The sequence below is a fragment of the Chrysochloris asiatica genome, unplaced genomic scaffold (assembly GCF_000296735.1).
Source record: "Chrysochloris asiatica unplaced genomic scaffold, ChrAsi1.0 scaffold00039, whole genome shotgun sequence".
Taxonomy (NCBI): Eukaryota; Metazoa; Chordata; class Mammalia; order Afrosoricida; family Chrysochloridae; genus Chrysochloris; species Chrysochloris asiatica.
In genome coordinates, this window is record NW_006408557.1 from 17,378,240 (window position 1) to 17,441,902 (window position 63,663).

At 48.6% G+C, this 63,663-nt stretch overlaps 5 protein-coding genes across 5 annotated transcripts in view; 3 read left to right on the top strand and 2 right to left on the bottom strand.

Annotated features, from left to right (window-relative positions):
* PXMP4 (peroxisomal membrane protein 4, 24kDa) overlaps positions 1 to 5,567 on the top strand; it is a 24,131-nt gene extending 18,564 nt beyond the window's left edge. The window contains exon 4 of the mRNA XM_006860679.1: positions 5,304 to 5,567. Within this exon, the coding sequence (XP_006860741.1) occupies positions 5,304 to 5,567 (264 nt within the window). The remainder of the gene's footprint in view (positions 1 to 5,303) is intronic.
* Positions 5,568 to 28,185: 22,618 nt separating this feature from the next.
* On the top strand, positions 28,186 to 37,798 carry E2F1 (E2F transcription factor 1). The gene is made up of 7 exons (XM_006860680.1): positions 28,186 to 28,548; positions 34,731 to 34,821; positions 35,159 to 35,378; positions 36,021 to 36,173; positions 37,015 to 37,129; positions 37,221 to 37,446; positions 37,554 to 37,798. The coding sequence occupies exons 1-7, from the start codon at positions 28,303 to 28,305 to the stop codon at positions 37,796 to 37,798; spliced, it is 1,296 nt and encodes a 431-aa protein (XP_006860742.1). The 5' UTR covers positions 28,186 to 28,302.
* Positions 37,799 to 40,699: 2,901 nt separating this feature from the next.
* On the top strand, positions 40,700 to 57,491 carry NECAB3 (N-terminal EF-hand calcium binding protein 3). Its single transcript, XM_006860761.1, has 13 exons — positions 40,700 to 40,816; positions 42,570 to 42,594; positions 45,307 to 45,415; positions 46,379 to 46,404; positions 46,614 to 46,711; positions 54,826 to 54,962; positions 55,172 to 55,287; positions 55,420 to 55,499; positions 55,587 to 55,640; positions 56,310 to 56,422; positions 56,507 to 56,584; positions 57,260 to 57,351; positions 57,460 to 57,491. Exons 1-13 carry the CDS (start codon positions 40,700 to 40,702, stop codon positions 57,489 to 57,491), a joined length of 1,077 nt encoding a protein of 358 aa, XP_006860823.1.
* On the bottom strand, positions 47,902 to 49,011 carry ACTL10 (actin-like 10). Its single transcript, XM_006860740.1, has one exon. The coding sequence runs from the start codon at positions 49,009 to 49,011 to the stop codon at positions 47,902 to 47,904; it is 1,110 nt and encodes a 369-aa protein (XP_006860802.1).
* On the bottom strand, positions 52,174 to 53,276 carry LOC102825586 (chromosome unknown open reading frame, human C20orf144). The gene is made up of 3 exons (XM_006860741.1): positions 53,148 to 53,276; positions 52,814 to 52,840; positions 52,174 to 52,587 (listed from the first exon to the last, which is right to left on the bottom strand). Exons 1-3 carry the CDS (start codon positions 53,274 to 53,276, stop codon positions 52,174 to 52,176), a joined length of 570 nt encoding a protein of 189 aa, XP_006860803.1.
* Positions 57,492 to 63,663: the final 6,172 nt, after the last annotated feature.

Here is a 63,663-nt window from a genome sequence, read left to right on the forward strand (position 1 = left end):
TAAGAGAAAGAAAACCAAAAACAAAACATGCCCCAGAAGAAGGTTTCAAGAAAGAAAACTACACACAAAGAATGATCTCTTACTGTATAACCTGGCCTTCTCCCTCCTACCCACCCATGCTTTTGGTTTCTGGAATAGCATCAATTTTTTAATGAAACTAAATACTAGTTGCTTCTGTTTTTGTTTTTTTTTTTTTTAATCTTTCTGGTATGAAATGAAAAGTTTTCAGCTCCTTTTATTTGTCTCATTCAAATTTCTTAAAATATTTTGAAACTATAGAAAGACCACACATTGACTGAAAAGTATTGTGGACTAAACACCTCCTGTGTGCCTGGCTGTTTGAGATGCATCAGGATACAGTTGGAAAATAAATAAGAAAGCTCATCCAATCTAGTGGCGCCTCCACCTTCCACACCCACCGGAGCAGCCCCTATTCACTATGTCTGGTGGAGCCTCTCAGAAATTGTCTATGCTTACATCAGTCTAGGTATTATGGCTTTTCCACCAATAAAATCACAATTACACTTTTTTCCTGGTGTAATGCTGTAGGATTAGCACTGCACTGCTAACCACAAGGTTGGCGGCTCAAACCTACCAGGCTCCTCAGAAACCCTATGCAAGGTTGGAACTGACCCGACAGCACTTAATATCAACAGCATACTTTCTTCCATATAGCAGTATATTTTGGAGGCCTTTTTCTATCGGTCACTCATCCTTTTTTTTTTTTAATTATGGTGAAAGTATATATAAGAAAGCATACAAAATCTCAATTATCTCAATCTGTGTGGACAGTTCAGTACCATTGATGACATTCTTCAAGTTGTTCATCCATTCTCACTGTCCTTTTTCAAATCATTCCACCACCGTTAACATAAACTCAGTGCCCTCTAAGCAAAAACTCTCTCCCACCTCTGGTAGTCACTGATAATCTTTGGTTTCTGGATATTTGCTTATTTCATATAAATGAGATCACACTCTGTTGGTCCTTTGGCAACTGACATATTTGGTTCAGTGTGGTGTTTTTAAGGTTCATCCACGTTGTAGCGTGTATGAGAACTTCACGTCTCTTGGGATGAGTAGTATTCCGTTGTAGGTATGGACCACGTTTTGGTTACCCATTCTTCTGTTGGTGGACATTTCATTTGTTTCCACCCTCATCCACTTTTAAAAAATGTTTTATTAATTTTTTTTTGCTATTTTTTGTATTAGTAACATATATATGAATCCCTGGATGGTACTAAAGACTAATTGTTCTAGCCCACCCAGCGGCACCTTGGGAGACAGGTGTGACTATTTGCTTCCAAAAGGAAAATGCTGTGAGTAGTTCTTCTGTGCATATGGTGTTGCCATGAGTCACAATCGACTCTACAGCCATCAGTAAGAACAAAATATGCAGAGCAAAACTTTTGCCATTTTAACCATACAGTTCATTAACATTAATTGCATTCGTCATCACCACTGTTCATTTCCCAGTGTAGCACTTGTTTTGTCAGTTTGTCATTGTGGTGGCTTGTGTGTTGCCATGATGCAGGAAGCTATGCCACCAGGATTGTAAATACCAAGAGCACATCCATGGTGGATAGGTTTCAGTAGAGCTTCCAGTGATGATGGAATTGAAGAATTCTACCAACTTCTTCAGTCTGAAATTGATAAAACATGCAATCAAGATGTATTGATCATTACTGGTGATTAGACTGCAAAGCTTGGAAACAAAGAGGAAGTAAAGTAGTTGGAAAATATAGCATTGGTGCTAGAAATGATGCTGGAGATTGCATGATAGAATTTTGCAAGACCAATGACTTGTTCACTGCAAACATGTTTTTTAGAAAGCATAAAAGACAACTATATACATGGACCTAACCATATGGCATACACAGAAATCAACTTGACTACATCTGTGAAAAGAAATATTGGGAAAACTCTCTATTATCAGCCAAAACAAGGCCAGAGGCAGACTATGGAACAAACCATTAATTGTTCATATGCAAGTTCAGAATGAAGTGGAAGAAAATGAAAACAAGTCTGCAAGAGCCAAAATTTGTTGTTGAATGTATCCCACCTGAATTTATAAATCATTTCAAGAACAGATTTGATGTACTAGACACTAATGACTGAAGACTAGAAGAGTTGTGGGAGGACATCAAGAACATATACAGGAAGAAAGCAAAAATCATTAAGAATATAAGGAAAAGACAAAAATGGATGTCAAAAGAGACTCTAAAACTTGCTCTTCAGCATAGAGATGCTAAAGCAAATGGAAGAAATGAGGAAATAAGAGAGCTGGACAGCTCAAGAAGACAAAGTCAACTATTATAATCAAATGTTCAAAGACCTTGAATTAGAAAACCAAAGGGAAGAACACGCTCAGCATTTTTCAAGCTGAAAAAAACTGAAGAAAAACAAATCAAGCCTCGACTTGCAATAATGAAGGATTTTATGGGCAAAATATTGATTGATACCAGAAGTATCGAAAGAAGATGGAAGGAATACACAGAGTCACTGTATCAAAAAGAAATGGTCGATGCTTAACCATTTCAAGAAGTAACATATGATCAAGAGCCAATGGTTACTGAAGGAAGAAGTCCAAGGTGCACTGAAGTCTTTGCAAAGAACAAGACTCCAGGAATTGATGGAATACAAATTGAAGTTTTTCAGCAAACTGATGTAGCACTTGAGACACTCACTGATCTATGCCAAGAAATTTGGAAGACAGCTACCTGGCCAACTGATTGGAAGAGATCAATATTTGTGCCCATTTCAGAGGTAACCCACTTTACTGCGGAAGTCATTGGCTAATATCATTAATATCACATGCAAGTAAATTTTTGTTAAAGATCATTTAAAAACAGCTGCAGTAGTACATTGACAGGGAACTACCAGAGGTTCTAGATAGATTCTGAAGAGGACATGGGATGAGGGCTATCATTGCTGATGTCAGCTGGATCTTGGCTGAAAGCAGAGAATACCAGAAATATGTTTACCTGTGCTTTATTAACTATGCAAAGGCTTTTGACTCTGTGGATCTTGACAAGCTATGGACAACATTGTGGAGAATTAATTTTCTGGACCACTTAACTGTGTTCATGAGGAACCTGTACATAGACCAAGAGGTAGTTGTTCAAATAGAACAAGGGGAAACTAAATGCTTTAAAATTAGGAAAAGTGTGTGCTACTGTTGTATTCTTTCACCATACTTACTCAGTCTGTATGCTGAGCAAATAATCCATGAAGCTGAATTTTATGAAGAAGAATGGCATCAGGATTGGAGGAACAACCTGCAATACACAGATGATACAGTCTTGCTTTCTGAAAGTGAAAAGGACTAAAAATGCTTACTGATGAAGATCAGAGACAACAGCCTTCAGTATGGGTTGCAGCTCAATGTAAAGAAAACAAAAATCCTCACCATTGGACCAATAAATAACTTCTTTTTTTTAAGGTTTTTATAGTGGATTGAGTGAAAGTTTACAGGGCACATCATCAGTTTCACATTCAACCATTCATATGACTTGTTTCATTACATTGATTATAATCCCCTCCATACATCATCAATTAACAGTGTTTCTCTGTATCCTCTTTAGCTTTTTGGGGGGGGTGGGGGTGGGAGAAACTTTGCCTTTTTGGAATTTACAGTCTCGGCTTTTAGGGAAGGTTTTTACATTTATCTGTGGATATCCAGGGCTCATGTATGCAATTACTAACAAGCATAACTGAATACTCAGATGAGGGACAATAAATAACTTCTTGATAAATGGAGAAAAGAGTGACGTTGTCAAAGACTTCGTTTTGCTTAGATCCACAGTCAACACTTACTGCAGCTGCAAGTCAAGAAATCAAACGGTGTGTATTGCATTACGCAAATGTGGTGCACAAGACCTCTTTAAAGGGCAAAAATGTCATTGTGAGGACTAAGGTGTGCCTGACCCAAGCCATGGTATTTTCAATAGCTTTTGAAAGTAGGAACAGTGAATAAGGAAGACAGTAGAAGAACTGATGTATTTGAGTTACTGTGTTAGAGAAGAATATTAAAAGTACCATGGATTGCTACAAAAAACAAACAAATCTGTGTTGGGAGAAGTACAGCCAGAATGCACCTTAGAAACCAGGATGTCATTACTTTGAATCTCATACTTTGGACATATTATAAGGAGGGACCGGTCTGTGGAGAAGAACATCATACGAGGTAAAGTGGAGAGTCAGCAAAAAAGAGGAAACCCCCTAACAAGGTGGATTGGTACAGTGACAGCAGCATTTAGCTCAAGCTTACTAATTGTGAGGATGGCGCTAGACCAGGCAGTGTTTTGTTCTGTTGTGCATAGGATCACTATGAGTCAGAACCAACTTGATGGTACCTAACAATATAATAATTGCATGGTTAGTCTTTGTTAGAAACTGCCCAGCAGTTATCCAAAGTGGCTGTACGTTCCCACCAGCATCTATAAGTGATCCATTTTCTCCAATCCTAACCAAAAATTGGCTTATCATATGTTTTATTTTAGCCATTCTGATAGGTGCGTAGTGATGTTTCATTATGCTTTTGATTTGCATTTCCCAGGTGACTGATATTGAACATCTTTCCATGTGCTTATTTGCCATCTGTATGTCCTCTTTGGAGAAATGTCTGTTCATGTCTTTTGCCCATTTTGTCTTTGATTTTTTTTTTTTTTTAACTATTGAAAGTTGTTTCTATATTCAAGATACAAGCCCTTTGATGGATATATATAGGCTGCAATGTTCTCTCTCACTTTGAAGCTTGTCTTTTCTTTCTCTTCACACGGGTTATCACAGAATAAAAGTTTTTAATCTGGATGCGATCCAATGGATCAGTTGTTCCTTTTATGGAATACTATTTTTAATGTATCAAGTTATTTTTGGTTTTAAACCATCTAAATGTATTCGTATTTTAAAAATCAATGAGATAACTAATAAATTATGATTTACCTTAAAAAAAAAGTCAATGAGAAAGAATGCTCTATAAAAGGTATAAATAGTAATATATTAAAATGCTCATTACATACCACTTCAAAATATCTTGCACACCAGTTTTGAGAAACATTGACCTAGTGATGCTATAGGTTAGATGTTTGGCTGCAGTTCAAACCCAACAGCCACGCCACAGGAGAAAGATGAAGCTACCTACTCCTGTAACAATTTACAGTCTCGGAAACTCTATATAGGTCACTATGAGTCAGAATCAACTTGATGGCAGTTGGTGGGTGCCTTGTAGGTGGCCCAAGGCGTGGGGAGAGGGGTTTTGTCATTGGCGCTGCCCCCAGTAACGTCCTGTCATTTCCTCCCTGCAGATCAACATGTACATCACCTCACGTGTCCTGTCTGCCTTGTGCCGCCTGGGTGTTGAGAAGGGCTACATACCTGAGCCAAGATGGGAACCATTCCCGATGGTCACCGCCGTAATGTGGGGGCTGGTGCTATGGCTCTTCGAGTACCACCGGCACACGCTGCAGCCCTCACTACAATCCTCCATGACCTACCTGTATGATGACAGCAACGTGTGGCACGACATCTCAGACTTCCTCATCTACAACAAGAGCCGCCCCACAAAGTGATACGGCCCCAGGGTCTCCTAGGAGCTTCCACCCCCAAGCAGACTCCAAGTGGTGTCCAGCTGGGACTCGATGGTTAGCCATATCAGCAAACCCTACCAGAGGATCCTGTCTTCTCATGATCATGGACTTCAGTCTCCAGCTTGTCTTTTCCCAGGGTTCATTTGCCGAAGTAAATGCACTGCTTCTCAAACCCCATCTAGGTCCTGTTGTGTGGTAGAACAAGGGCCCACCTCCAGCTGGGTTTGGTTCCAGCTGTGCAGCTGACTGCTTTGTGACCAGGGTAATCACACTTCTCTAGGGTTCAAGGGTCAGCCAGCTTTGGAGGAGAGGGCCCTGAGGGCTCTTTCTATGTACTTGGACTGTTCTTCATAATCCATAAACCAGTGCCTTGCTGGTGGGCAGTGGGTTTCAGATACTTAAAAAAAAAGTATTACGTTCCTTCCCTCAGGTATTGCTCTATTGGAGAAGGTGGAGAGTCACTCTGACAATAGAAACACAGTGTGAGTTGTTATGCAATTAAAATTTTTCTAGTAGCCACTTTAAAAACAAAGGTGAAAAGAAGCAGGTGAAATTAATTTTAATAATATATTTTAACCCTATATTTCTAGAATATTATTAATTCATCTTGTAATTAATATAAATAATTTATGAGATATTTGTACATGCTTTTTTTTTTTGTACAAAGTCTTCAAAATTTGGGTGTTCTTTTTAACATTTGCAGTATCTCCAAACATGGACTTGCCGCATTTGAAGTGTTCTGTAGCCTAGGGGGCCACCATATTGGACAGCACCAATTGATCACAGAAAGTTTTAGTGAATAGTGCAGCTCTAGAGCAAGACAACGTGGGTTTGATTCCCCACTCCACCCGAGTGTAGCCTTGCGGGAGGTTCTTAATCTCACAGAGCCTCAGTTTCCTCAGTAAAAATGAGGATAATCCTAATGATCAGTTTCCATATTGGGCTTGACAACTACAACTGCTGCTTCTACTGCCCTAAGAGTTATACCTATTTAGTTAGTTCCTATTTCCTGTTGGGTGCTTTGCACATATTATTTCTAATCCCAACTGTAATCTTGCAAGCTATGTGTTTTGATCCTCTTTTTACAGATGTGTAAACTTGAGGGTCAGAAAAGAGAAGATAACTTATTCAAGGTCACATAAAAAGTATGATGGTAGAGGCAGCATTTGAACCTAGATTTGATTCCAAAGCCTGTGCTTTTTTTGGTTTTGTTTTTCTTTAGTGCCTTGCTTTTTAAATTTGGAAACCTAAGCCTTGCTAGTTATAGGATCTGGGTGGGGGTGGGGTGCAAAGTCAACTGACTACAGGGGTCTGGCAAATGGCATAAATGAACATGTTATTGGTGTAATACAGACAGGAGTGATGGGGACTTGATGAACTGGATCAAAGTTGTTAAAGCCATAATGCTGGAGAAATCAAATAGATCTCTAGGAAGATTGGTCCATGGGCCACTAATTTGAAAGCCTTGGTCTACTAATGTACTTACTCATCAGCATCTCTCTTTATATTGTAGAAGTTGCTAGTAAAAATGTGCACAGGAGTCACTGAGAAATGTATTAAAATGCAGGTTCAGATGCAGTGGGTCCTGGGCAGGGCCTGAGGTTCTGCATTTCTAACAGGGTCCAAGGGAAGATGATGCCACTGGTCCATGGACCCTACTTTGAATAACAAAGTAGTCAAGAATGATATGGGGCCAGATACCATTATCCCATGTGACAGATGAGCAAATGGAGTCACAGCGTTATTGAGAGAATTAAGGTGGATTATGGTAGTGTAAATTTGGATTATATCAGAAAGATGTTTAGCTATGCTTTATTGACTACACAAAGACTTTCGATTGTGTGGATCATGACAAGCTATGGACAACATTGAGAAGTATGAGTATTCCAGAATACTTCATTGTACTTCTGAGAAATCTGTACCTAGACCAACAAGCAGTTGTTCAAACAGAGCATGGGAACACTGAATGTTTTAAAATTGGGAAAGGTGTGCGACAAGGTTGTGTTCTTTCACCATACTTATTCAACCTGTATGCTGAGCAAATAATACGAGAAGCTGGGTCTATGAAGAAAAATGTGGCATCAGGATTGGAGGAAGACTCATTAACAACCTGCGATATGCAGATGATACAACCTTGCTTGCTGAAAGTGAAGAGGACTTGAAACATTTAGTGATGAAGATCAAAGAACACAGCCTTCGGTATGGATTGCATCTCAATATCAAGAAAACAAAAATCCTCACCACTGGACCAATAAACAACATTCTTATCAATGGAGAAAAGATTGAAGTTGTCAAGGACTTCATTCTTCTTGGATCAACTATCAACACGTATGGAAGCAGCAGTCAAGAGATCAGACGACATATTGCATTGGGCAAATCTGCTGCACAGGAACTTTATAAAGTGTTGAAGAGCAAGGATGTCACCTTGAGGACTAAGGTGTGCCTGACCCAAGCCATGGTATTTTCAATAACCTCATGTGGATACGAAAGCTGGACAGTGAATAAGGAAGATCGTAGAAGAATTGATGCCTTTGAATTGTGGTGTTGGAGGAGAATACTAAAAGTGCCATGGATTGTCAAAAGAACCAATAGATCTGTTTTGGAAGAAGTGCAGCCAGAGTGCTCCTTGGAGGCCAAGATGGCTAAACTTTGTCTCTCATACTTTGGACATATTGTCAGGAGGGAACAGTCGCTGGAGAAGGATGTCATGCTGGATAAGATGGAGGGTCAGAGAAAAAGAGGAAGACTCCCAACGAGATGGATTGGTCAGGTAGCATCATTGATGGTATCAAGTGTGGCAGCGGTAGTGAGGTTAGCCCAGGATTGGACATTGTTTCATTCTGCTGTGCATGGGGTCGCTATGGGTCGGTTCTGACTCAATGGCACCTGACAACAACAATGGTAGTGTAGTGGTTACGAGTTGGGATGCTAACCTCAAGGTTAGCAGTTCGAAACTACCAGCTGTTCTGTGGGAGAAAGATGAGGCTTTCTGCTCCCATAAAGATTTATAGCCTCAGAACCCCTGTACAGGGTCGCTATGAGTCAGACCAACTCCCCAGCACTCTACCACCACCATCACCATCACCATACAACGTTGCTGTGAATTGAAACCAACTTGACGCACATAACAACAATGTCTGACTCTCAAACCACTATGTTTAACCCCAACATTATACTGCAATCTTGGAGTAGGTGATTTTGAAGGTCCCTTAATTTAGTCTTGGAGGCTGAACAAGATCTTGAGGTTATAGGGGTGCCCTGCCCATATCACCTCTGATTACCTCTTCAGAGGACACCAGGCAACTTTTCCAACTACACCTGTATCTTTTTGCCTGAGGAACTCCCTTGACACCTGAGCTTGTTATGCCATCTGTGACAGGCCCAAAGTGCTGGGGCATTAACACATCCTGGTAGCAGCTCTCGGTCAGTGACAGAGAAGGGAGGCACAAATATCCTTGGGTGGGATAACTCAGAGGTTCCTCCTAGCTTAGTCTTCATTTCCAGAAGGGGGTTGAGTTCCAGTTGCCCATAGCAACTCACTTGCTGACAGCTTTTCCAATCTCACTTTCTCATGCCTCTACCAGTGCCTCCTTGGACTGCTTTCCAGATAAATCACTTGAGGCAGATCCTTGTTTTAGGGTCTGCTACTGGGCAAACCCCAACTAACAATGGCCTATACAGCAGGTATGGAGGCAGGATAGCATAGATTGTCTAAGCTAAAGCCCTGGCCCTGCTGTTTTCTCTGCTGAGTGGTTTAACCATTCTGTACCTTTGTATCCTCGTACAGGCATTGTAATAGCATACAGTTCATAGGGTGGTCTTGAGGATTAAATGATACAGTACATACAAATGAGCACCCAGTACATGTTTGCTGTGAGTTTAAGTCTAGCCTCCCAAAAAGTAGAAGGAAGCATAGTCGTGAGCACTCATGAAACCCTGTTTTGGCCCATCCCACACTCAGCTGAAGGTAAAGCCTTGGCTGCTTGCCCTCCCTGTTCCCCCACTGTGCTGGGGGCTGGCTGGCTCCCCTACCGACCATCTCTGCTCTCTAAGAATAGGCTTCCCTCACAGATGGCATCTCTGAATCCTGCCAGAGCATCTGGTGCCTCCAACTGCACAGGGAGGAAGGCGGTGTGGTCCTGGCGGAGACACCGGCTCTGGCTTCCAGCAGACCTGGAAGGAGCTCCCTCGGCTTCCTCCTAGCTGAGCCCCCATTTCCTAATATCTGTAAAATGAGGATCACCTCAGGGCCCTCCGCATCTAGTAAGCACACCATAAATATCAAGCACCTGCTACATTCCTGGTAAGACTTGTAAAAAATAATCCAAACGTCAATAATACATGCAAGTTCGGAACTCAAACAAACAGTACAAAACATGTATAAGCCCCCAGCGCCAGCCCCACTCCCTTGCCAGGGGCACCCACTTACAGCACTTTCTGGTACAGCCTTCCTGAGGTAGTCTATGCACCTTTCTTTGCCTTAGAAGAAAACTTTTGCATTACAGTATCATCTCCACCCTGATTTTCCATTTGGTTTCTCTTTGGTCAGTGACGTCTTTGAGCAGCTGCTTTCCCCCTACTCCCCCACCCCACCCCATGCTCTCCAGCTCAGCTCAGGCAAGTCCTGAGCCTTACCCTAGAGGATGCCCAACTTACAAATGAAAGAGGAGGGACCAAAATGATGTAAATTTGGGAGCCTGCTGCTACTCTAGTGAAGTCCAAGTGTAGCGCTGCTGTAGGATAAGCACTGGACTGCTAACCACAAGGCTGGCAGTTCAAACCTAACAGCTGGTCCTTGGAAACCCTTTACAGGGCCACTGTGAATCAGAACTGACTCTACATCACTTAACAAGCTGCTGCCCTAAAGGAGAGTGTATAGTGTCGAAGGCTAAGCAGTGGGCTTAGATCCTCAGGAGAATGATGAGGCTGTCTGCACCCATAAAGATTCACAATCTCAGAAACTATACAGGGTCACTAGGAGTTGGAATGGACTTGGCAGTTGTGGCTCCACAGAATAAACACTCAAACTCAAGGTCAGTTTGAATCGCAAGGTGGGCAGTTCAAACTCACCAGCCACTCCTCAGAAACCCTATACGGGGTCACTAAGAATCGGAACCAACTCAATGGCACTTAACAACAAAAACAAAAATACAAAAAAGCAGACCTGGTGGTGTAGTGGTCAGAGCATCTGACGGCTAATTAAAAGGTCAGTGGTTCAGACCCACCAGTCACTTTGTGGGAAAAAGATGAGCCTATCTGCTATCTGCTCTGGTAGCGTAGTGGTTACGAGTTGGGCTGCGAACCACACAGTCAGCAGTTCGAAACAACCAGCTGCTCTGCGGGAGAAAGATGAGGCTTTCTGCTCCCGTAAAGATATACAGCCTCGGAAACCCTGTACAGGGTCACTGTTAGTCCAAACTGACTCCACGGCACATAACAACATCTGCTTCTGTAAATGTTTACAGCCTTAGCAACCCAATGGAGCTTTTCTACCTTCCTGTAAAGTCTCTATGAGTGGGAATAGACTGGTGGCCATGGGTTTGGGTTTTGGGTTCTGCTGCTCTACTCCCAAATTAGAGCTTGTTAAGTGAACCCATGTGAGGATGATGATTCACAGGCTGTGAGAAGCCAAGAAACTGCCTTCTGTGATGCTCACAGACCGGCCCTTTGCCTCGCAGATGCCAGAGGATTCATGGAGACGGCCTTCATCACAGTGTTCCTCTCTCCCACTCCCAAGAGTGCATTTGGGGTGTATTAGAATTGGGTCTTCAACCTGACACACCTTCCTAGAGCTGGATGCTGTGCTCCACCTCCCAGAATAAATTCCTTGCACCAACACTGTGATTTCCCAGATGTGGCTTGCTCTGACGAAGTAGAGGGGATTTATAAAAAGCAATGTTATTTTTTTGTCCTGCCTTGTCTTGTTTCAGATTCATAGGGAAAGAGCATGCCTTACTTCAGCCTTGAAAGACATTTTGGGTGAGAGGGTTTTCATTTTTAGCAGAGGGCCACCTCGGGATTCACCATGCCGTCCTAAGTGTCACACTAGCTGAGGCAGCATGACATCAGGGAGAACTGAGTGCTCTTCTGAGTATTGTTTACCAGTGAGTCCTAATGGAGGGCCCAGCCTTTTGTTCCGACTCATAACGGCCCTGTGTATGGTTTCCAAGGAGTGGCTGGTGGGTGTGAACTGCTGACTTTGTGCTTAGCAGTCCAGTCTTATCCTATAGTGTCTGCTACAGATGTCATGATTTCATAAACGAGACAGAAACCAGGCCAAATCGAAATGCTGGTCTCAGAGTCTCTGTCAGGAACTTTGTTCTCACTGCTTTTCAAGGACGTTCTGGCCAGACTCTCCACTCCAGTTCTTTGAAGACACTTCAGAGTCTTTATTTTTAATGTGTGTCATGGCCCTTTTTAGGCATCTGTTTATGTACTCTTCTCAAAATGCTGTTTTTAAAACCCATAACATCAGATTACAAAAGAGACCAATTCTATTAAAAGAGTTATGGAAGTATTTTTAACTCTGTGGTTTGATAATAGGTTCTTTTTAAATACAGTTGTTCATGAGATCTAGCAGTGGGTCTAATAGCTACCACAATTTCAAAAGTATGATGAACATAAACAATATTTCAAGATAGCTTTAGCCACTGAGATATAATATGGAAATATCTATGGTTTCCAGAGGTGACCAAGTCCCAGGGGCTAATATTCCTCTGGTTTATTACCTACATTGAAAATGAAAGGAAATGCTAAATTTCAGTTAAAAGTGAGTGAAATAAAGATGTCACTGTTTCCTGTTCATTAACTCACAGAACCCTTGAATTTTGTTCTTGTGGAGGGCAGGGTAAGAGAGGAGAGTCCATGGACCCCAGATTTAGAGCCCCCACATGAGAATAACCTCAGGCTGATCACACAGTAACTGCCATGGTTGCTCAAACCTTGAGCCTGGAACAATAAAAATAGCTCATATTGGCCAAACCATTACAAAGGCCAGGTGATGTTGGAGGCTAGGATTCAGCAAAGAGTGAAGCCAGCTATGAACGCTGCCCTCCTGGAGCTTGCAGGTTAGGGAGGGAAGACTGACAAATGAATATGCAACTAAGATCTTGTTTGTATATGGGTGGCACACACCATGAAGGAGATAATAAGGAGATAATAGGGTGATTTGGGATGGGGGGTAACCAACCAAAACCAAACCAGTTGGTATCAAGTTGATTCCGACTTCAACTCATGCCTTCCCCTTGTGTGCAGAGTAGAACTTCTTAGGAAACTGATTGCCAGACTTTTCTTCTGAGCCTTTCAGTTAGTAGTCAATCGCGTAGCTGTTGACAGCGCTGCACCCCAGGTTTATTCTCCAGGGAAGGCCCCTCTGAGGAGAAGGTTTGAGCTGAGACCTGAATAATGAGGGAGATGTGCAAGAATGCACATGTGTTCCAGGTCGAGGAACCTGGAAGTGCAAAAACCAGGGGATGGAAGGAGTCCAGCACAGCTGAGGCCAGCCGAGTGCAGGGGTGGAGTTTCCTTGGAGCATTCAAGACAAAATCGGAGAGTCTGGCTGGGCCCAGCAGACAGGCTTCGTGGGCCAGGGTTAGGGGTTGAGTTTTCTTCTAAGTGTCCTGGCAGCCATTGGCAGGTTTAAGCAGGGGAGTGATGTGATGTAATTTACATTTGGAAAGATCCTCCTGGCTGCCTGTGGAGGAGAGAATAAGGGCAGGCTGGCGGCAAGCATCCCAGTGAGGAAGCTATGGCTCCAGGTGCTCTAGGATGGGGAAACAGCTTTAGGTGTCAGTTGGAGAAAGACAGCAAACCTGGCACAAAGCTTTTGAGGTGGGGGCCAGTAGTGAGTAACTCATGATCCCCCTCCTTAGGCCTTGCCCCAGTCAAGGAACAGGCCCTGGCCTTGTCCACCTCCTAACTCCTCAGCCATCCATGACTGCTCTAGGGTCAGCCATCCACTCACCAGGCCCCTGGCATGGCTGGCTTTCGAGGTGGGGGCCAGTAGTGAATGATCCACATGATCCCCCTCCTTAGACCTTGCCCTAGTCAAGGAACGGGCTCTGACCTTGCCCCTGTCCTGCCTTCTCAGCCCCCCCTTCGCCGCCCACAACCCCTTCAGGGCCAGCCACCCGCCCACCGGGCCCCTGGCATGCCTGGCTTTCCAGCTGGCCCCAATTGTTGCTGCTCCCCAGGGAGTCATGGGAACACACTCCCCGGGGCCCCCCTCAGCCCTCTCTTCCCAGACAGAGCCAGCCCCAAACAATACCCCCTCAGCCAGCCAGTGGCCTCCATACAATGCCCCTGTTTCGGTTCATTGCCAGCGCCAGGAGGCCCAGCTGAGTTTCCTGGCCTGTTTGGCATATATAGGACTCTGGCTTCCAGCAGGGATTTTATTGTTGTTATTGCTAAAAAAAAAAAGAAAGAAAGAAAGAAAAAACTCTGGCTCCTCCTCTTTGAATATCTTAATATATTACAACAAGTTCCTCTGAACTACCCCCATTCCTGTGACCACATTTGCTTGTGCCTGTCAAGCTGAGACCGAATGCAAGTCAGCAGGTGTCAGCGAGGAAAGGAAGAAAAAAGAATGAAAACTTGTTTGCCCCATGTCCAATCTTGAATGTGCTGGTGATGCTGAGGAACATGAGAATCATCGGAGGGCTTGCGACATGGCAGGTACTGTGGCCAACACCTTCTGTACACCATGTTTGACCATATGAGACACCGTTGAAGATGAGATACACCATTGTTTTGAGCTCCGAAGAAAGGAAAGCGCTGCCAGTTCAAAATAGACATGCCATTGATTACATGATGTATCTTAATTTCAGAGATATTAAAATGGAAGGGGGGAATCTTAGAATCGGTAGACTACGGTATTATCTACATCCTTCATTGCCCTCCAAACATACATTTTTCTCCTTGTGTCTCTGTCTTCCTATGTGTCAGAATTTAGGAGGCAGTGAGAGATTGCTTCGCAAAAACAGTTCTGCATCCTAACAAGAATAGTTTTTCTCTTCTCCTCTGGCACACTCAAGATGATATTAGGTGAGATGCTTCAGAGATTGTCTCTCTCGTCTTTTTTCCATCCTTCAATCTCTCTTTCTTCTCTCCCATCATTTTTAATAACATTATTGAGTGATCTTTCCCTGTTCCAGACACTGTTCTAGGCAGTTGAATGACTCATTTAATTGCCACACCTACCCTGGCAGGTAAGCACTATTATTATTACTATCCCCATTTTATAGATGAAGAAACATAGGTCTCGGGAGTTTGAGTAGTACACGGGGAGGAACTGGCGAAACTACAGAGCCTGTGGTTTAACCTTGACTCTAGGGGTCTCTCTGTCTCACTGCAAATCAGGACAGACACAGCCAACATGTCTGGTCTTCCTCTTTCTCCTTGGTAAGCATAATCTCTCCTCAGAGGTCTAAATGATACAGAGAAAAGAGGATCCATTGGTTAAGCCTCAGAGAGAAGCAGAGCATGAGCTTAGGGAGCAGTGGGGAGGGAGGACTCCCTTATAGAACTAAGACCTATCCAAATTAATTTCATCTTGTACTCTCTGATCCAAACCCTACCAAACATGTGGGCAGACTGATGGCCAAGCCCACACAGGCCGCTGTTCCCTGGCACGTAACCCTATCTTTCCTGTTTCACCATTAATGCCCACATTCCTTACTCTACTATGCTCATGTCTTCCCTTAAATTGCCTGGCAAAGCAGAGGGTTGCACTGGGTACAAGTTGGTTCTTGGCAGTAATGATACTACTTCACATATATGGGGTTTACATCTGGGACTGCAAACTCATATATGTGGAAAGACAGGGCAAATGAGGTAACTGAGTGAGGTGAGCTAGAAAGGCGGTGTGATGACATGGCTCTGGCCGAATGGGAGACCATACATAACACACTATAGTATTGTCAGATATTTAAATTCTTATCTGTTGTTGTTGTGTTATTAAGCTCTGTTAAGTTGGTTCTGACTCATAGCGTCCCTGTAAAGGTTTCCAAGGAGCAGCTAATGAGTGTAAACTGCCAACCTTGGAGTTCAAACCAACCTTGTGGTCCAGTGCATTATCCTGCAGCATTATACCAGGACACCAAATTATTCTATAACTATTCCCAATTTCAAATTCTCAAAGCTAATTCATAATTTAAACAAGAAAATACCATGTGGGCTAAATAAATCACATTGGTTAGGCCAGTTTGCATCTTCTGTTGTGTTTTGTTTTCCTATTTAACCTTTACATTATCCTATAAAGGAAGTATTATTCCTTGTTCTATAGATGAAGCAATTGAAGCTCTTGGAGAGGGTAAGTGACGTATCCAAGGGCACACAGGAAGCCACAGAGGTGAGACCTGCCTGACTCCAAAGGTTTGCTGAATGCACTGGGTTAGACTGCCACTCTGATGGGAAAGAGGCCTGTGTTCAGACACAGCCAGAATTGACATGATGACAGAACAGCTCTCCAGGGACAGTAAGCCAACCAGTAAGTCAAGCAGAGAATTCAGTGTAATGAGAGATCATTCAAGAAAGTTCAAGAAATGTGCAGACACAGAACTCCCTACCTCCCTCTGCCAGATTCAACAACAGACATCTCTGTGCCCCTAATTAAGTCATGATGGAATCATTTCTCCCAATTATGCACTCTTTACAATGATGGGATATTTATGTTTGGTGATATTTGGGGGGGGGGGGCTAAAGTGTATCTTTTGAGGGGTATAGTGTATGTTGAATAAATGACCCTAAATTGTTTGTGTTGCTTGTCACACTTCTTAATGAGCACATTACGCAGGTACATAGACGTAATTCTGACTCTCCCTAGACTGTGCGCTCCAGGTGTCAGAGATGGGTCTGTTTTATTTACAGGTACTTCCCAGGAAACGATCCCTGGTGGCACAGGAGGTTAAGCATTAGGCTGCTAACCAAAAGTAAGTGTTTTGAGCCCACCAGCCACTCTATGGGAGAAAGGGTAGTCGGCTTTGGTAAAGATTCACAGCCTTGGCTGTAGAACCTGTAGAACCATTCTCCTCTATCCTGTAGGGTCACCACGGGTTGAAATCAACTCGATGGTACTTGTGGTACCATCTCCCAGGATGTTGCGCAGTGTCTGACACATTGCTTTGTGTTGTCAAGTCAGCTCCAACTCAGTGTGACCCTGTGCACAACCAAATGAAACATTGCCATCCTCACATTAGTTGTTAACTTTGAGTCTGTTGTTGCTACCACTGTACCATTCTATTTCATTGGGGGAGGTCTTCCTCTCTTTTGCTGATCCTCCACTTTACCAAGCATGATATCCTTCTCCAGGGACTGGTCCCTCCCGACAACATGTCCAATGTGTGAGAGACAAAGTCTCATTATCCTGACTTCTAAGAAGCATTCTGGCTGCGCTTCTTCCAACACAGATTCATTTGTTCTTTTGGCAGTCCATAACTCTTAATATTCTTCTCTAACACTATAACTCAAATGCATCAATTCTTCTACAGCCTTCTTTAGTAATTGTTCAACTTTCACATGCATATGAGACTACAGAAAATACCATGGTTTGGGTCAGGAGTACTTTAGTCCTTAAAGTGACATCTTTGCTCTTGAATACTTTAAAGAGGTCTTGTGCAGCAGATTTGCTTAATTTAAGACGTTATGTGATTTCTTGGCTGCTACTTCCATGAGTGTTGCTTGTGGATCCTAGCAAAATGAAGTCTTTGACAACTTCGATCTTTTCTCCATTTGTTATTTGTTGGTCCTGTGATGAGGATTTTTGTATCCTTTACACTGAAGTGCAATCCATACCAAAGGCTGTGGCCTTTGATCTTCATCAGTGTTTTAAGTTCTCTTCACTTTCAACAAGCAAGGTTGTATCATCTTCGTATTACAGGTTGTTAATGAGTCTTTCTCCAAAGCTGATGTCACATTCTTCTTCATACAATCCAGTGTCTCAGATTATTTGCTCTGCATACAGATTGAGTAAGTAAGGTGAAAGGATACAACCAAGGTTCACACCTTCCCTGATTTTAAGCCATTCAGTATCCCCTTCTGAATCAAGACTTCCTTCTGATCTATGTATACATAGGTTCTTCAAGAGCACAATGAAGTATTCTGAAAGACCCGTTCTTCACAGTGTTATCCATTGTCATATCCACATAGTCGAAAACCTTTGGATAGTCAATAAAGCACAAGCAAACATCTTTCTGGTATTCTCTGCTTTCAGCCAAGATCCATCTGACATCAGCAGTGATTGATATCCCTTATTCAACGTCCTCTTCTGAATCCAGCTTAGCACATCGTGGGTATTTAATATCTGTGGGTTGAATAAGCAAGGCTCAGAAGAGGTGAATTAGCTTGTCCATGGTCACACAGTCCAAAATTCCCATTGACAGCCACCTGATTTAGAAGCCCTTGCTGTCACCTCTACACCATCTGTACGATGGAAAGAACTGAGGGAAAGATGTCTCCAGGCAGAGAACCACGGGTGCAAGAGCATCCACCCATCTGGACTCTTCTAGAATGAAGGCTTGGTGGAGGTAATGATGGAGGTTGTTGTTGTTAAGTGCCGTCGAGTTCATTCCAACCCATAGCAACCCTATATAGGGTTTCTAAGGAGCAGCTGGTGAGCTTGAACCACCGACCTTGCAGTTCAAATGACTTTGCAGTCTGACACATAAGCCCACAGTGCCACACCAGGACTCCAATGATGGAGGTTAGCATCTACTAATTAAACCACTAAAGCCTGTTGCTGTTGACTCAGCCTCAGGGCAATCCCAGGTGGTATAGAGTACATTTCTACTGAAGCAGATCACCAGACCTTTCTCCCATTGTGCTGCTGAGTGGGTTCAAACCACCAACCTTTAGGCTAGCAGTCAACCATTTGCAATACTCATAGACCTCACCCACTATTCATAACACTTTTTATCGGGTGTACATTATAACCTTGGCAGTCCTGAGCCTGGCTCTGGGTATTTTCAGAAGGTGGCAGGATATGAAGGGCAGACTCTGGGTTTTGAGGTGAAAGGGCTAGGTTTCCATCACAGTTCTGCTGTGATTATGTACTGTGACGGCTCTTTTCTGAGCCTCCTTCCTTCTGCACCATGTGGATAAACAAGCTTCATTTAGGGGATTATTGGGTTGAAAGGAGATCATAAGGCAAGTGTCACCCCGTAATCACAGATTTGCTTGGAAGTCTACTAGCCTGAGGAGAGCTGTTGACATTGGAAACAGCCTTATCGGGGTCCACCAGACTCGGGCCAAGGGCCCCCAGCTATCAGGCCTTTTCTGCTTTCAAGTGGATATTAATAGATATAGAAGACCTTATCTTTCTTTGATTTCACACTGGGAAATCTGGCCTTCTCTTGGCCTCTTCTATCCAGCTGCCGGCTGACTGGGGTAGACGGGAGGATTTGTGATGGGAAGGGAAGTGCCTGCTTCTGTCTGGGAGGTTGTGTACTTGAACACATGGATGAGAGCAGGACCTTTGGGAGGAGGGAAGGGCTGTGGAGAAACCTTGACCTTGGCCTCACCAAGACTTTTCATTGCCTAGGTGAGCTCAAGCCCTCGATTTTCTCATAGTAAATAGAGTAATACAAAGAGTATCTGCCTTCTCTTTCCATCAGCCAGCACAGTACTTGGCACATGATAGGTGTTCAATGTGTTTCTTTGCTGAATGACTATTGGGGATGAGAGGATTTTACAAAAGTGAGTTATTATTACTGTTATTGGGAACCTTCTAGAAGGTATGGTTGTGATTCCCATCAGGGGAAAGGAATGGGAATATTATCTGTTCTTCTCACCTCCTGCCAGGCAGGACCTGGGTTGATTATTTAAAAGAACTACCCCTCAGCTTCTCAATCTGAGGAGAAAGAGGGAATCGGCAGTAAGGGGATCTGACCTATACTGAGACCCCAGTACAGATCAGATTCTATCCCTGGCTGGCTTTACAGGACCCTGCCTGTGAATGAGCCTCAGTTCTCCTATCTCTGTGGTCTCTTCCAGCTCGGATACATTCTAAGATTTTCAGTGAGTAATTTCACAAACTGCTCATTAGAGGAGGGATGACACTTCCATTTCATTGCTAAACCACTTCAGATTTGATAAAACACTTTCAGATTCTTTGTGTCTTTCATCCTCTTGTTGTTGTTAAGTGCCGTCGAGTCGGTTCCAACCCATAGCGACCCTGTACAGGGTTTCTGAGACTGTAAATCTTTACGGGAGCAGAAAGCCTCATCTTTCTCCCATGGAGCGGCTGGTAGTTTCGAACTGCTGACCTTAAGGTTCACAGGATTTATCCTCTTAGCAACCCTAAAAGGACCTGGGCAAGGTCTATGTGCCCATTTTACAGATGAAGAAACAGAGACCAAGATGTTTCCTCAAAGGGCTGTGACTTGAGGCTGCATTACACATTTTAGTTATACAGTTATATCAATGTGTTCTTAAGGAGCTCTGGTAGCTTTGTGGTTATGGTCAGGCTACTAACCTCAAGGTCAGCAGTTCAAAGCTACCAGCTGTTCCGCGGGAGAAAGATGAGGCTTTCTGCTCCAGTAAAGATTTACAGCCATGGAAACCCTGTATAGGGTCACTATGAGTTAGAATCAACTCAATGGCACACCACCACCACCATCAAAGTGTTCTTAAATGTTAGCATGCATAAAAATCACCTGGAAAAGTGGGAAAGGGTACTTGTTAAAAATGCAGAATCTTGAGTACCTAGCGATTCTAAACTGGCAGGGTTGCAGTGGGGCCCAAAATTAAGAAGTGGCCTGAGGATCACTCTTTGTTTTTTAAGAACTGAAGATTTTATTTGTACATTTGTCAGTGGGCTTACCATTTATAGTTATTCTCACTGATAATTCATCCTATTGTATTATATTTCATGGCAATGATTACAATCCCCTCCATGCATCATCAAATAACTAAAGGATACACCCCACAGACCCGCCCCCTCTGGCTGTCAGCAAACAGCTCTGAGGACCACTCTTGGAGAACCAGACCTCTTTGTTGCATTCTGGGAGCCTCCAGCATTAACCTATTTCTTTCATAATCCTCCTAAGTGGCTGCCCTGGGCCAGGCCAGTGTGGGGAGGAGGCACCGCTGGAGCTCCGGAGCTGACAGGGGAGACAGCTGGAGAAACTGAGTGTGTGTGGTCAGTTCAGGAACAGGCATCCTTAGTGCAGTGCAGTGAATTCTTCCATATGGCTTTTCTATCTCTGGTGGGCCTGGGTAAGGGAAGACAGGAGAAGATGCTGAAAGTATTTTTTAACAATCTTTAAATTGTGAATGATTGTTAACAGGGCTAATTGTGATTGTAAAAACTTGGAGATCCAATGAGAGGATTGGTCAGTTTTGACACCCTGGGTAGCTTACTGTGCTATCCAATTGATTCCTACTCATAGTGACCCTGTATAAGGTTTCCAAGGCTGTAAATCTTTATGGGAACAGAAAACCTCCTTTTTCTCCTGCAGAGTGCTTGGCAGATTTGAACTGCTGACCTTGTGGTTAGCAGCCCAACATGTAACCCACTAAGTCATCAGGGGTCATTTTTGACATCCTTCTGAATTTTAAATTAATCATCTCAGAAGCAGGAGGAGAATCTATCATCAAGGAAGAAGAGGGCAGTGTGTTCTTTGGACTCTGAGCTCCTGCACATTGAACCTCCTCAACCAGGAGACAGCTGTGACGCCAAAGGAGTGGTACCGGCAGAACCAAGAGCCAGTACACAAGACAGAGCAGTGGGCTTCCTGGTCCATGGAGCAAGTAAAAGCTGAGTGCCTTGCAGGTGATTCACTTCCAGACACATAAATGGGGAACTAGGTTTGCTGACTTCCAGAGCTAAAGCTGAGCACCTGCAAGCTGAGGTTTATAACAAAATGGAGTGCCCTTTGGGGATTTATCAGCAGTGTAAAAAGGGCTTTGTAGTCACATCCAAGGACCAAAGCGAGGCCTGTCTGTGATCATGCAGCCTGGAAAGAGGCTGCAAGAACGGTTCCCTGAACATTTCTAACCCTGAATTGTAACCTTTTAAATTTCTAATAACTGTGAGCCTGGTGTCCAATTTTTATGTGGCTATTGCAATGAATTATCAAACCCAGCTAAATAGAGAGTGCTTTGGGAAGGATAGTTGGTGTCAGATTTGGTAGAGAAGCTTGGAAGGTAGAGGCATGTCTAACCTCAGCCTTATAGAAATCAACCTTGGCTGATGCTGATGGGGATTCTCCTCTTACCCACTTGTAAAGTCAGAGGAGATCAGACCCTACCTTCATGTCCTTTTTGTAGTTGGTGTCAGAAGTGGAATTTGTTGCAAGGGCTCCAGACTCACAGAAGCATGAGCTTAAGAGAAAGAAGGTAGGGACATGGGAAGTTAAACTGGATCCTTAGATGGTTACTTAGATGGCTGAAGGAATGTAAGAAATATAATGCTGCAACTGAGGAGAGGAAAATTGCTACTGGAGTTCTTACCAGACTCAATTTCCCTAGTTTAAGATGTGGGAACTCAATGGGAATTTCCACCCATCAATGGATTAAGAATAACACCAAAGCAGATCATTGGGCAGTAACAAGATTTTATTACTTGTAAAAATAAGGAGACAAGGAGATCACGCTCAAAAGGCTAGTTCCCACCTTATCCAGACAGAGATGGAGACATGGAGAGGGGGAGCAGCTGGATTCATCGGAAGAGAAGGAATGAGTGCTGGCAGTCAGGAGGCAGACTTGCAGAATGTGCCCTTTGGTGGTATAAATTATATATATATGCCTGAGTGTTTAAAAAAAAAGAGCTAAAGTGAATAGAGAGAAATACTGTTAACTGATGGTACATGGAGGGGATTATAATCACTGTAATGAAACAAGGCATATGATTTGTTGAATGTACAATTGATGATCTGCCCTGTAAACTTTCACTCAATCCACAATAAAAACCTTAAAAAAAAAAAAAAAGGCTAGCTCCCTGGCCAAAGGATTCAGGGAGTTTTTAAGCTTTAGATAACATGCATTATTCAAGAGAGGTAGAGTTAGGACCTGCAAGTTACTGTCAGACTCCTCACTTCTAAAGTGGGTTGAAGTGACTTGACTCTAATGATGTAGTGCTGGTGAACTTTTGTTCCTTGGCTTGAGTTTTAATGTTCTGGGGTCCTTGTGACACATGATCTCTAATCAGGCTGGAACTGACTCCGGGGATATGACTTGAGGAGTGTCTGTGACAGGAAGGCTAACAGGGAAAACAGGGCAGGGTCTTCCCTTATCAGTTAGCTGTTACTACAGTCTTTGGACCCAGTAACAGTCTGGAATGTTGAGAGACCTCTTTTCAAGGAGAAACGCCAAGGGGCCTCTATTGGGAGGAACAGGCTTGTTTATGTGGACCTTATTTTCTTTATGTGTAATTTTCTTATATAGCTTCACGCAAGGCGCCCTTAAGTCTGGGTACCTAGCTTCAGAGTCACCTGAAGCAAAAACCAGGATGGTTAAACAAGATGACTGATAGAGGGGCTAGGGTCTACTTGATCCACCCTTCCAGCAAGAGGTCCAAAGCCAGATATATATATGAATTAGGGCTAGTCTAGGGATGGGTTATGTGTTTATCTGACTATACTATGAGTACTGGTTTCTCCAACCTGCTGCTAGTGGTGGTGGTTCTGACTCACAGCGACCCTGCATAGGGTTTCTGAGGCTGTAAATCTTTATGGGAGCAGAAAGCCTCGTCTTTCTCCCATGTAACAGCTGGTAGTTTCGAATTGCTGACCATGAGATTAGCAGCCCTATTGGTAACCACTACGCTATCAGAGTTCCTTTTTCTACAACCTAGTATTGTAAAATAGGCATATATATGTGATTAAATCAGAACTTGTAAGCCTGCCTTCAGCCTATACTTAATTGTCTTGTTGTTAAGTGCCACAGATACTTGATTAGATAAGCTTAAAATGGGAATACGAGTTGCCCTGAAAGAACAAGTTCTATTTAAAGCCAGTAGCCTGTGTATAGGGGGGTGGGGGTGGTCATCAAGTCCAGTCAGTTCTAATAGCGACTCTTCACAGGCTTTCCCAGGCTGTACATCTTTACAGGAGCAGAAAGCCTCATCTTTCTCCCATGGAATGACTGGTAGTTTCGAACTGCTGACCTTGAAGTTAACAGCCCAGTTTGTAACCACTAATCTACCAGAGCTCCTTGTGTATAGACTATTGGAGCATAAGTAGAAAACCTGAAAAGATATGCAGACACACTAAGAACTGCTGAGTAAACAGGAAATCTACCTTTAAAGGAAAGACCTGCGGTGTGTGGGGGGGGTGATTGTTTTTAAAAAATCATGATTTATTATTTTGAGCTTTTGAGCTTTCATTGAAGCAGAAAAGTCTGTGCCCATCAGAGAAAAGCTTATTCTAGGACTGAAGGTTAAAGGGACCCAGTGAGCAGACAGTCTGCTCTGCTCATTGGTGCCATTTGCTATGAATAGATGTGGGGGAAATGCAGAGAGAGGAGAGGAAGGGCTGATTGGACTGAAGTTTAGTGAGCTGTGTGGCCTCCTGAGCCTGTGGGTACCAACCTAGCCCATGGAGGCTAGGGCTGAGAGAGAACAAGAGCGAAAGGGGACCAGCTTGTCTGAAGTGCAGGGAAGTGTGTGTGGACTCCCAAGTTTGCAGCTGGTACCCATTCTACCTAATTAGATGGCTAGGGCTGAATTGATCAGAACCTGACTAAATGAAAAGAGTGATGTTTGATTTTGTGGAATGGACTTTGATTGTGGATACAGGTGCTCAAAGTTCCAACCAGAAGGAAGATTCTTCACATAAGAGAACATGCTTGTTTCCTCAGAGTACTGAGTTAATCTCTTGTTGTTAAGTGCCCCTGAGTCGGTTCCAATTCATAGCAACCCTGTATAGGGTTTCCAAGGAGTGGCTGATGAGTTTGAACTACCAATCTTTTGGTTAGTAGTCCAGTGCTTATCCTACAGCACCATACCAGGACTCCACTGGGTTGATAGGGATGGGCAATTTAGAAATTGGATATCTAACTCAGGAGTGTAGATAAAGGCATGAAGGACTTCTGTATAAGCTTTCATGAATGTACTTGTTGTTTTGGTGTGGACTCATAGCGATCCTATGCACAACAGAACAAAACACTGTCTGGTCCTGGGCCAACCTTTCAATTGTTGCCACGCTTGAGTCCATTGATGCTGCCACTTTGGCAATCCATCTCACTGAGGGTCTTCCTCTTTTTCTCTGACCCTCCACCTTACCAAACATGATACTTTATTCAGTGACTGGTCCCTCTTGACAATATGTCAGAAGTATGAGAGACAAAGTCTGGCCATCCTGGCCTCCAAGGAGCACTCTGGCAGCACTTCTTCCAATATGGATCTGTTTGTTCTTTTGGCAGCCCATGGTACTTTCAATATTCTCCTCCAACACCATAATTCATATGCACCCATTCTTCTTCTACTATCCTCTTTATTTACTGTCCAACTTTTGCATGCATATGAGGTTATCGAGAATACCATGGCTTGGGTCAGGAGCACCTTAGTCCTCAAGCTGACATCTTTGCTCTTCAACACTTTCAAAAGGTCTTGTGCAGCAGATTTGCCTAATGCAGTACATCGTCTGATTTCTTGACTGCTGCTTTCGTGAGTGTTGATAGTTGATCCAAGAAGAATGAAGTCCTTGACAACTTCAATCTTTTCTCCGTTGATAAGAATGTTGTTTTATTGGTACAGTGGTGAGGATTGCTTAGTTAAAATTATTTGGGAAAGTTAATCCTTCAAGTATGAAAAGCCCAGTGGCTAGCCGAGCTAGGTGGTGCCCTGCAGTGAATAATTTCATATGGTTTCTCTACCCATAGTCTTCATAACTCCCACCAAACAACTTTTCTTTTTTTTTTTTCCTTGATGGGTATAGATAAAAGAAAATGGGAGAAGATACTGATAGGATGATATGATTCAGTTGTGAATAATTGTTAACAGGGCTAATTATGATTGTAAAAACTTGGAAATCCAATGATGTGATTGTTCAATTTAGCTGTCCTGCTGGTTTTTAAATTAATCATCTCAGGAAGGAGGAATCTCACTACCTTCAAAGAAGAAGCTCCAAGAGTGGAGAGTGTTCTTTGGGCATGGAGATCCCTTAACATTGAACTTCCTGGACCCTGGAGACAGCTGAGGACCCAGATGAGTGGTACCAGCAGAAACAAGATCCAGAGCATAAGACAGAGCAGTGGGCTTCGTGGCCCAAGGAACAAATAAACCTGAGTGCCTCTGAGCAGCAGACTCACTTGTGGAGTGGGGTGCCTCCAGGCATATAACTGGGGTGCTACGTTTGTTGACTTCCAGATTTAGAGCTATACACCTTCAAGCTGAGGCTTATAGTAGAGTGGAGTTTCCTTTTGGAGAAACTTTTCAGTCATGCTAAAAGAGCTTAAGGAGCTCTGGTAGCGTAGTGGTTACAAATCGGACTGCGAACCACAAGGTCAGCCGTTCGAGAAACTACCAGCTGTTCCACAGGAGACAGATGAGGCTTTCTGCTCCCATAAAGATTTACAGCCTTGGAAATCCTGTACAGGGTCGCTATGAGTTGGAACCGACTCCACGGCACATCACCAACACCACCACCAAAAGAGCTTGGTATAGTTGCTGGAGCAGGGCAGAGGTCTAGGGGCTGGTGGCTGAGAGATCAAGGACCAGAGAGAAGCCTGCCTGTGAGCCTAGCTGGGCAGAGGCTGTCCTGACTGAATCAACTATGCCCTGAACATTTCTAATCCTGAATTGTAACCTGTTAACTTCTCTCATAAATCCCCTAACTGTAAGTATAGTTGGCTGAGTTCTGTGTGGCAATTGCAATGCATTCTCAAGCCCAGTTGAGTAGAGTCCTTTTGAAAGGATGGTTGATATCAGATTTGGTGAAGATTGGAGGGTGGAGGCAGGTAAGAGGAGATCCAACAGCAGCCCCATGCCCATTACAATCGTGTAATAGAGGAAGTGAGTAACTCCAACTCTGAAGGGTTTCCTAGAGAAAGTAATGATTTAGAGTAAGTTCAGGATCTTGTTTATGTCTAAGCTGCTTTATTATTGTGGGTCACCCCCATCCAAAGCACACAAATTTGTGGCTGTTAACAGGTCTCATGTGGGTTAATGCACCAGACTGCAAAGCCATTTGAACTGCAAGGTCTGCGGTTCTAGCTCACCAGCTGCTCCTCGGAAACCCTATACAGAGTAGCTATGGGCCAGAAACCACTTGACCCATACTTAACAACAACAGGTCTTGCACATGTCTATCCTAAGTACTGGCACAGTTGTTGTTGTTACGTGCCATGGAGTCGGTTCCGACTCATAGTGATCCTGCACAGGGTTTCCAAGGCTGTTAATCTTTACGGGTGCAGAAAGCCTCATCTTTCTCCCGCGGAACAGCTGGTAGTTTCCAACTGCTGACTGTGAGGTCAGCAGCCCGATTCGTAACCACTACGCTACCAGAGCTCGGGAGGAGAGGGCAATGTTGGTCAAATCAGCTGGTCTGAGCAATGAAGCGCTGTCAAGGTCTCAGAATTAAACCTCTTTTCATGCTCAGTCTGTTTCTCCTTCCCCACCCCCTCTTCCTTCCACTGGTGAGGTCTAAGGTGGAGTTTGACCTTTTACATGGGAGACTGGGGTTTGATTACCAGCCACTGCAGTTCACTCACAGCCTCTAGCCGTTTGCCAGTGGAAACGCGTGTTGCTACGATGTTGGACAGATTTCAGTAGCGCTTACAGATTAAGACTGACTAGGAAGAAGGGCCTAGCAATTGACTTCTGAAAATCAGTCAATGAAAACCTTATGGATCACAACAATATGATCTCCAGCAGATTATGGAGACGGCACAGGACCCACAGTCTTCCAATTTAACGGCAGCTAACAACAACGCAACAATAGCGGAACTACTTTAATGCTGGAAATTCCTAATCGTAAACATTTGTTGCCTCTCTGTTCCGCTCCTCCTGGAGGCGAGGTCTGACCTAGAGATGGACACAGAACAGGCTCTCAAAACATTTGTTGAATAAGTGAGTGAATGAATGAGTTCAAGCATAAGGGATTCCAGTTGAATTAGGCCAAACATCCCTTCTGCTGGTCGTCTAAGTGAGAGGAGTGGGATTTGAAAGTAACTGGCACGCTGACAGTCAGATGTGGCTGGGGTTTAGGAGGTTGGCCTGAGGATTCAGAAAGGACAGTTTCTGGTGGCCTGGTCTGTGGGTCTGAGGTCTTGTAGGGGCTGCAGACCTGGAGATTTGGGTAAGTGACCTTAGAAGGGAGACTCAGATGTAAAGGTCTTATGGAGACATCTCCAGGATGGGGTGTGTGGAACGGGGGTGGGGCTATCACTTCTAGGACTGTGCCTGTCTGGCCTGGGGGCGGGGAGTGTGCACACTCTTGGCACCGCCCTGACAAAGCCTGCGCGCGCCCCATCCTGCAATTGGCTGCGCTGCACCACACTGCCTCCCCGTCCCGCCCCCCGCCACCGGTCCGGCGCACCGCAGCCAATGGATGTTGTTGTTTCCTCTTCCGTCACAACCCAGACAGCCAATGGTGACGGTGCTGTGCGGCTCGTGGCTCTTTCGCGGCAAAAAGGATTTGGCGCGTAAAAGTGGCTGGGACTTTGCAGGCAGCGGCGGCCGGGGGCGGAGTGGGATCCGGAGACGGATCGAGCCCTCACCACGGCCCGCCACCATGGGCCCGCGCCGCCGCCTGCCACCCGGGCCGCACGGGCCGTGAGCGCCATGGCCGTGGCTCCCGCGGGCGGCCCATGCGCGCCGGCGCTGGAGGCCCTGCTCGGGGCGGGCGCGCTGCGGCTGCTCGACTCCTCGCAGATCGTCATCATCTCCACAGCGCAGGACGCCAGCGCCCCGCCAGCCCCTGCTGCGCCCTCCACTGGACCCAATGATGCCGACCTGCTGCTCTTCGCTACACCGCAGGCGCCCCGACCCTCACCCAGCGCTCCGCGCCCAGCGCTCGGCCGTCCTCCGGTACTGACCCCAGGGACACCGGGCCCAGCGCATTGCCTGGTCTCCCCGCACCGACACGGGCGGGGCTCAATGTTGGGTCCGGCGGCTGGGAGGCCCCGGGGAGGGGTGGATTGAGGCGCCCGCTCTGGGCGGTACAGAGCCTGGGTTGGGCCTCCAGGCCCCTCCCCGGGGTGCTGGGTGACCCTGGGCCAGCCCTTGTGTGCTCCTTTAGGCTCCGGGCCTCCGCTTCCTCGCCATAGCCACTTGGGTCAGCCACCAGGTTGGACTCTGGGATAATAGTGGCCCACGTGGATTCAACCGGCACTTTGGCTGAGCCCTTGGCCCACTTCAAGCGCAACTCACAATCACTTTGTGAGCTTCGTGTTGTCACTGTGCCCATCTAACAGAAGAGGAACTGAGGCCCAAAGAGGGGAAGGGACTTGTCTCTGGTCATTGAAGGGCTGGGATTTGAACCACGGCCTGCTGGCTCCCGACTGGAATTTGGGGCTGTGTAGGGGTTGGTGGTGGAGATGGTCCTGAGCCCTGGACTGTTGGAAAGCTATTGAAGAGACCCTATTTCCTGCCTGCACGCTGTACTGCCAGGTGCAGGCCTGGCCCTCCAGGCCCCTGGGGACAGGCCGCCTGGCTGGGAGGCCTTCTCTGCAGGGGTGGGGCAAGATGCCTGGGCCAGCTGCTGATCCCCTCCCTCTGCCTGTCCTTCCATCTGCCACCCTCCCGGGCCTTGGTTGCCATAGAATCTCATTAATCAGGCAGGCCCCTGTGGAAGACCTGGGTGGGCTGGGCTTCTGGGAGCTGGAGGCAAGACCCCCAGTGCCAGGGGAGAGAAAACATCTCAGGGAGATCATCTGATAAGGGCTTCCTGAGCCTGAGCAACTGAGGGTCAAGACCAGTTCAGACTGAGGGCCCAGAGGCTACAGCTTAATTATAGTGGGAGAGAAGAGTGGAGGCCTAAAGGATTGGCTGTAGGCCTCGGGACAAGGCGTGGAGACCAGTTTAACTGGCACAGCCTGTAGGTGAAGATGGGACACAGGCAGGCAGGGGTCTCCGTTGGGGGCATAGAGCAAGCGGGAGGGGTGAGGCAGGGCCTTGGGCAAGAAGGTGGAAGCTGCCCAACTGCCAGTGGGAACGTGGGTGGCAGCTGGTCGTCCCTGCAGCATCCCCAGAAAGCTCCCCAACCCCCTTGGCCCTATGCCCAGTGCTGCCTTCCTTCCGGAATCACCAAGATGCTAATAATAATAACAATAGCAGCCACTATTGTTGGGAGAGTGTTTTGTGTATAGGGCACTGTGCCAAGCCCTTTATCCAAATTAACCCATTTAACCCTCTCAACAATCGCCCCCTTTTACAGATGGGGAAATTGAGGTACAGAGATGATAGCTAGTATAAGTGGTGAGAAGGTGGACTCTCCAGTTCAAGCTGGGATGTCTTGGAAATGTTAATAGAGGTTGACTAAAGCCTTGGGAGCTATTAAGGACCCTGCCTCCTGCTGAGTGAATGGGAGGGGTGATTGCTGGCCAGGATTGGTCTGACTGTGAGGGAACCAGCTTAGGGCCTGGACAATGGGTTTTCCATGTAGCTGACAAGCACTCAGCAGGCCCAGGGCTCCAGAGACAGAGCAGAGGTTGGGGGCTTCAGGGCCCTGAGTAACTGCTAAGGACTGGGAGAAGGACAGATACTCACCTTCCCATTAGAGGGTCTGAGTAGTCCATTCATTCAACAGCTGGTGAGTTAGTGAGCATCCATGAGATGCTAGGTGCAGGCAAGTAAGGAACCCCTGCCCTTGGGTGCTTAAGGGCCAGTGGGCATTTTTGTAATGGGGTTGGAGTTGGCACCATTCTGAAACCGAAGTGGAGAAATGGAGGTCCAGCTGTTGCCCTCCAGCATCCTCGCCTCATACACTGATGGGCACATGTGCCCTCACCTACCCTCTGCACTGGCATTTATTGGGGCAGTCCCTGAATCAAGCTCACCTTCTGCACTCATATTTATTGAGCACCTGTTGTACATAAGGAGTCCTGGTGTGGCACTGTGGGCTAATGCATCAGACTGCAAAGCCATTTGAACTGCAAGGTCGGTGGTTCAAATTCACTTGGAAACTCTATACAGGGTCGCTATGGGTCGGAATTGACTCAACGGCACTTAATAATTGCATAAAAACCCACTACTCTTGAGCACTGCAACTCATAGCAACCCTGTATAGGATTTGTTGTTGTTGTTATGTGCCGTGGAGTTGGTTCCGACTCATAGCGACTCTGTACAGGGTTTCCGAGGCTGTAAATCTTTCCGGGAGCAGAAAGCTTCATCTTTCTCCCGTGGAACAGCTGGTAGTTTCAAACTGCTGACCTTTAAGGTTTGCAGCCCGATTCGTAACCACTATGCTCCCAGAGTTACAAGTTTGTAAATCTTTAAGAAAGCAGATAGCCTCAGCTTTCTCCCGTGAAGTGGCTGCTAGGTTTGAACCGTTGACCTACTCCTAACCCACAGTGCCACCAGGACTGCAATTCAGCCATTTCTCCTGGCCTTTCCTATCCATCCTCACCTTGTTGTGGCCATTAAAAAAAAAAAAAAGTTTCTTTGATTATAGAACTTTAGAAAACTTAAGAGTTAAAGAAATACAAAGTTCAAAGGGGTAAGATCCGAGCTCATCCACTAAAAATATATGCGGTCTTTTGGTTGTTTTCTTTTCCTAAGCCTGTTCTTGCTTTTTGTAATGATGAGAGTTAGCTTTCATTTTCTAAAACTTTAGAGAAAATTTCATTTCATCTTTTCACCTTTATTTCCTTGTTCGAACATTTTATCATTCACACTGTATAGATCAGCCACCTCTGCAGAGGTAACATTTGAAATGGTTTGGTGTATAATTAGTCGACAGTGAGTCCAGAGAAAGAGAGTTTTCTATTGTATATGTATTGTTTCAGTACCAAAAAGATCATATAAATGCATGGCAATATGACAAATGTGTTTGTCTAAGACATTACTTGCAAGCAAACACATTAGAGGAGTCATGATGTGGTGCTGTGGGTTAATGCGCTAGACTGCAAAGCTGTTTGAACTGTAAGGTTGGTGGTTCAAGCTCACCAGCTGCTCCTTGGAAACCCTATACAGGGTCGCTGTGGGTCAGAATCAACTTGGTGGCACTTAACAACAACAAATTAGAGAGTCTGTTGATTTGCTTTGGACCGTTGTGACCACTGCATGGTATTTCAGGGGCTGAACAAATCACAATTTCTGTGGCCTTCTCCTATGGGTAGGTTGCTGAGGTTTTTCACCATTGAGTATCTTTGTCTTCCATATCAGGGCCTCTGTACCAGGTTTTTCTAGAGAGAAACATCTGCCTATGCTCTTGTGTGGCATCTGGATGGGCAAAAGCCTGGGTACCAGGGAGAAGAGTTGTTAGGAGCATGCTTGGATTCATACTGGATGGGGTAAACTTTGGTTGTCCCAACATTTGGCCTGGGCTCTGGGGAGGCAGGACATGGGTATAGATGTGGGCTCTGTGTCATCCTGTCAGAGTTGGTCGTGTCTCCACCTCTCATTGGCTTCGTGGCTTCCCTTGCATTGCAGGTTCCTCTGGAAGTGGAGGTTTTCATGACTCAGGACGGCTCCGTGTGTGTCTGAGTAGAACTGGGTTTCCTAGGGTTTTCACTGACTAAGTTCGTCAGAGTAGATTGTAGGACTTCCTTCTGAGGGGTCTCTGGAGAGACTTAAATTGCCAACCTTTCAGTTAACCCAGAACAGAAGACTGAAGAAGAACTGATACTTTGAATTACGGTGTAGATGACGAATATTGGACCACCAGAAGAATGAACAACTGTCTTGGAAGAATACAGTCAGAATGCTCCTTAGAAGCTAGACTGGCATACTTTGCACATGCTATCAGGAGGGACCAGTCCCTGGAGAAGGATATCATGCTTGGTAAAATAGAGAGTCTGCAAAAAAATAAGAAAGCCCTCGGTAGCTGGTTTGACACATTAGCTGCAACAGTGGGCTTAACCCCAGCAAGGGTTGTGAGGATGGTGCACGACTGGGCGGTGTTTGTCCTGTTGTACGTAGGGCTGCTGTGAGTCAGAACTGACTCGACAATACCTAACAACAGCAGCACAACCACTCAGGGGCTCCAGAGGTTGTCCGAGGGTTTGCTGAGAAAATTACTAAGCTCAGCAGACAGAAGGCACTGAGCACTTCGTCTTGTATTCTCCAGGATGCCTGAGCACATCATGAAGGTCATGGACTACCAACCTGTGGGGACCTTCATTCAGCAAGCATTTGTTGATGCCCAGGCTTCTCTGCCAGACACTGGGTACAGAAATGGCTTATGGGTGAACCGCATGTCTGCAATAATTCATAGAGAATGTGGGGGAAGGTTGGGTTTGAGAGATAAGTGGTGGCATCTCTGTTACAGGATCAGAAAGACTTTAGTGACCAGTAAAATTTCTATCCTTAGAGGTGAGGTGAGAGCAGAAGGCCAATGGAAGACCTTAATTAGGGGCAATGACGTGGGAAGAATTGGGTTTTAGGACAAAGACGAGCTGCAGTGGAGGGGGCCAGATGGTGGCAGTGGGACCACTGGAGGGGAGACTGTGGAGTGGTCCAAGTGGGAGGTGTGGTGTAGCTCTCCTGGTAACTGGATGTGATAAGGGTGGTGGGTAGGGCTGGGCCATGGTTCTGGCTCTGGAAATCCTGTGGATTGTGGAAGGGAGGGTTAAGACTGATTTGAGTCAGGGCACTTTTGTGATGCCTGTGGGACTTGTAGGACAATCTTGATCCTTGTATGTATAAACTAGGTCAGAAGACGTAGGAATTAAGAGCTTGGGCTCTTCATTATACAGTTCTGGGTGGGAATCCCTGAGCCTCTCTGGGCTTCCATTGCCTTGCTTGTAAAATAGACCCAGTGTTGTATACTCTTGTTAGTGCTGTTCAATCAGTTCCCTCATCAAAACCTCTAGCCCACTAGAGGCTGAAACCTCTGGAACCCTCCCCCCAGGTGGTTGGGCTGTTGTTAGGTGCCATCGTGTTGGCTCTGGCTCATGCACTGCCCGGTCCTTGGTATGTTTGAGCACATTGTTGCAGCCACTGTGTCAATCCATCTGGATAAGAATTTTCCTCTTTATGACTTGCCCTCAATTTTACCAAACACAATGTTCTTCAGGGAATGAATGATCCCATGTCCAAAGTACTTGAGGAGATAAAGTCTCGTTACCCCCTTTTCTAAGGAGCATTGTGGTTGTACTTCTTCCAGAATAGATTTGTGCATTCTTCCAGCAGTCTGTGGTATGCTCAGTATTCTTCATCAATTCCATAATTCAGAAACATCAATTCCTTGGTTTTCCTCTCATTGTCCAGCTTTCACATGCATATGAAGCAAGTGAAAATACCATGGTTTGGGTCAGGCGTGCCTTAGCCCTCAAAGTGACATCTTTGCTTTGTAACACTTTGAAGAGGTCTTTTGCAGTAGATTTGCGTACTACACTATATGTCACGTGTTTTTTTGATTGCTGCTTCCTTACATATTGATTGTGGACCCAAGTAAAATGAAATCCTTGACAATTTGTGTTTTCTCCATTTATTATGATGTTTATTGGTCTAGTTGTGAGAAGGTTTTGTTGTCTTTATGTTGAGGTGTAATCCTTACTGAAGTAAATAATGAATACAAAGTATTTGCTGAGCAGATTCAGTAACTTCAACAACAAATACAGCACCTAGTGACTGAGGTCAGGAATTCAGGAGCCTCTTCTCTGGGCTGTGTGTTACAACATGGCAGCTGACTTTCCTCCCTAGTGAGAGATCCAACATAGGGAACAAGGAGGAAACTCCAGAGCCCCCTATAGCCTAGTCTTACCACATTCATTCACTGAAAGCAAGTTTTTATTAAGTCTGGTCCATATTTAAAGGGAGAAGAATTGGTCTCCATCTGTTTAAGGCAGGAGAATCAAAAGGATTTGTAAGTACATTTTTAAATCACCACAGGCCCCCGGTAAGATAGTTGTAGAACCTGGTCTTGCACTTCTAGTTGAGTGTTCTATCTTGTGAGGTATGGTTGAGGCTCCCAGGCTATATCCCCTTGGACCTCCCTGTCCCACATTTAGCATCCTGGTAGAAGAACTGAGGCAGGGCAGCTCAGGGGCACCAGCCAACTCTTGTGGACTCTTCTTGTGGTTGCATCTTCCATTGTTTTGCTATAGGTGAAGCGGAGGCTGGACCTGGAAACTGACCATCAGTACCTGGCCGAGAGCAGTGGGACAGGCCGGGGCAGGGGCCGCCACCCAGGGAAAGGTATCCATTAAGCTTGGGTTGGAGCAGGCCCCAGTGGGTAGGCCCAGGTCGGGGGTATGGACAAACATACTTACAGACTCAACCGGTCTGCTGGGCTTGAGCCCAGGAAGAGAGCTGAAGTGGACACCTGGCATGGTTTGCCCAGGGTCCTAGAGGGTTAGAAGTACCCAGACCCAGAGAGGAATGCTGTGGTTGGCAGCAGCTTGGTCTGGCCAAGGGGAAGAAGCCACCTGTCCCGCATCATCCTTCTGCTCTGCATTGCCTGAGGCAACCTGGCTGGGGGCAGGGGTGAGAGAGGAATCACCCTGCTTTTCCTTACCACCACTACCACCTCCAGGTGTGAAATCTCCGGGGGAGAAGTCGCGCTATGAGACATCACTGAATCTGACCACCAAACGCTTCCTAGACCTGCTGAACCGCTCAGCTGATGGTGTTGTCGACCTGAACTGGGCAGCTGAAGAACTGAAGGTGCAGAAGCGACGCATCTATGACATCACCAATGTCCTTGAGGGCATCCATCTCATCTCCAAGAAGTCGAAGAACCACATCCAGTGGCTGTAGGTACCAGCTGACCAGGAGGGTGGGCACAGGCCTCTGCATGCCAACTGCCTAAAGAGCTCACTCAGTGCACTTTTACATTTTGCGGGGGTACCTTGGTAACCACCATCTGGATCAAGATGGAATATTTCCAGAACCCCTAGAAAGTTCCTGTGTCCCTTCTCAGACTTGCCAACCCTCCATAATGCCTGGTGTCCACTTGGCTTCTAGTGCTTAGTAAGGTTTATCTAACATAGTTGTTTCCTTCTTCTGGATTCCTGTTTGATTTTCCTCCCACCCCTCAGCCATTCTGTGCTTCTTTCTCATCTGCTTGTTCACTTGGTAGATCCTTCATTCTGCAGCATTGCTGTCACTCGGCAAGCTGTCTTGCAGATGCTTGTCCTTTGTAACAGTTGCATAGTATTCCATAGCATCTGTGTTCTCCTTTTCTTATCCAGCCTCCTGTGGGCAACATGTGGATGCTCCCAGGCATTCAGGCCAAGATTTAAGCCTAGGCCATTCTGACTTGGACCCAGAGTGGGGCAAGGGCTTACCTGGGACTCATAGAACGGTGGTAGTGGTAGCAACAGTGGCAGCAGCTGATTCAGGGCTCTAGGCAGAGGGATCAGGAGCTGCTAATCCTCCCTGTGGGCTCCCTGCAGGGGCAGCCAAACATCTGGGGGCACCAGCAGGCAACTTGAAGCACTGAGCCAGGACCTCCGGCACCTGGAGGAGAACGAGCAGCAGCTGGATCAGTTGATCCATGCTTGTACCACACAGCTGCAGCTCCTTGCTGCAGACACTGACAGCCAGCGATATCCTTGGGCTGGAGAGCACGGAGAACAGGACCGGCAGGTGGGGGCCCACCTCGATGGGCCTGGAGAGGCCTCCTGGGGCACGGATCCAACAGAGGGTTCTGACTTTGGAGCCAAGTCATGGCTCGGCCATTTAATCATGGTGTGACGCAGGTTAAATGATTTTGCCTGTCTGGGCCTCAGCTTCGTCTGTAAACAGGAGATAATAATATCCAGTTCTGAAATGATTAAAGCAAGAAAAGCTAATACCAGCAATTGTTCTCATTGACTCCAGCTCATAGTGGCCTCCCATATGCAGAGCAGAATGGCTCCATAGGGCTTTCACCACTGGCCTTCCAAAGCAAAATGCCAGGCCTCTGTCCCTGAACAGGTTTGAACCACCAACTTCTGGATTGATAGTCCGGCACTTAACTATTTGTGCCACCCAAGGAGACTTATAGTACCAACAATACTGAACATTTATTTAATACATTAAGTCAACGTTTAGTTGTAGCTTCAAGTTTAGAGACATTAGTTTTTGTCTTTTATTCACCAATATAAGCGCTTTATTAAAACAGACTTTTTTTCTAGTTGATGTTCAAATTGCATTTATAAATTTTCAATACAACAGCGAATTGAAACTAAGATCATAGGTCAAGATAAATTCCCAGCACTAGGTTGAAGATGGTTAAATATTTACATGGTAGCTAGGGTCCCTACCTTGTGCTTAGACAGGTAGGATGATTTTGGTGTATATATGTGGAAACTGAGACTCAAGCCGTAAGGTAGGGTCTCTGTGCCAGGTCCTGGGGTGGGTGGACCCCAGAGCACAAAGGTCATACATATCCTTGACTCCACCAACCCTGGCCTACGTGACCTGCCAGGACCTGCGCAGCATTGCCGATCCTGCGGAGCAAATGGTCATGGTGATCAAAGCCCCCCCTGAGACCCAACTCCAAGCCTCGGACTCCTCGCAGGTAAGGCTGGCACACTTCAGGCCTGTTCGGGACAGGCTGGGCTAGTGGCCAACCGAGCCTCAGTTTATCCTGCCTGCTTTTTCCCACCAAGACCTTTCAGATCTACCTTAAGAGCAAACAAGGCCCCATCGATGTTTTCCTATGCCCCGAGGAGAGCTCAGATGGGACCAGCCCTGGAAAGACCCCAACCCAGGAGATGGCTTCTCTTATCGAGGAGGACACAGTGGCTGTTCCTGCCACCACAGTATCACCGCCGTCACCTCCTTCCTCCCCCTCTGCCACAGAACCTGACCAGCCACTGCTCAGTCTGGAGCAAGGTGAGTGAAGGGCCCCCCCTCTTGGATGGGTGGGTGGGCAGGCATGGTGGCTCCTTCTGTCTTCCTTGAGGGTATTCTCCAGCTGTGATGCCCTCCTGTCTCTCCAGAACCACTGCTGCCCCGGATGGGTGGCCTACGGGCCCCTGTGGATGAGAACCGCCTGTCCCCGCTGGTGGCAGCTGACTCGCTCTTGGAACAAGTGCGAGAGGACTTCTCCAGCCTCCTTCCTGAGGAGTTCATCAACCTGTCCCCTCCTCATGAGGCTCCTGATTACCAGTTTAGCCTCGAGGGCCAGGGCATCAGAGACCTCTTTGACTGTGACTTTGGGGACCTCACCCCCCTGGATTTTTGATGGGGCTCAGGGAGGCCAGGGCCTCCCATGGTACCCACTCTATCTCTGCAGCCCCGGAGCCCTTTGCCCCTGGCCATCCTCCAGCCGAATTGGAAACATTTAATTTATATCACCTTCCCCTAGCTCCAGCGCTCTGGTGGCACAGGGGTTAAAGCGCTTGGCCATGAACTGGTAGGTGGTTTCAACCCACCGGTTGCTTTGCGGGAGAAAGATGTGGCAGTCTGCTTTCTTAAAGATTTACTGCCTTGGGAATCCTGTGGGCAGTTCTATTGTCTTGTAAGGTCACTATGAGTCGGAATCGACTTTGACAGCGGTAGGTTTGGTTTGTTTTTTGTTTGGTTTGGTTATTGGGTTTCCTCTATCCAGAAGCTTCTAGCTCTGGAGTCTGGCTGCTACCAAGAGGCTATAAGTAAGCCAGAAGGAGTGGATCCTGTGTTTGTGGTGCGTACATGCATGCACCCAACACATGTGTACATGGGTGAGTGTAGTGTGTACCTCTGGCACCAATGCCAGGTAAGCACATTTATGTGAGAGGGTGTGTGAGAGGGTGTGTGCATGTACCGGGGAATGAAGGTGAACACAGGGGTGGGTACACCGAAAACGCACCCCATTGTGTCCACATGTGTGTGCATGGTGGGGGCTCTAACTGCACTTTTGGTCTCCTTGCTCCAGGGCCTCATGAGGCCCTGGGTGGCCACTTGCCCCCTGCAGTCTGCACACGGACCAAGCTAGGCGGGGAAGCCTCACCCAGTTTGGTTTGCAGGCCAGCAAGAGCACTTCTGTCGTCTTAAAAGGTTTTTCTGACTCGAAGCTTTAATGGAGCATTATTTATTTACGGAGGCCTCTTTGGCAAGCCCGGGGCACCAGCAAAGGGTAGGAGGAATGTGGGGCCAGGGCCCCCACTCCCTATACCCCTGAGCGAGGACAGGGGTCCCTGAGCTGTTCTTTTGCCCCACCCCGAAGGAGCTGAGGCCTGAACGATTTATTTATTGGGAAAGTGAGGGAGGAAGACAGACTAACTGACAGCTGTGGGTGGATGAAGGGGGGTGGTCCTTCCGCAGTGGTGGGGGGTGGTCACTGTAGGGCTTAGTGACCACCCCTCTACATGGATGTGAGATGGGAGCGGTAATAGGGACCTTCACTAACAAGGTGGGCTAGTGAGGTGGGTGGAGGGCCTCCCCAGCCCAGATGCAGAACCCCCTTCTGTGGCCCTTCCCCACTTATTGCTGTGCCCCACCCCCCAATCTGCACTTTGATTTGCCTTCCTAACAGCTCTGTTCCCTCTTGCTTTGGTTTTAATAAATATTTTGATGGTGTTTGGGTTGGATTTTGCAACTATGTACTGGGAGGCCAAGGCAGCTGGGAAAAACGCCCCTTCTTCTATTCTCCCTGCCCTTGCCTGATTTTATTTCATTTGTGTCTCATTTATGCCCAAGAGAGTGGACTTCAAAAATTGATCCAGCAAAAAAATAACTGTTGCTTTAGAAAGTCATGAATGCTACACACAAATGCAGAAAGTAATTTGGAGACTCCCTTCCCCCAGTCCCTGAGAGGCCACTCATCCATTGGCTATGTTCCTTCCAGAAGGTTCTGGCCATTCATGAATGTGCAGCAAATATTTACAATAGGCTTATTCAGTGTTAGGGACTTTCAGCTTCCCGGGACAAGTGTAACTTTCTCTCAAGTTCTGATGGAGGAGAAAATCAGGGAGGGCTTCCTGCAAGAGGTGCTGCTTAAGCTAGGAGCTATAGGACAAGTAGGAGTTAACTGGAAGAGGAGCCTTACTAAGGCACTGGAGGGAGCAGGGCACTGCAGACCTGAGAAACTCCTGTAGTGGGGAGGGATGGGGTCTTGGACTTAATTCAGGGTCTTGAGCCTAAGATGCTAATGTCATACATACCCTATTTTATATCAGAGGCTTCAAAAAGTCCACGGAAATTTTCCATGAGTTTTTTTTTTGAAGACTCTTGGTATTGTTAAAAACTCCCTCAATTGCTGTATGAAAGATGGATTGAAGAAGAACTAGAATAGGAGCAGGGAAGGCTAAGAGGATGGGGATGCGAGAGACCTGGAAGGAAGGGGAAGAAAGCAACTTGGAGTCAATTTTGCAAGGACCTGTTGGGCAAACCCTTAGGTGAGCTTTCTCTTAGCTTGTTCTACTTGTAAGTATACTCAATGCAGGAGTCCCTAGGGGGTGCAAAAGTTAAGCACTCAGCCACTAGAGCAGACTGGCGGGTTCAAACTCATCCAAAGATAAGCACCGGCCATCCTAAGGTCACACAGCAGTTCTACTCTTCACGCCTGGGATCACTATGGTCAACAGATGGCAACTAACAACGGATTTATTCTGTGTCTCTACAACTACGCTGAGATGGCTACATTGCTCCAGTTCTGCAGATGGAGATAATGATCACTTTTGGCTTTTACCTAAAAGATGTCCTTACTGTGTATGTTTATAAGGGTCTGGGAACCTGCCCTCTTCCAACCCCCATGGGCACGCGCAGCCCCTCGAGTCTGTCTGCTACTGACTGGAGTGCTCCCAAGCTGACCCAAGAGTGATTTCTAATTCTGGTGACCACCCGCCGGGAGGCTCCAATAACAAAAGTGATGACCAACGCTGCTGGAGTTTTAAATTGTGCAGTTTTTGCTCACACAAAGCACTCATTTTCCTAATAGGAAAAAAAACGGAGGTCCAGGAAAAGATCACAGGGGATTATGGTCTTGGGAATGGGCACTCCAGATTCCGCACCCAAAGGGTGGGGGCCTGGATGGCCAGTCCGGTCAGTGGGCGGAGCCGCGGGGGCGGGGCCTGCGGCATCCGCGCCGGCGCCCCCAAGTCCGCACGGTGGCGTCCAGAGCCCGGAACCGCAACGGATCCTGAGCCGAGCGAGTGGCGTCGCGATGGCGTGCGCGGGGCTGCTCACCGTGTGCCTTCTCCGGCCCCCTGCTCCGGAGCGTCCAAGGCCCCCCGCGCCCGCCCCCGACGCCAGGCCCGCTGGACACGCGCTCTTCCAGGATGTGAGTAGGGATCGGCCCCTGGATTGTTTCTGTCTCTCCAAGTCTCTGCCTCTTTCCCTGTATCTCGCTAGGGCTCTCTGTCTCCTCTTGTCTCCGTCTTTGCGTCTCTCTCTTTGCTTGTCTGTCTCTGTCACTTAGGGCATCGTCTGGGCCCCCAGGTCTCTCTGAGTCTGTCTCACTATCTCTCTCTGGTCCTGCTTTTCTATTTCTTATGTCTCCAGCAGCCCTGTCTCACTGCCTTTGTGCCCCTTGTTCTGTGTCTCTTACTCTATCTCTCTGGTCACTGCCCCTGCTGCCCCCATCTGCAACCCCAGCTCATCTGTGTATCTGGAGGGAGTGGGGACTGTCAGCAGCTGTATGCCAGCCTCAGATTGGGCTGCACTGGGGTGGGGAAGCCTGGGAGCATAGCTGTCTCCCACTCAGGGGCCATGGGTTCCCCAGTTGTTCAGGATTGTCCACAACTATCCATGAGCTCGGTATCCCTCCTATGGGGCATGGTGACCCTGCAACTCCCCACAGGCAGCAGCATGGCCAGCCTCATTCACAGCCCTGAGCCCCTTCCTGTGCTTTATCTCCACTCCAAGCTGGGTCCTGACTCTCTCACTCCCCACTCTCAGAGGTTCGTGCCCCCTCCCCACTGTCCCCAGTGACTCAGCACCTTGATCGCAGTCCTTCTGGATGAAAAGGACTTCTTGCTTCCCAAATACAGAAACCATGACCTGAGGTTACACATGGAGGCAGAGGCATGTTAGGGTGCCACCCTAGGTGTCCTATGTCCAGATATGCCTTTCTCCCCAGTGTCTCCATTTACTTCTGCCAGGCCACACTGGGCTGCTGTGTGACTCTGAGCCAATGGCAAACCTTCTCTGAACTAGGTGCCTGACCCGGGATTAGATTCATCCCTGAATCTCACTCTCCCTGTGAAAGCAGCTGAAAAAGGTGCCATTCAGTCCCAGAAGCCTCATGACGATTCTCTGTCTAGGACTGACCTGGCCTTCCTTATTGTGGCCTGCTGGTCACCCCTTGGCTGGGCTACTCTGGGAGTTTCTGGTCTCTGGGAGAGGCAGAGAATGTTCCTCCCTCTCTGCCTCTGTTGTTGTCCTTCATTTCTGCTTCTCCGTAAATTCAACCTGCCCACTCCTGCCTTTCGCCATTTTTACTACCCATCAAACATGCACGCCTACCCAAGGCCCTCCACTAAGTTGGTCCCTTCCTAGAAGGTTAAGGCCAGGCTGCTTCTGCCTCCTGCTATCGGGGAAAACTGAGGCACCAGCAAAGAAGGCCTGGTCATTGCCCTACTGGTCAGGGTCTTCAACAAGCACCCATGGAAACAGTGCAGAGAGGGTAGGGTCTGGGGGGCATACCAAAGCCACATAACAGAGTTTGGGGTTCAGGTCTGGGACAGGTGCCTAGGATCCTCAGGCTACATCTTGGCCCATCTCCCCAGCCTTCTTAAGGCTGGGGCTGTGCCAGCGGCTGATGCGTCAGAATTCTGGCTGACTTGGTGTGGGAAGTGGGGGTGCAGGGAGCTAGCTGGAGCACCCCCTATGAGGCCCGGCTCCCAAGGAGAAGAGAACAAGCAGTAGGACCCGCTGTGTGCTCTTCCTGTGCCCCCCACCCCCTGCTGGGCAGGGTGTTGCGAACTGGCTGGGCTGGAGGAAAGACCAGGCAGGGGGCAGGCAGGCCATCTGTGGCCCTGTCAGGTTGGGTGGGGGCCACTCACAGCTTCTACCCACACCTCTTTGTTCTCTAGGTTTTCCGAAGAGCAGACAAGAATGGTGAGTGTGGCTTCCTCTGGGTCCCCATGGTGGGGATAGAGGGACATCAGGGAGGCCCAGAGGAAAATCGGGGGAGGTGGAGGCAGGTGGGGGGTGCAGAGGGGATTGGGAAGCACCATCTAGAGTGGAGACAAATCTTGGGGAGGCCTGAATTGGGAGAATCAATCAAGGCATCCTTACCCAAAGAAGTACAGTGTCAGCCAAGTTTGCTAGGATGGCCCTGGGAGGAAATGTGGTTTGGCCTATGAGGGGAGGAAGGCTTATCCTCAGAGTACCTTAGGCAGTGGTAGGCTCTTCCCATCCATGAGCTTGTGTGGTCCTCACAACCATCAGCTCCGCCTAGAGAGATGACACGGTTGCTTGAGGTCACAGCCCTTGAACCCAGGTCATGTGACCCAGGCTCCCTTTGTGAGAGACTGACAGGGGTGGGGTAATGGAGATGAGGTCCTGGGAGGGGGTGCCAGTTTACTTTTCGATATTCTAGAGGGTTTGGTAACTTGCCTTATGAACCAATCATCTACATCCAAGGAGGGGTCTGATGATAGAATTGAACCCAAATAAAGCTGTATCCAGTGTCCAGGGAGTCAGCCCCTCCTTCTCTTGGAAAACAAAGCAGGAACCCATGGGGAGCCCAGCAACAGGTTGCTGCCCATAGCCACACACTGTATCCTGATTGGCCAGTTAAGAATCCGAGCTGAGACAGCCAATCGGCTTGGAGTTCACTCACATCTGGAGTCTTCACCCCATTTTGTGTTTCATGCTCCCTGAGACAGGATCATGTCCCCTACTTCTTGTCCTTTCTGCTTGCATCTCTTCAAGTTGATGGAGCCCCTGTCTGTCCTAACCCACGTGGTCTGGTGATGCTCAGACCCTCCCCCAGCTCTGCTTCCCATCAGCTGCTTATTCAGACCATACTCCCAGTATCTTTGATCACCCAGTTATGTTAGTTTTCTAGAGCTGCTATAATAGAACTATCACAATGGTCTTCACAAACAGAATTTAATTTCCTTCTAGCCTAGTGTAGAAGGCTAGAAGTCTAAATTCAGGGTGCTGGCTTGAGGGAAAGGCTTTCTGTATTGACTCTGAAGGAAGGTCCTTGTCTCCAGCTTGCCTCCTGGTTCCTTGGAGATCTGCATGTGACCTGGCATCGGTCTTCCCCCATCTTGACTTGTTTCTTCTTTTTTATATCTCAGAAGAGATTGACTCAAGATGAGCCCTATACTAATCAAGCCTCATAGACTACAGATCTGGGACCTTTAAAGTCAGCCTGTTCTGGTAATGTCTAACCACATGCGAAGAGGCGTTCAAAAGTTTGTGGGAAATGGAATTAAAAGATAATATAATTTTTCTGTGAACTGTTGAAGCTCCCTTGTCCCTAGGTCCCATAAGGCTTTGTTTTAGTTTTTAAAGGGAAAGCAGCTCTCCTTTTGTTCGTTCTGTTCCTTTAATGATTTTAAAGAAGTACTGAGGGTTACGTGTGTAGCTGCTAACCAAAAGTTTGGTGGTTCAAACTCAGTCACCACTCTGGGGGGGAAAGACATAGTCTGCTTCTGAATATACCAGAGTCTTCGAAACCTTAGGGAACACTTCACCTCTGTCCTAGAGAACCACAGTGAATTGTAATCGACTTGATGGCAAGTTAAAAAAATATATGTTTTTAATGGTTTTAAAGAGTTCTGGTGTGGCGCTGTAGGATAAGCACTGCACAATTAACCACAAGGTTGGCAGTTTAAACTCACCAGCCGCTCCACAGAAACACTGTACTATGAGTCTGAACAGACTTGACAACAACAAAGGCCCCCCAAACCCAGACCCTTGTAGCATTAGACTTCGGGTGGGATACCAGCAGGTAAGGTAGAGGATGTCTCAGGTTTTGTCTGGTGGGCAGGTGGCAGCGGCTGCTCAGGTAACCAGAATATCCAGTGGGGCTGGGCACAGTCTGTTTCCGCCCCCGCCCTCTCAGGCACCTCCATTGCTGCTCCTCCAGTCTCCTCCTCCAGCTCCCGCAGAGCAGTAATAATGAGGACAACTGCAAGTGGCTTCCCATAAGGCTTTAATGTGGTGTTCATACCGTGTCCAAATCACATAACACCGTTGCACAGAACATAGCGTGGACATTAAGTGATGCATATTCGTATAGCCACAGGCTTCAGAACACTTATTTTTAGGGAAGAAGACTCAATCCATAGCATCACTCCAGGGCGCTCAGCCTGCTCACATGCCACCTGTGATTGGGAGCTCCTTTCCTCCTGAGTTAGTCTGTTGCTGTTGACAGACACTTCACTGTCAGGAAGATCTCCCATGCCTGGGATCCTCCAGAGCATGGAGGTTATTCTTCCCCCCGAAAGTGAGCCTGACTCCCTCACTGTGGGACAGTCAGTCGCCATGTCCTCCTGAGTGATGTCTAGACCCTGCCTGCCCCAGGCTGTTCATCCTTCATTTGACAAAACATTTACTGAGTTCCTACCCAATGCCAGGTGCATACTGCCCTGTCCGTTGGATGGGTACTGCTCCCTTCGCTGGGCACCTCTGGTGGGCCTTGCTCTTTTGTTCCTAACAACCAGGTTTCCACAGAGGTCAGAATCCCATCCTACCTTGTTGGGTGCTTGTGACATGCCACAAGGCATTTGGGGGGTCTGGACCTGGTGTAGAGGTGCAGTCAGGAAGCTGGGGTAGTGATCCTGCTCCCTGTCTCCCTCCCCCTCCCCCCAGATGACGGTAAGCTATCATTTGAGGAATTCCAGAATTACTTTGCTGATGGGGTTCTCAGCCCAGGGGAGCTGCGAGAGCTGTTCAGCGGCATCGATGGGCATCCCACTGAGTGAGTGTGGAAGGGGGACTGGCTGAGCTGTGGGTGGGTGAGAGGCCAAGGTGTCCAAACCCCACTGTGTCCACTACTGCCTTGGTTCCTTATTGAGGTCAGGAAGGGAGCGGTGCTGCCAAGGCTTGGTGCCAGATTTACCCGCTCCCCCGTTTCCCAGCTCCATCTTGCCCACCACATTGCTTCTAGCTGGAACCCCAAAATAGATAGACCTGAGTCACCACCCATGGCTCAGCCTCAGGCACTCCTCTTTTCTGCTTCCCAAGGGAACCAGAGGATACTTGGGGACAGCTAGGGCCCTGCCTGCTTCCACCTATGGGAGCACACCGTGCACGAACATACCAATACCTTTCCATGGGGGCTCTCATATCTACATACCTTGGCATGGGCATGCACTCTCCACATGCTTCCTCACATGGGTGCACAGACAGCTGCTCCTCCTCTCTCCCTCCCCGTCCCCAATCTCAGGATAAACTCTGGGCTTTTGGGGTCAGCATTTTCTGAGATTTGGGCTGACTCTTATTAGTTTACAGTTTTCCTGTAGACTGAGAGTCAAATTCCTCATTCTTCAAGGCCTTGGTTAGACAGTCCCTCCTCTAGGAAGCCCTCTCTGACCTACCAAGTAATGCCCATGCCTCGCCCGGACTTCCCCAGACATGGAGTCCTCTTCACAACTCTGACCAACTGTCTGGCCTTTGCCTACATCCAGCTCCCCATAGCCTTCATGCTCTTGGAGGCCACAAGTGAATCTGAGTCTTTGGCCTCAGAGTGTTTGAAGGGGCCAGTGATACCTTCAGTTCTCACCTCCACAGTCCCAGTGCCTCCTGCCCACTGAATAACAGCTTGGACGGAGGCAGAAGTCACCTCCTATTGGGCAAGGACAAGGGGAAATATTGGCTTCAAAGCCCATCTCCCCAGGCCCAAGTCTAAGCGTCTGAAGGACACCTTCTCTTTTCCTTACAGCAACTTGGAGACAGAGAGACTATGTGGTGAGTAGGTCATATGTGCTCTTTTCTCTTGGGACCCCTGGGTGGGGATTAGGTGACTGATCTCCTGATGGGCAGGACTCAGGAGAGGGGGCCTGCTTGGTTTCTGAGTACAGGTTGGACCAGGAATTCCAGGTAACCCGAATCAGGGCAAGTTAGGTAAATGGGTGGAGGGGGGTCCAGGAACCCTTAAACACTTCCTCTGCCCGCAGACTACTTCTCAGAACACCTGGGTGTCTACAGACCCGTGCTGGCTGCACTGGAGTCACTGAACCGAGCCGTGCTTACTGCCATGGACACAACCAAATTGGTGAGTGGAGAGATGGATGAGGAGGTAGGAGGGCCCAAGTGAGGCTCGGGGCTATAGAGCTAAAGTCGCAGGTTCAAGTTCTGACATCCTTAGCCATGCAACTTTACCTGTCAGGGCCTCTGCTTCCCCATCAGTAAAGTGGAGATATTAAATAATAGAATCTGCCTTCATAAATGTGTTGTGACAATGAAATGAAGAAGGCAAGGATTTTTGTGTTGTTCTCTGCTCTATTCCCAGTACCCAGGACTGTACCTGGCACATAGTAGGCATTTAATACCTGCAGCTGCTGTGGCTGTTTTGATTCTCGGCCGGATCTACCTGCTGTGGGTGTCAGCCCGGCACCCAGCACAGAGAGTCTAAGATGGGGGATCTGTGCCCACACACATCCACAGGCTTGTACTGGTATAGAGAGCATAGTGGGAAGGAACCTGGCTTAAGGATATGAGTAGGCAGGTCAGTGTGCACCCATATGTTTGTGAACACGTGTGTACATGTGTGTGTGCAAGCAGAAACAGGACTCCAGGTCCTTGGGTAGTGACTTCAAAAAGACCACAAGCTTTGTGGTCTTTGTGCCTTCTTAACAAAAAATGTCTCCACTTCCCTTTACTCCATAGCTCATAGAAGGGAATGTGAGGGAGGGAAACTTGGGGCAGGCCTGGGATTGCGTCTGACTCCACATTTTAGAGAAGGGGAAACTGAGCCCCCCCCCCCCCCCCAAAGAGTCATCAGTCCCATGAGCAGACAGCTGGGGACAGGGCTTCCTTTTCTGGTGGCTTTCACATGGGATCTAGTGGCTTTTCAAAGGGTCACACCATGGAGTCTGGCACCCAAATGGAACATGAAAGGATTGGCATGTTGCAGGGACGTCCATATCTGTAGCCTGGGCACAAATGGGGCATTGCCTTCATTTTTTGCCATTGAAACAATTGTGACCTTGTGGGGAGCAGCTGGACTTGCCTTTTCTAAACTAGCACTGATTAGGGAGGATTCAAACTGCAGATCAAAGCTGAGGACCCCAGAGGCCCACTGCCTCCCATTGAACCTGAGTGGGCAGGGTCACCACGCCAAGACTGCCAGCGCCAAACTGTTGAGACTCTTTTTTTATCTGGTGCTCCATGTCTTTAGCAGAGCTTCAGCTCCGCCTCAGTGCCTTCTCAAGGCCCCACTTCTCAAGGCCAGTCGAACATGACTCAGTTGAACACTTCGTGCACTAGCTTAGACCCATATTCTTGGTACATGGCCCGGGTCATCCAGCTACATTGGAAGGAGCTCAGAGAGGCCACCATGGAGCCACCTGTCCACACAGCTGTGCCGCGCCCAGGCGTGGCCACCAAACGTGGCCGCAAAGCCCCATAACCGTGCCGCCGGCACTGGGCCTCCAGCTCCAGGTCCAAGCGCTCAGTGAAGCCAGGGAAAAGTGTGGAGCCACCGGCCAGCACCACGGTGTCAGCCAGGCGTTTCCGCAGTGTTGCAGGAATCTTCTGCAGTGCCCGGAAGGCCAGGGCGGGAAGTCCTGGCTCAGTGAGGCCCAGAAGACTCGGCTGGAAGATGGGCTCAGGGCAGCGGAAGCGCTCGCTGCTGAGGTGGATCGAGCGGCCGTTGCCTATGAAGAAGCTGGCATGCTGATGGCAGGCAGGGTTCCGGAGGTCACGCTCGAAGTCCAGCGACACATAGCAGTAGCGCTTCTTGAGCTGTGTGATGGCCTTGCGAGGCAAGGTCTGCAGCCGGAGATCCGGGCACGCTGCTTCTAGTAGGTCCCGCAGGTAGCGAGACAGAGTGGTACCTGCCACGTCTAGTCGGAAGGTGGCCTCCTGCCATGAGTGGCCCGCGTAGATGGGTGTGGCGTGACACACGCCCGCGCCGGCCTCCACGGCCAGCCCGCTTAGTGCGCCTGTGGAGCAGAGCGCCAATAACGCGGTACTGGCCAAGTGGCACGCAGGCACTGCCAGGGTCTCGAATAGCAACTCGGTCACCTTCTCACGGCTCGCGGGCGGGGCCGACGGCGAGTCGCTCACCAGCACGGGCCACTGTTCTGGGTACACTCGCAGGCCGCCTACCAGCAGGCGCTCCCACAGCCCTTCCAGCGCTTCCCAGTCCACCACCACACCGTGCTTGATGGGGTGCGCCCGCGCCACACCGCCCGCCAGTTCGCAGCCCGGCGTGCCGGGCAGCACAGGTCGGTCCCAGCTGGGCACCAGACTGGAGCTCTTCAGCATCAGGCGCGGCTGGTGCTCGCCCGCGAAACCCGCCTTGGTGAAGCCTGATCCCTGGTCCACTACCAACGCGATGCGGCCCAACATGGCCGGCCCGCGGCTTCCCGACTCGGTCGCCACCTTCGGGACCTGCCCCACCCGGCTGCAGAGGTTGCAACTTCCTTGGGGCGAGGTTGGGCTCCGCCTTCTCTGTGGGCGGCTGGTGAGACTAATAAGCCTTTTAAGACTTTGGCTCCACCCTCTGGCGTGAGGCCCCGCTCCTCCTGCACCTTGTCTGCCAGACTCTCCGCTTTCGCTGGTTTAGCTAAAGATTCCACTTTTCAGCTCTTGGCTCGGCCTCCTGGGTCTAAGTACCTTCTTTTCTGGGCTGGATGAAGTCGTCTCTTTCAGTCTGGACTCCGCCCTCTGATCCTGAGGTTCCACCTCTTACTACTTCTGGCTGGCCAAAGCTTTTCAGCTCTTAGCTCCGCTCCAGAACCTGAAGCCCCGCCTCTGGATGAAGTGTTAGTCTCTTCGTTTCTTGTCCTCTGGTTCAAGACTCCATCTGCTATGCTCTTGTGCCACTCTCTCAGGACTCGCCTCGGTTGTGTGGTCCTGCCCTCGCAGCCTCTGCTGAGGTGGATGATGAGAGGAACAGACAGAATCCTTTTAGATATTTGAGAGGCTACCAGGAGCAGCAGAACCCTGGAAATGAATGGGCCTGCCTGTGGCAATGTCTTCTATACATACATAACCCCTTGGAGACTCCGGAGTCTATTCCAGCCCTTGAGCCCCAGGTGGTTTCCTGGCACCTTTCACTTGGGCTTGGCTGAAGTAGTTCTTGACTGTGGAGGTAGGAGGGATAACCAGAGAAGGAAGAAAAGAACTTGGATTGGACTCATTGTGACCTCAGTCATCAGCACCAGCTTCCACAGCCACCTCCCCCAAGAAAGCTCCCGGGACCCATCCTTTTTCATGCCTTTTTCATGTCACAGGGTCAACGGCAGTGATTGTGGCATCCAAGGGTCTGGCTTCAGCTGCCCAGCAAACCCAATCCAATTCCTCCTCCAAACCACTTCAGGTCACCTGATGTGCTGCTCACTCCCTCTTATTGAAGAGACTGGAGATCCACAGCCACTCTGAGAAGTTGTGTGCCCTCGGCCCTGAGGTCCAGACAGAGCACATCGATTTCACCCTCACAGCTTCCATGTGTGGACTCAGTGGGCTTGGGTTTGTGACTCAGTTCTGAAGCTAACAGTGCCACCCTGGCCGAGGGTTCTTATTGCACTGGTGGGTGGTAATAAGCCTTACACACAGAAAAGAAGCAACTTAGGACAATTTCAGTTGCAAGTAAAGACCTTCTTGGGTGAACTTAAACGAAAATAAGCTTATTTACAATGATTTTGTATGTCTTATAGATATAGCTCTGGTAGCATAGTGGTTATGAATCGGGCTGCTAACCTCAAGGTCGGCAGTTCGAAACTATGAGCCATCCCATGGGTGAAAGATGAGGCTTTCTGCTCCTATAAAGATGTACAGCCTCGGGAATCCTGTGCAGGATCACTATGAGTCGGAGCCAACTCCATGGTACTTAACAACAACAACATAGATACTGGGAGTCTTGGAGTGGTGCTGTGTGTTAATGCATTGGTGAGCAGCAGTTCAAGCTCACTAGCCACTCCTTGGAAACCCTACACAGGGTTGCTATGCGTCAGAGTCGACTCGAAGGTACTTAACAATAACAACATAGATGCTAAGGGCAAAAGTGAAGTCAAATCTCAGGAACAGACCAGAACCAGAACCAGGGTCTGATCACAGGGACTGTAGGGCACCCAGGATGTGCACTGTTTCTGTACATAGGTAGACAGAGATGAGACAGAAATAGGCTGGCTCAAGCCTGTGGATGTTCATGTAGAAAACATGGCCTCTTAGAGCTTCTGACTTTCAGATTCAAAGAAGGGGCTGGTTGGGCCAGCTTGGGAAAGATGAGATGAATTCTACCACCTGCAGCCTGATCCAGATGATGTGGGAGGACTGTCATGAAGGGCCATTTGCAGGAGAGGCTGGGCTTGTGGTTATAGTGAGCCAGGACCTTAACCTCTGCTGCCTTTCTCCCCAAAGGTGTCTGATTGTCAGCCTGAGGCTGGGTACCAATGTACAGTGGGGAGGAAAGCTGCAGGTTTGGCAGGCTGGGGCTGCACTAGCGTCTAGAGCCAGCTTTGAGACCTAGGAGAGTGTGGAGAGACTGCTGGGTCCTCCCCACAGAAAGCAGGCCAAGAATCACGTGGGGTGACCCCAAGTGTCAATATGGCCAGATCAAAGGTTGAATAAGGCAGGCACTGAGAGGTCCTAGGGAAGACTGAGGCTGGGGACTAGGTTTTTTTCTGATGGTGATGGGACGCCAGTGGAGGCTTATGAGCAGGGGGATGACCTGCCTTGACCAAATAAGTGGTTCGAAAGGAAGCTTTATCTGCAGTGTGGGGGAGAAGATAGCACAGGATAGGTTGGAAGACAAGTGCTGAATCTGGGGTTTGGCGCTTGGGGACGACCAACAGAGTGGAGTAGAATTGGGCGGTGGGATCCCAGGGACTCGGACCTTTTCTCTGGTGCCTTGTCACAGGCAGAGTGTCCGGCTTGACCGCAGCTGACAGCCCCTCCACAGAATGGTGGCTGTTTGTCTGGGCTTCCTCCCTCAGCGGAAAGTAATTTTGGAACGTTTGGAACCCTTCGAAATGGCCAACCTTATGCTGGGAGTTGAGTCCTGATGTGGCGCCATGGGTTAATGGGTTAATGCACCAGACTGCGAAGTCAGTTTGAACTGCAAGGTTGGTGGTTCAAGCTCACCAGTGCTCCTTGGAAACTCTATACAGTGTCGCTATGGGTCGGTCGGAACCGCCTCGACAGCACTTAACAACAATATGCTTGGAGCAGCACTTCGCCCAGTGTGGTCTGCATACCTTCAAGAATCTGACCAGCCTGTGGTGAGGGAAGACCAAAGACAGTGGAGGGGGCACTGTGGTTTGAGTGTTCCCTGCTCCTTTCGGGTGAGGGGTTCTGACCCTTGAGTCACAAGTAAGGGAGGCAGTAAAGACGACCCTGGCTCCAAATTATTCATGTTACTTTGCCTTCAGAGCGTCCAGTTCATCCCTGTCTCGCTCTGGGCCTCAGTATCACTCCTACCTTCCCGCCTCGGCACCCCGACGCCTCGGACAGAGCTAGCAGGCGCCAAGGTTGTTATGCGCTCTTTATTGTGCGGGGCCGGCAGGGTGCTCAGGGCCGCCGATGTGGGCCGCGGCGCCTCTTGCGCGGCTGCTCCTCTGCCCAGTCGTCCTGGCTTTCGCTCAGCAGGCGCGTATACAGCCGCTGCCAACTCTGCTCGGCGTTGGTTGCGTTGCCGGAGCCAGTGCTGGCCCCAGCTCCGCCCCCAGCTGTGCGGCGCCCCTCCCCCTGCAGCCGCGTGTCCTGCAGCAGCAGCAAAAGCAGGATCTTTTTCATCTCCCGGGCACGCGCTCCCTCGCGCCGCTCCCCGCTGTCGCCGGCTCCTCGCAGCATGGGCGGCGGCACTGGGCTGCCCCTCGGAGGGTGGGTCGCGTCCTCCGCGGACTTCCTGGCCCGCGCACCGGGGTCTGCTGTTGCCTCAGCTCGCGGCTGCCGCTTGTCCAGGGAAACAATCACGATCTTGGTCTAGGGAGGATGGCGTTGTTAACGGGAAAGAGCACGCCCGGGGAGACCCACACCACCCTTCCATGTTCCTGAGAACCCACCGTTTCAGGTCCCACAGAAGCACACCTTCCCTGCTTGGCGCCATCCTGTTCTGTCACTCCAGATCTACTTCCTGAAACCCCTTTCCATCCATGTTTATGGGATTCCCCCCTACCTACCAGCCTAGATGCCAGGGACCCTCACCCACCCCAGCCAGCCGAGTGTTCAGGACCACCTGAAGAGGGGGAATGAGGGAGTAAGAGAATTCCCAGTGGGACCAACTAGGGCTAGGATAATCTCTTGCCCACCATTCTGGGCTTCCAAGGCTTGTCCTGCTCCTGGCTTCAGCGATCCCTGCCTTCCCTTCTGGGCTTTTAGGACTCCCATTCACACTCGTGGACTCTTGCAACACTCACTTGATAAGGATCCTGACCCCTTTCAAGATCCTAGGTTTCTGCCCATAAGGTCTGCCTTTCTATAGCATTCCTTCCTGCTCACTTGTCCAGATTCCCCTTCATGCCCACTGTCCACTTGGCACTTACGATTGATTTCTTCTTCTTCGAGTAGTTGCTGGAAAAGTCCTGCTTCTGCCAGGCCGTATCCACGTCTAGTGGCTTCTCCTTGGCCTGTTTGGGCATTTTGGTCCTCTTGTGGCAACTGATGTTTCCCATGGCAGGGCCAGTCACCACTGTGGGCCACAGCCCATGCTACGTCTGACCTACCCTCTATCCAAGCCCCTCTGACTCAGCCCTGCCCTAGGGATGCCACATTGTGACTTCATTGAGTTCAGGTTCTGATTGCCTCCTCCCGGAACCCACAGGTGAATCTCATCTCTATTTGCTGTGTTTGTTACATTGGGCCTAGTGAACACAAACAAGGTGATATTTAGTGGTGAGCAGAGATTTGAATCCTGGCTCTGCCACTTACTATGTGATTTGGACCAATGTAATGAACCTTAAGGCATCTCTCTTCTGTGCAAATGGGGTCAGTGTGGTTCCAATAAGTTCTCAGGGGGATTAAATGAGATTCTGCTTCAACTAGTGCCTGGCACAGAGTGGGTAATTATTGGGCTGCAACCATCAGAAACTGATCAATCATCATGAGTGCCAAAAAAGGGAATTTACTGGAAGGATTTCAGGGAGCTCAGAGCATGGCCAGAAAGGGCCAGGTTTGAAGGCAGGATAGAAACCCCAGTTGTCCCCTGTGTCCCTGCTTCCCACCTCACAAGCCTGGCCCAGGAGGACTTATCTAATGGCTCAGTGGAAGCAGGTCACAGGCAGGAGATGAAGTCATTGATACATGGTGTCTCTGGGACCCCCTTGTTGAGACTTCATCTCAGGGTGTGTGGTGGTGGGGGTGGTGGGGAGGGAGGTTTGAGGTCACTCTCAGGCAATCTCGATTTCTGGAGGTACAAATGGGTGAGTTCTTAGTTACTGTTATGCTTGACAAAAATAATAATGACAATTCTTGTGTTGAGAACAGATGTGCCAGGCATTGGTCTGAGTCCTGGGATTAGCTCATTGGAGCCTCTCAGCAGCTCAGTGAGCTAGTATCATGACCATTTTGTGCATGAGGAAACTGAGGCACAGGACGTTGAGGGAGTTAGAGGAGCCTGGTGATGCCGGTTGGAGTGAATGCTGGTGTTTCTGTGTGTAAGGACAGTGACTCAGCTGTCCTCTATCTATAGCAGCTAGTGCAAGATGCTCAATCCATGGTGCCTGACTGGATGACTAAACACACAGCTGTGGGTTTGAGGTGACCTGGTGGAAATGACACTATCATTTGCCTTGTGTGTCACAGTTGACCCTTGGAAACCCTATAACCTGCCCCTCACCCCAAGCCTAGGTGTGCCCTGCGACTCCGGGTTGTTCTGAAAATGGTGGTCCTGAGAAGATAGGGGTCTGAGGCACTCAGAGAAGGCAGGCATCCCAGTTACCAAATGCTGCCTTTGAGCTGGGCCCACATCTCCCAGGATAGGGCCAGGCTAAGAACAGGAGAGGTCAGGGTCCTCCCCTTCCTCTCTGTCCCCCAATCCTGCTTGTACCAGATTCTCATCCCCTCTGCTCTTGACATGGACAAGGAGGTGGGGGAACAGCTGGCACCAGGGCCTCCTCCCATCGTGAGCCCCATGACCCCAGACACCCAGCTGCCTGTCCTTCCTGGAGTCACTGAAATATCTGCCCTGGTGTGGCAATGTGGATGTACCTCTTCTGCTCCCAGGAGTATGAAGGGGCCTCCAAGGTAGACCAGTTTGTGACTCGCTTCCTGATGCGGGAGACGGTGAGCCAGCTACAAGCCCTGCAGAACTCACTGGAAGGGGCATCAGATATCCTGGAGGCACAGGCCTGTGGCCTGAGGTATGTGAGGTACCCCCCTCCCACCATCAACCTCAGGGTGCAGACGAATATGCCCATCGTCCGCACATTCCAAGTCCCTCAGCCTTTGTCATATTCTATACCTTCAGCGTCCTGAAGCCCACATTCTGAATATCTTAGAGGCCAGTCCTGGGGCCCCAGTCCTTGACCCCATGGGTTTGGGGGCAATGAGCTAACCCTGTTTCCCCTAGGCTGGATGAAGAGAAGGCGGAGGTGCTGAGCAGGCCGCGTGGCAGCCGCAGGGCAGGGCGTAGGGCCCCAAGGAGCGTCAGGCGGTCACCCACCTGGTCCAGCCCCTCTGACCCAGGTGCAGTGTGTGTGGATCGGGAGGCACTGCACCCCCTTGCTCCTTGTGCCCCCTCCTCTATTCTTCCCTCAACTTATCCTGATTCCTGACTGCCTCCCCCCCCCCCCCCCCCCCATGCACTCCCACTCCCAGGGTGCATCTCAGAGGCTGAGATGCAGTGGCGGTTCCAAGTCAATCGGCTCCAAGAGCTCATCGACCAACTGGAGTGCAAGGTGTGTGGCTGTGTGGTGGGTGCCCTGCAGCTGGGCTCTAAGCAGGCATGAGTCAGGGGCCTGGCCCATACTCTGTGTCCCTCCTAGGCCCCCCGGCTGGAGCCCCTGCATGAAGAGGAGCTGGACAATCGGTCAGACTCAGTGAGTCCAGGAGGGACAGGCAGCTGGGTGTCTGGGGCATGGGGTTCATGAAGGGAGGAGGCCCTGGTGCCAGCTGCTCCCCCAGTTCCTGAATTGTGCACATACCCCACCCTACCCTCCGGCTGGGCTTGGCCACTCTCATTCGGCCTCCACGGCCTCCACTCTGTGCTCACTCAGGCCTCAGGACTTGGCAGGTAGGTGCCATATCCTGGTCCTTGCTCTGGGACCCTACATAAATTACTGCCCCTCTCTGTCATCAAAGAACCCTGGTGTCACAGTGTGTTAAGCCCTAGCTGCTAACTGAAAATTCTGGGAAGGCCGAAGCAGTCTGTTTTGAGTTGGAATCAACATGGCAGTGGGTTTCGTGGTTTTTTTGTTTTCTTTTCTTTCCTCTGGTATCACTGTCCCCTGTTTGCATTTATGAAAGGCCGAACTGGGGCAGTGTGGACGAAAACTTGGAGGGGGCAGGTGGCGGTGGTGGCAGTGCAGCAGACAGGGTCCAGTGACTGAGCTATGGCACTGACCTTGGAGAGGCGGACAGGAGAATGGAGTCAGGGACGCTGGGGGGGGGGGCAGGTCAGGAGCCCAACCCCAGGGAGTCCCTAGGGTGCAGGCTGCTGCAGGAGGAAGGAGACCTGCCCCCATCGCCTGTTCTGCCTCTCTTGCCAGCACATCTTCATGGCCCAGAGGCAGGTTCAGGTGGCAGACGCAGCCCTTCAAGACTTCCACCGTGCCCTGCGCTGCTATGTGGATTTCACAGGTGCCCAGAGCCAGTGCCTACAGTGAGTCCCCAGGCTGCTGAGCAGGAAGGAATTGGGGTGGTATCTTGGCAGCATGGGGTTGAGGCCATCTCTCTGGTCTCACAGTGTGTCTACACAGAAGAGGCTGGACAATACCTCCTTCACCCTGTACGAGTTCTGGCAGGACGAGGCCTCTTGGAAAAGGTATGAGTACTGCTGGAACAGCCGGTGTTTATGAGCGGGCCCTGGAAGCAGGCAGGTCTGGGTTCAAATTCTACTGCTTCCACTCACTAGCTATGTGACCTCAGGTGAGTTACCTAATTTCTCTGAGCCCCTTCTGTCCTCCTTTCCAAAATGGGGGTGATAACAGTTTCTCCCAGGAGCCCTGGTAACGTAGTGGATTGCGAGCTGGACTGCTAACCACAAGGTCAGCAGTTCAAATCTACCAGTCGCTCCACAGGAGAAAGATGGAGCTTTCTGCTCTCCTAAAGATTTACAGCTTTGAATACCCTATACAGGGTCACTATGAGTTGGAACTGACGACCGCACACAATCATCACCAGCAATTCCTCCTCTGGGCTTAATGAGATGATGTGTAACGATCTGACTGAACACAGTGCCAGGTACCCAGTAGGCACCCCATAAATGTTCCTGTTGCCATGTATGTTGTGCCTCTACCAAGCTCTGTGAGTGTCATTTTATTGATTTCTCAAACGATTGTCCTCATTTCACAGAGGAGGAAGCTGAGGCTCAGAGTCAGGCTGAGGAAGGACATATCTGAATGAAGACAGTGGGACTATGTGGGAGTGGGACTATGTGGGAGTGGGGAGGTCTCCACACAGTCCTGATCTCAGTCCCTGAATCTCTAACCCTCCCCAGGCACCAACAGTCAGCCTGCAGCAAGACCTTCCAGCGCATCCTTATTGATCACCTGCAGGCCCCGGACACCCTCATTACTGTGTTCTTCCCAGGTGCGCTGTAGGACCCCCCCACCCCTACCCCACGCCACACCAGTCCTGGGAACCGGCTGGGGCAGTGGACCTGTGCTCACTCCTGGCCCCCCAACTTCTGATCCACAGCCTCCTGGTGGATTATGAATAACGGAGTCTGACTGATCAAACCGAGGACCCCAGGGCCCTGCTTGACCCTCTCCTAGAGCTTTCTGGACTGAGGCCTGAAAGACAAGACCACAGACCCCATCTCCTCTAGACCAGCTGGTGGAGGTCGTTCAGCTCAGGAGTCAAGGACTGGGCTGCTTGCTTTCTGTTTCCTTTTCTGTATTGTGTCACTTGTAGCTCTGACCTTGAGGCATTACTGCCTCGTCCTGGTCTCAGGCTTAGGCGCTGCCCCTGCCTTGTTGCTGTGTTAGGACAGATCCCTTCTCTCTCTGGGTCTCAGTCCATCTGGTTGTCAGTGGGCACCTGGCTTTCTTCCTGATGTCTTGGGGCCAGGCTATGTTCCTCCCCAGCCAGTGGCTGATGCTCAGGGACTTATCCTCCCTCCAGGCCTGACCCTTGAGACAGGACTAGATTAGGCTGGACCTGGGATTCCTATCACCACCCCATTACCCCCCACCCCCACCCCACCCCAGGCCAGCAGCTCCAGGATATTCCAGCACCATGACTGGACCACTGGACCCTCCTGGGTTGCTTTGCATGTCATTTCCATAAATTTGCATGCTTGCACCCCACCCACACTCAGGGTACTATAGGAAGTCCAAGGGTGACCTTGCCAAGTAGCAATAATTTGGACCCAGAGTCATCTGCTCCCCAGAGACGTCTGACCCCCAGCTCGAGACCCAGTGCAGAGGCAATAAAGGCCGTGGCAATCTCTGGCTGGTGTTGCCTTCTCTGTCTTCCTCAGCAGGAAGGCTGCCATGCTGTGGGACCAGGAACTCAAGCCAGAAAACCTTTCTTTACTGTTTCTCTCGAGCTCTCCTGCTGGCAGAGAGTAGAACTTCACCCTGGCGGATCTTGTTTTCAGGGTCCTCTCAGCCTCACAAACCCTAGCTCTGAGGTCTTGTCGGGATAAGGGACATGGTCTCTCTGCTGGGTTGTATCTTCACTGTGTCAGCCCTCAGGACAGACCCGTCCTTCCCCCACCAAGTGCCCTCCCAGCACCCCAAGCATTCATCAGGGGTGATACATAGGGGTGGGGGGCCTGGGAAACTGGGCCTTACACCCAAGACAGCAGATTCCTGTGAGAAGACCTGTTCCCTTCCTCAGACACTTCCAGTGGTTTTACCAATCATTGTGCTAGGGAGAAGGAGCCTGCTGTGTTTAAATGCTCACGTGCCAACTGAAAAGTCAGTGGTTCAAACCCCCCAGCTGCTCCCTTCAAGATGACAGCCTCGGAAACCCCGTGGAGTGGGAATCCATTAGATGGCAGCAGGGTTTATGAGTAGTTGGGAGGAGCTGGGATGTGGAAGGGAGGTGACCAAGGAGGACCTGGGCCCTAAAGGGAGGCACGGCCTGACCGGGGCCTCACAGAGCCCAGCATGACATTTAACCTAGCCTGGGGGTGGGGTGGGGGTAGTAGTTCGGGCAGATCAGTGTGTGTGGGCTCTGAGGGAGAGGAGAGCCTGCCTGCCCACCCAGTGGGGCTGAGGTGGAGGCAGAGGCTAAGGCAAAGACAGAGCAGACCAAGGTGAAGCTAGGGCCTCAAAGGGATTTCATCCTGAGAAAGCCCTGGTAGGTTCTAAGCTGGGGGTGGCTGGACAGTTTTACACTGACAGTGTAGGGTCTGGCTGGACCCTGGGGACTTGGCCAGGAAGATAGCTGAGATGGCGCCAGACTCTAGGCTGGGCCTGCCTAGGAACTCCAGTGCCCTGCCCCATTACCCCACAGGAGACAGACTGTCCACAGAGCTGCGGCTATGCTATCCCGGATGTGACACCCTGGCTTACTCAAAAGTGCTGCAGGCATCTTAAGGAGGGCTGTTCCCTCAGCTGCAGTTTCTGTGTCTCAGTTTGTCTGGAACTAAAGAATCCTCTGAAAACAATGGCAGCAACAAACCCTGAACAGGAAGCTTCCTTGTCATCCTTGCGCAAAGGGGCTGAAATCTCCCAGCTGAGGTTTTCCTAAACCAACCTGGGAAGGATCTGCGAAAAGGCAACAGAAAAAGGATGTCCTGGGTGCCTGGGGTGCTGGGAGGGCACTGAGGTGGGGGACGGAGGTGAATGTCCTGTGGGCTGGGGCAGGCCTCTTGGAGGAAGGGGTTAGGTTTGAACTGGGAACAATGAGTTTGGGTCACCAGACAAGCAGAGTACTAAGGACAAAGGGGGCCAAAGGGAACCATGGGGACTGGAGGTGAGCTTGGAGTCCAGGCCAGTGGGAGCTGATACTCTGTCTTGTAGGTAATGGGGAATCAGGAGGGGGCCTGATTGGGGAATGGTGTGGGGGCTGGGGCCGGGGCTGTGAGGTTATAGGGGGAATCCTGGAGCCTTTATTTTTTTTTTTTCAAGAAAGAAATTAAATATCTAAATAAATGGAAAAAGATATCCTGTGTTCATGAACCAGAAGGCAATATAGTTAAGATGTTATCTTAGTTAGCTATTGCTGCTATAACAAATAATACAAGTGGATAATTTCAACAAACAGAAATTTCTTCTCTTACAGTTTAGATGGATGCTTTTGTCTGCTGCTGTTTGTAAGCCCACCTTCATTTCCTTCTCTCCTTCCCCACTGGTCCCTGAGGACCCCAGGTCAGGGCTGGCAGATTGGTACCTTCCTCACTGGCGATCTTGATTCCACTCTTGTAGCCTCAAACCATCCATTCCCCAGAAGGGTGGCTGGACCTCATTTCCAGTCCGGACAGCCTCACTCTCCCTAAACGTACTCCAGCTGAACTCTGGCAGACCTCCCTGACACTTATTCTTTCCCAGCCGTGTGTGTCCACTACGGAAATGACAAAGCCATCAGGCCAGCGGCGCCACCTTTCCTAATCCTTACCCTTGATGACCTGCTTGATGCTCTTCAACTAATTCAGCAGCACTTGGGCACTTGCTTTGTGGCAGGTGCTGGCAATGGTGAAAGTCAAAGGCATGTGGAGTCTTGAAGCCAGGAGAGCCCTGGGCTCCTGCCGACATCTGCCAGCCCTACCCTTTAGCCCACTCACTGCACCTGCCAAGCTGCCGGCTCACCTTCCTCACACCTGTGCTTGTGACTCACCTGTGCATACTCAAACCTGTCCTGGGGACTGGCCCAATGCCAGTCCAGGAGCTGAGGAGACAGTGGCAATCTGTGATGGCTGCCATGGTCCCTGAATACTTAGAACATTGTTCCCTGAACTTTGATGGAAATGGAGGGACTGAGAAATCAGCGAGGCTCCAATTGGATGGAGGCTTCTCAAAACAAATACTACTGGAGCAAGACACCAGGCTCTATGCAGGGTGCTGGGGACAAAGAGGAATCCTCAAATCCCAGCCAGGCAGGGCAGCAAAACATGTTCTGATGGCAACCACAGGGGCTTTCCATGCTAAGGACAATATGCAAATGATAACATTTTACCCTCAGAATGCCAAAGGGGAAGGCATCCTTGGTTGGTAGTTGCTGTCTGTTGACTCGGACCCGGGGTGATCCCATGTGTGTAGGGTAGAAGTGCTCTATAAGGTTTTGAAGGCTGAGATCCTCCAGAAGGAGATCACCAGACTTGTCATCCGGGGCACCTAAGTGGGTGTAAACCTTCAACCCTTGGAGCTAGTAGTCCAACCATTTGCACCACCGGTGATCTGTGGCATCATTCATACCCCCAATTTACAGTTGAAGAAACGCCTGGTTCCGCGTCAGCCCACTGGGATCAGTTCCCAGCACTGAGAGTTACTTGCCATCACGTGACCAGCACCGAGGGTGTGCCCTCGGCAGGAGTCACCACCGGTCCAGGGCTGGAGGAGGCAGTGGCTCTATAACAAAGGGAGGAGTGCTATCAGGCCCTGAGGCCTATAGGATGACAAAAGAGCCATAGAGGAAGTGGGTCCGGTGTGGGCCTCAAAGGGTAGGGACTGAGTCCTCATCGTTACTGGAATTCCCTGGGAGACACCCAGAGAACGTTAGCTGAGCTCATGGAGTAGAAGGCAGTTTCAGGTAAGGTTGGTGCAAGAAGGTGGGCAAAAATTGCTGGGGGGTGGTGCACCTTTGATAGAAATCTAGAGGCGGAGGCTGCAGGTCTGACGTCGCCCACAAGAGGGCGCCCAGCACTAGCCAATGAGACTCGGTGAGTGGGTGTTGCAAGTTTTTCCAACCTGGAGGGCAGGAGGAAGACCGAGAAGGCGATTCACACTTCTGAAATACCAGCAGTCCAAAACAAGCACAGGCGGGAAAGGTGAGTTTCGGTAGACACATGTTGGCACATCTTGAGATTATATCATATCAGAACAATTATGTCCCTTTAAACAGACAAAAGAATCAATAGGCTCCTTGGTAAAATATGCAAGGCCTCGTCCTCCCATTCTGTCCTTCAGAAAGAACAATGATCAAATTTTCCATCTTGACTACGTTGCAGAATAGTCTGTTTTATGAATTTTCTTTCCAGATTCATCTAATCTGCTGTAAGGGTCCCTGAATGTTTATTTCAATGTCAGTTTCAGAATTACGTATTTTAAAATTTGCTTACGCAGTTTTAGACTCTTTTTGCTCATTGTTTCAGAATAATCTTTGGAGGTTTCCTGCCATAACTTTACATTCTGCCGCTGTTCACTTCAGCCTCTGAAGTCCCAGAGGTCTCAATCAATTACTTTTTTTTTTTTTTTTTAATTTAAGGTTTTTATTGTGGATTGAGTGAAAGTTTACAGGGCATATCATCAGTTTTACATTCAACAAATCATACACCTTGTTTCATTACAATGATTATAATCCCCTCCATGTGCCATCAGTTAACAGTATTTCTCTATATTCACTTTAGCTTTTTAAAAACAAACAAAGCCCACTCAACAACAAACAAAAAAAGCCCACTCAGGTATATATAATAATTTACATCTCCAAAGGGTACATTCTGCAAGTCTGCCTCCTGGCCACCAGCTCTTAGTCCTTCTCTTCTTAACGCCATGAATCTAGAGTCCTCAACTGCTCCCCCTCTCCACGCCCCCATCTCTGCCTCCATCTTTGGCGCTGCTGCTTCTCTGGATAAAGTCCCACATTCTGCTTGTGCGTTTCTCTATTGATGGTCCTAGGGTTCTCTGTTTCTGGACTGTAAGATTAACCACTCCCCTGTTTTTGTTACAAAACTTCTACCTTTACAATTGTGACAGTCGCAATTAGTCATGATAACAATTATTCACTATTGAATCTTATGAATCTTATCCCCATCTCTTTTCACCAGACCCATCTAGACAAGGTGACAGCTATTCAGTGGGGATTCTTTCTTTCCCCCCACACTCTTAAACTAAGCTCCCTCTTGAAATCTTGTAAGCTAGTCACTTCGTGCCTTTATTGCCCCCTCATTTTAGGTAGCCAATGTCTAAGTTGCCCGTCCCTATCTACCCTGTGTACAGAGCGGATAGCATTGATACTTGATGTGAAGACTCTTTCCCTCTCTGTTGGTATTTAGAGTACTTACCGCTCTGAGTATGGGTCAGGTTCATCAAATTGAAGCAATTTACGCTTGTTTCCTTTATCAAAAAAAAAATGTTTTTTTTTTTCAATCTTTCTCTAGTCGAGTTCTGATTATCGAGCCATCGGAGGGTAGTTCAAAAGGGTACTGTATACATGTTTGGGTGTTCTTGTGCATCTCCCCACACTTCATATCAGCTGGATGCTTCACTCTTAGCTCTAGCCCTCTGTGGCTAAGTCCTTGTCCATGGGCTTAAGTGTCCTCAGGTCTCACCATACTTTGGACCAACCAGCCCTTCCTCTTCTCTCTCTCATCTCCAGGACAACGGGATTCAGACTGGGGTTGAACTTAGCCCATTTCTTCATTGCTGCCTTTCCGCCTCTGCCACTCACCAGTAGTCCAATGTTGTCACCAGCAAGCTTACATTCTTGTTTGTGTATTCCCTTTGAGTTTCAGTCTTAGAGGGGAGCTTGTCTTGAAGGCATTGATTGCTAGCTTTGATATCTTCCTGGCGAACAGCTTGCTTATTCTTTTTTTTTTTTTTTTTTTAAGGGTTTTTTGTGGATTGAGTGAAAGTTTACAGGGCACATCATCAGTTTCACATTCAACCATTCATATGACTTGTTTCATTACATTGATTATAATCCCCTCCATACATCATCAGTTAACAGTGTTTCTCTCTATCCTCTTTAGCTTTTTTTTTTTCTTTTCTTTTTTTGGGGGTGGGGGGAACTTCG

Bases quoted from the DNA above. Each gene is read 5' to 3' on its own strand.
- NECAB3 (XM_006860761.1), top strand. From the start codon at position 40,700: ATGGCGTGCGCGGGGCTGCTCACCGTGTGCCTTCTCCGGCCCCCTGCT. The intron at 46,712-54,825 runs GTGAGTGGAGAG...TTCTGCTCCCAG, and splicing joins CCATGGACACAACCAAATTG to GAGTATGAAGGGGCCTCCAA. The intron at 56,423-56,506 runs GTGAGTCCCCAG...CTGGTCTCACAG, and splicing joins GCCCAGAGCCAGTGCCTACA to TGTGTCTACACAGAAGAGGC.
- E2F1 (XM_006860680.1), top strand. From the start codon at position 28,303: ATGGCCGTGGCTCCCGCGGGCGGCCCATGCGCGCCGGCGCTGGAGGCC. The intron at 34,822-35,158 runs GTATCCATTAAG...TACCACCTCCAG, and splicing joins GGGCCGCCACCCAGGGAAAG to GTGTGAAATCTCCGGGGGAG. The intron at 35,379-36,020 runs GTAGGTACCAGC...GGCTCCCTGCAG, and splicing joins AAGAACCACATCCAGTGGCT to GGGCAGCCAAACATCTGGGG.
- LOC102825586 (XM_006860741.1), bottom strand. From the start codon at position 53,276: ATGGGAAACATCAGTTGCCACAAGAGGACCAAAATGCCCAAACAGGCC. The intron at 52,841-53,147 runs GTAAGTGCCAAG...CCCCCTCTTCAG, and splicing joins CGAAGAAGAAGAAATCAATC to GTGGTCCTGAACACTCGGCT. The intron at 52,588-52,813 runs GTGGGTGAGGGT...CATCCTCCCTAG, and splicing joins TGAACACTCGGCTGGCTGGG to ACCAAGATCGTGATTGTTTC.
- ACTL10 (XM_006860740.1), bottom strand. From the start codon at position 49,011: ATGTTGGGCCGCATCGCGTTGGTAGTGGACCAGGGATCAGGCTTCACC.